Genomic DNA, 72,089 nt, shown 5'->3' with positions numbered 1-72,089 from the left:
CGACTGACCTCATATTAGGTTAATAAGATCAGCTTGTAATGGATCTATTTATATCGTGTTTAACCAATTCTCTTATCCAATGATTCATATAGAAGGACGTACAAGAATATGTTTTCATTCCCTCGAAAATGGGAGTTATCAAGATGACTTGATATTTAAGGTAGTACATTGTATAGAGGTTGAATAATCGGAAAACTATGACTAACCCTCTATATAAGTGCTTTATTATTTGCTCATCGATTTAAAAATATTATTACTAAAAAAATGTATGAGCTTCTAGCATTTTTCAAGAAAGGGTGCAAACTGAATGAGTAAGAGTGCAAAACTAGTGTGCCAAAATTAAAATTCAACCCAAGGCCCAAAAGCACTAAGGAGGTTGAAAAACAAGGAACTAATTGATTAGATAACCTATGTGTTTTCGATTAAAAAACCAGATTTAATCTTCACTTCCAAGTAAGTTAAATCAGTGCATTAGTGTAAAACCCACGAGATCTTCAAGATTATCATTCTATAATCACCCCTTCTTAATCATCTCTATTATAGCATCCTTCATATGAATATACTCATTTGTGTTATGGCTCGACTCTTGGGGAAACAACAATATTTAGACTTGTATGTGTTAGATGATTCTCTGATCAGGTAGGTATTCCTAATCCTAGCTTTCTTAAACTCAGTGTTCACACACTCTTTCCATATTTTCTCCCTCAAGGTGTTCAAGGGAGTGTAGGCGTTGAATCTGGATCGAGATCCGTGATCCCTGTCTTCTCTATGACAATCATTGTCTCTTTATCATGGTAATCAAAATTGGAATGGACTGGCTGGTTTAAACAGTTAGATTGGGAACCGAAACTTTAACTGATTTGTTTGGACCTGAAAATCATCATGCAGAAGAATAGGTATTTAAAGTGGAGAACCAGTAAAAAACTGAAAAATCAGAGGTTTAGATGATTTTTAAGATCAGACCAAATTTTGCTTTTGATTTATAACAAAATTAGTAACAAATTCGTGCCTACGCACAAGGTACATTTTTTGGTGGGATATGGTTTTGGACGCGCATTTGTTCGCAAACTGTCATAAAAATTGAAAGTTGAAAAAAGAAAAAAACTTAAGAATAATAATAAATTTAAGTCGAAATAGTAATAAATATAGAAGAAGAAAAGTAAACAACAATATCAAGAATAATATGATTAAAAATAAAAGCTATTGAAACTTGTATTAGATAACTTATCGTTTTAGTTTTTTTTTACAAATAAGACAATTATTTTATAAGAGATAATATAATTTTTAAATATCTGCTCAATCTTTTTAATAAGTTCCCTAAATCTTTTTCACATATTTGAAAAAATGGTCGATAAATTTATATTATTCAATATTTAGATCAATGGTAAAGTTATTCACATTTATAACAATAATTTTTTTCACGTATATAAATATATTTTAATCAACAATGTATTTTTTTTCTCGTATATAAGTATTATTTTTGTTTTGATATTATTTATAGAGATATTTGAATTAGGAGTAAAGTTGTTCCTGTATATAAAAATGTTTGAATCAACAATGTATTTTTTTCCCGTATATAAATATTATTTTTGTTTTGAAAATATTTATAATTTTTTTTGAATCAATAGTGAAGTTGTTACCGTTTATAACAATAATATTTTTTTCCGTATATAAATATATTTTAATCAACAATGTTTTTTTCTTGTATATGAATATTACTTTTGTTTCGATATTATTAACAACCTCTTAGCTCTCTAAAGTATACAGACTTAAACAAGTCACTTGAGGAATTACAAAGAGTTTTAAGAATACAAGTGTTTGACTAAATACTTCTAGATAAGCAGCATAAACACACATTTAGGAGAAATGAAATAATGATCACACAATATGAGCAACAACTCTTGTGTGAAAACTGAATATTACTGTCGCTAACGGGATTTCACGATAACGAAACCGGGACTAAAGAGATGTCAATGAGAGGCAAAATCAGAAGAGTCGCCACCGAATTTTATTTAGTTTACCTCTATCAGAGAGGAGAGGGGAAATAGTCGATAAAACCCTCGAAAAAAGATACACACGGGAAGTGCTAAAAGAGAATAAGGAATCAGTCTCGCAATTCAGATTTGGGTTCGGAAGTCGGTTACGCAAGGGGAAGGTATTAGCACCCCTCATGTCCATGGTACTCCATGGGAACCATTTGGGTTGTTTTACATACATGGGGATTTATCTATCATTGTTTTATTTTCAAAAGAATATGTGTCAAAAAGGGGGTGTTTTTGTTATTATAGTGTTCGCCAAGGATTGGGGCCCTTGTGCCTATGTATCACTCATTCAGAGATGAGGAATCAGAGCTCCGTAGTTCAGAGTAGAAAATATTTGTGTGTTGGTTGATTTTACCTTTGAGAAAAGGGTTTTCAGGATGATGCCCTAAGGCACAAAAATGATTTTGATGAGTTGTATTGTTTTTACCTTGAATAAGGGTTTTATGAAATGAATGTTTGTGATTATATTGCACTAAAGTTTATGAGCGGAGGAGATTATTCTAAACAACAAGTCAAGCGTCTTACGTCCAAAATAATCAGAGTAAGGGTAAGAATGCTCCATTCTTACTCATTCTCAATCACTTAAGGCTCGTGGCGCACAATAATAATTGTAATTATTTAAGTGTTTTGAATTTGACTATGAAAATGGCACTTGACGTTGAATCAAGGGTTTGTTTTATTTGATTATGAAATTTGACTTATGCAACATGAATGCAAAGTAACCAACAAGAAATTAAAGGGTATCATTGTAAGGTAGCCCAAGAGAAATCCTTTTGTATGCAAAAATGACCTAAGCTAAACAAAGGATAATGGTCTTACAAACATGTCCCCCTAAGGTGGTGCCATGATGTCATTCTTACAACATGCATGTAAGTTACGTATGAAAATCCAAATGTTTACAAAGTATCACAAAGAGTAATGAAAAGACCTCCAAGCAAAGGTCCTAAGATGAAATTCTCTAAGTCCAAGTTGATTAACAGTGGAGCGAATATTTTTGGTTTTATCATTTTATCATGTTTTTGTTGTTTTTAATGTATGATGATAATAAAATAAATAACAAGTAAATAAACATGCATGATGAGTTTGTACAATGATGATGGTATGAATACTTGAATGTAAATTACAAGGTAATGACATAAAAGTAAATTACAAGATAAAGAATAACAATCTCACAATAACACTGGTTAGTGAATGTAAATAACATAAAATAAATTATAAGTTAATGGTAACAAAATCACAATAACAAAGGTTAATGACAAACAAAGTTAGTGAAGTAAACTTAGTAGTTAGCAATATGTACAAAATGAATATTTTTTTAGGACTATTTTTCATAGGTCTAAAAGACTCAAAATATGACACATTAAGGGATAGTTTATCATTGATGCAAAGTATTGAAGATGATTAAAAAATCAACTAACAATAGATTTGTAACAAAGAAAGTTATGCAACCCTAAGTCCATCTATCAATATTTTCAAAAAGAATATGATTTGTTCTCTTCCTTTTATTTTTACTCCTCATTTAATTACCAAGACAATAAGGTAGTAAATAAATTAGCATAATGCAAATGATATAGTTAGATAACAATAAACATAAACATAAAATACTTGAAATAAAGTGAATATTAAAATAAATTGCAAGAAAATAAAGTGCAATGATATAAATGTTAGAAGTTAGTAGTTAGTGAACATAAACATAAAGTAAAGAAATAAAAGGAACAATAAAATAAATTGCAAGGAATTAAAGTGCAATAATATAAATGTTAGGAGTTAGTAGTTAGTAGTTAGTAACAATAAGCAAATGGATTAGCAAGTTAATGTAAAGACATGGTTTCATCTATGCATCAAATGACTCAAATATGGTTGAAATAGAGGCAAACTATCAATGCCTCAAAGTATCATGAATGATATATTGATCAACCATTAATAGGTTTGAAATATTGAAGATTTAATCAATTTTAAACAACCATGGTCATGATCTAATAGACCTCATCAACCAAACAAATACAACAACAAGTCCACAATAAAAGAAAATGATAATAATCATAAAGCAAGACTAAAAAAACTGAATAAAAGGTAGTAAGAGCAAGAAATCTAAAAAAAAGTGTGTAAACCAAAGTTAACCATTTTTTGCAAGCTTTAATCTAAACTCTCTCAAAAGATCAACCAAGAATAGACAACCATTTTTCAATACAAAACAAAATCAAAAAGTTGACAAAGTTTAAGCTAAAATTATTACCCAAAGATGTGAAAAAAGTTAGGTTGACATGGTGTTGAGCTAGAATGTGAAGCAAGGGGTTTGGGATGAAAGTATTTAGGGTGGAAGCTTAGTGAAGGGGCTGATTTGTGAGTGTTAGAGAGTGGGAAGTTTTGGGGAAAAAGTTGGTGGGGTGACTTTTGGGAGAGAAAGATTTTTTTGTTTTGACCTAGGTTTTTAGAGGAGAGTGGATGGTACTTTGACATATTTTTTGGAGGCTAGGAAGCATGAAAAATGAGGGGAAATAGTGCCCCTATTTATATGGAAAGTAAGTGGGAAAGAGGGGTAAAACAAAATTCACTCTGTGTAAAAAATAGAGTTACTGCTGCTGTCCTCGCAGGTGTAATCGATTACCATGATTGGTGTAATCGATTACACGCACCAAAAATGGCCTGGGAGCCTAATTTCTTGCCAGGTAATCGATTACCATAGTTGGTGTAATCGATTACACTGTCCAAAAAATGAAATTTTCCTGTTTTGTTGGTGTTTTCTCAGGTATGAACGCCATGCCTTAAGCCCGTGCAACATGCCTTTGGTTTTGGATGTTAATGCAATTAGGGTGATGGAAAGATGAATGTATGTAGGGGTAATAGGGACATGGATCAGATGAAAGTTGTATGGAGGTAGGGTGATGAATCAAATGAAAGTTGTATGGGGGTAGGGTGAATTTTGGGGTATGATAGCTGCCCCTATATAATTTTCTCAGACCTAAATATATGGATAGTGATGACTTCCAATGTGTTCAAGGCAAGAGAGGATTAAATACTAATGAGAGTAGCCAGAAATTTTCCCTGCCCGAGGATGATAATGTGAGGATTTGTTAGGGATTATGCATGGTTATGATGATTATGCATGCAATGTGATGTATGCATTCTAAGTATCTTCTTAATCATAAAGGTTTGATGTCAAAAACCGAAGAAAATTAAGGGAAGAAAACTTCACTAGGGAATGAGGAAAAGGGCGATCATTCCTAGTAACGACTGGGGAAAAACAACACAGTGTTCCTTAGTAACGGCTGGAACACATAACATCTATTGGGGGTCAAACAAACAAATTCATTGATGATTCTTAGCAATGGCTAGAATACCTGACTCGGCTGGAGATACAATTTTTTTATGATGGTACAATGAAGATTCTCAGTGATGGCTAAAATACCTGACTCGACTGTGAAAGTAAACTTTTTATGAAGGTACAATGACGATTCTTAGCGAAGGCTAGGATACCTGACTCGACTGTGAAAGTAAACTTTTTATGAAGGTACAATGACGATTCTTAGTGAAGGCTAGAATACCTGACTCGACTGTGAAAGTAAACTTTTTATGAAGGTACAGTGACGATTCTTAGCGAAGGCTAGAATACCTGAAATCCTCCGGGAAGGCCAAACAGTTCAGTGATGATTCTTAGCAACGACTGGAATACCTGACTTTACAGGGAAATTTGAAAATATGATGCCTTTCTATGGATAGAAGAAGTACAACTATGTTTCTCAACATCGAATGGAATGCCTGACTCCTCTGGGGAAACTTGAAACGAAACGAAATTGTTTAGCGATGATTCCTAGCCATGGCTGGAACGCGTGGCTGTGTTCGAGGATGAACGTTTATTAGGAAAAATCCTAACGCAACAGTTAATTTGAGTAAGTTAAGGAGATACTTATGATGTGATGTTATGTATGCCAATGCGTGTTTGGGATTTCACGGGGAAAGTATGAAACACAGGGTTTGCAAGTTATGTCAAGCATGTTTGGGCTTCGTGTGGGAGTGTATTTGAGGCATGCCAATGGTGATTGGGCTTAAAAAGGGTGATTGGGGAAAGTGTAATGACTTTCCAGTACTTTGAGAAATTAAATCTCGACGTCCAAACAAGCACTGAATGTGATATTTGAGAATTCTTGTTGGGGAGAGAAATGACTGGCCTAGTCCCAGGAACTGTGTGGCACCCTCGGGTTGGAAATTCTCAATGTGTTTTGATTACCTTTAGCAAATTTCTGAAAGAAATGTAATTCGATGTTGTCTCCCTTATATTTTTTTTTGAAAAGGGTTTTTTAATAAAAAATTTCCCATGTAATTTTATTTTAGAAAAAAGTCATGTTTCGCAGACAAAGCAGGAAAAGTAAAAATATGGAGCACATGTGAGTGAGCTGATTTTTATTGACAAGTGGTCCCAAAAATAGGGAATTTTGTACAAAGGAAAGCAATTCCTAAAAGAGGTGATTGCGAAAAGAAAATGATAATTGTAATGGCAATGAAACATCTCGGGTTTCCACCATATTCTAACTCTGCTATAGCCTCTATGCCTTTGGTCGTCCTTTGATCTTGCTTTTAAAAGGAGGGTGATAGGATTGACTTGCTGGGGGACCCATATAATTGATTCGTCAGGGAATGAAGAAAGATTCCTTGTGGGATGCAGCCTCTTACTTTTGTTAAATCCCTAATTTTTACCTAGACTGCCCTTTCGGGTTTTCAGTCTACCGGGATACCCATTTTTGCATAAGTTGCCCTTTCGGGTTTCAACATATCGGGCTCTCTTTTTATTATTTTTTTATTTTTTTTAAGCATAGTATTTTTTGACTGCATCTGTGTTCACCGGGGATGGAAGATCTTCACCATCCATAGTTGCAAGGATTAAGGCTCTTCCAGAGAAGACCTTTCTTACAACATACGGGCCTTCGTAGTTTAGCGTCCATTTTCCCCTTGGATCAGTATGGATTGGGAGAATCTTTTTCAATACGAGGTCTCTGGCCTTTAGGCTGCGGGGGAAAACATTTTTTGTCATGTGCCCTCTTGATGCGTTTTTGATAGAGTTGGTCATAGCAGATGGATGTCAAGAGCTTCTCATCAATGAGGTTTAGTTGGTCGAATTGAGCTTGTACCCACTCAGACTCATCAAGCTTAACATCGGTCAAAATCCTTAAGGAAGGAATCTCTATTTCGACTGGCAAGACTGCATCCATGCCATACACTAGGGAGAAGGGAGTTGCCCCAGTAGAAGTACGTACGGAAGTACGATAGCCGTGAAATGAAAACGGGAGCATTTGTGCCAATCTTTGTAGGTTTCCACCATCGTTTGCACGATCTTCTTGATGTTTTTGTTAGTTGCCTCAACAACGCCATTCATCTTAGGCCTATAAGATGATGAGTTGTGGTGGTCGATCTTGAAATTTTGGCATAGCTCTTTCATCATTTTATTATTGAGGTTAGATCCATTATCAGTAATGATCTTGTTGGGGACCCCATAACAGAAAATGATTTCTTTTCTGAGGAATCAAGTCATCACTTGTTTAATAACGTTGGCGTACGAGGCTGCTTTTACTCATTTTGTGAAGTAGTCAATGGCTACAAGGAAGAAGCGGTGTCCATTCGAGGAAGATGACTCTATGTGTCTGATCAGGTCAATGCCCCACATGGCGAAAAGACAAGGTGATGTTAGGACATTGAGAGGCATTGGCGAAACATGGGTCTTGTCAGCGTAGATCTGGCACTTGTGACAAGTTTGGACGTGGCGATGACAATCAATCTCCACAGTCATCCAATAGTAGCCGACCCTTAAGATTTTCTTTACCATAGTGCCCCCATTGGCATACGTCCCAAAGGATCCTTCATGAATTTCCATTATAATCTGGTTTACTTCTTCCTTGTTCACACATCTAAGCAAAACCGAATCATAATTTCTCTTGTATAATACCCATCCACTTAAGAAGAATTTGGATGATAGTTTCCGAAGATACTTCTTGTCGGTGATGGATTCGTCCACAGGGTACTCTTGGTTCTCTAAAAATTTCATGATGTCGTAGAACCAAGGGTAACCGTCAGCTTCGTCTTCTGCTGCTAGACAGTAAGCAGGCTCGTCCAAGTAGTTGATGTGAAAGGATGGCGCTTCGGTCTTCCACTTGACCTTAAACATGGATGCTAAAGTTGCCAAGGCGTCAGCTAGCTGATTCTCTTCTCGAGGGATGTGGTGGAATGTAATTTCATCGAAGTAGGGGACTAGTTTCAAGACATGCTCTTTGTAAGGAATGAGCTTATGATCTCTAGTATGCCAATCTCCTTTGACTTGACTAATTACCAAGGCTGAATCTCCATAGACTTCCAGGATTTTGATCCTAAGATCGATAGCAGCTTCAATACCGAAGATACAAGCCTCGTATTCGGCCATATTATTTGTACATTCAAAACACAATCTTGCAGTGAAGGGGAGGTGGAAATTAGTTGGAGAAGTGATTACTGCCCCCAACGCCATTGTCGTGAGCATTAGAAGCTCCATTTGATGGCCTTTTGAGTGACATGTTGAAGATATCGTACTCGGTTAAAGCCATTTTCCATTGGGCTACTCTACCGGTTAGAGCTGGCTTCTCAAAGATGTATTTGATAGGATCCATCTTAGATATCAACAATGTTGCATGAGCGAGCATGTACTATCTTAAACGTTTGGCAGCCCATGCTAGTGCACAGCAAGTCTTTTCAAGCATCGAATACCTACTATCGTAATCAGTGAACTTCTTGCTCAAGTAGTATATTGCATGCTCTTTTCTACCAGTCTCGTCATGTTGGCCAAGGAAACATCCCATAGATCCTTCGAGAATGGTGAGATACATGATTAATGGTCTACCAGGTACAGGAGGCATCAACACAAGAGGTTCTTGTAAATACTTCTTTATTTTCTCAAATGCGTCTTGGCAATCATCATTCCAAATGAGGGCTTGATCCTTTCGAAGAAGTTTGAAGATTGGATCACAAGTGGCAGTGAGGTGAGATATGAACCTAGCAATGTAGTTCAATCTACCTAGGAATCCTCGGACTTCCTTCTCGGTTTTGAGTGCAGGCATAGCTTGTATGACCTTCACTTTCTCGGGATCTACTTCAATGCCATGTTGGCTGACGATAAAAGCTAGCAATTTTCTGGATCTTACCCCAAATGTGCATTTGTTGGGATTAAGCCTTAATTTGAACTTCCTCAGCCTCTCAAACATCTTTTCTAGATTGACAAGGTGTTCCTCTTTGGTTTGAGACTTGGCTATCATGTCGTTGACGTAGGCCTCAACCTCTTTATTGATCATATCGTGAAAGAGAGTGACCATGGCTCGTTGGTATGTGGCACCGGCGTTCTTCAATCCAAAAGGCATCACCTTGTAGCAGAAGGTGCCCCATGGTGTTATGAAAGTGGTTTTCTCGATATCTTCTTGAGCCATGCGGATTTGGTTATAACCGGAGAAACCATCCATAAAAGAGAAAATAGAGAACTGAGCCGTATTGTCTACTAGCACGTCAATGTGTGGTAGTGGAAAGTCATCTTTCAGACTTGCTCTATTTAGATCTTTATAATCTACGCAGATTCTCACTTTGCCATCCTTCTTAGGTACAGGCACAATATTAGCAATCCATTGAGGATAATTGGAGATTGCAAAGAAGCCGGGGTCGAGCTGTTTTTATACCTCCTCCTTGATTTTCATAGCCATATCGAGATAGGCCCTTCATAGCTTTTTCTTTACTGAAGGGCATTATTTTTTAAGAGGCGGATGGTGGACCACAATGTCAGTATCGAGGTCGGTCATGTCTTGGTATGACCATGCAAACACATCTTTGTACTCCTTCAAGAGTTCGATCAATTTTGCCTTCACCTCGTCTTGTAGAGCGGAGCCGACTCGAACTTCTTTTGCTTCCTCGTCTATCCCAAGGTTAATCACTTCCACTGATTCTTCGTGCGGTTGGATGACTTTTCCCTCTTGCTTGAGCAGCCTTGCCAATTCTTCGGGGAGTCCGGCCTCTTCCTCACACTCTTCGTCGGCTTGATTAATCGGGTTGTCAAAGTCGTATGAGACCATAGCAGACTTATCATTGGTGGTTGTCGAGGATGATCTGCACGATTTAAGGTCCACACTTTTATTGATATGAAAGAAAGGATGATTTGAAAAGAATTTTTTTTTTAAGAAAATTTCCATTTTGAAAAAAGGTGAAATAAATAAACGAAAGACAAGGATCTCAAAATTGATTGCGAACATGAACCTTTTTCATTAATGATCAATAAGGAAATTTGATGAGGCCCTACAAATGATCCTCTCATGCCTTGGGCTTGACATGGGTTCTTTTGATGAAAAGGAAGGAAAACAACATTGGGAATTACATTTTAATCAGGTTCACTTTAGGTATTTCAATCTCGGTCCATTTGGTGGCACCCTTTCCATCAGTCTTTGTGAAGATCAATCTAGCATTTTCTTCTTTGTCTTCTTCCACGACACAGATACGGTTGTCATCAAGGTAACCAACGCTTGAGAAGTTTTCGGATAGTGAGAGCACTGATCCCTTTGTAGCTATTGGCGCGGGCTTCTTCAAATTCTGGGAGTTGTATCCTAAACTGGTACGGTCCTTGTTAACAGGAAGTTCAAGCAATCTTCCCCATCCTTGGGGGTGTCCATCCTTTATGATTGTCAGGGCGTCCTTAAGAGATGCCATTGGAGATTCGGCATCTTTTGATTCATCCTTTGCTGGGCAAACCATTTAAACATTGATAACTTCAAATGATTGGAATGGGACTTCCCTCATCTCCCCTTCTCCTTCAACATATCAGAAAGATGCGAGGTAACTTACCACAATGTCCTCCTCAACCTCGACAACAACTAGTTTATCATCAGCTAAGAATTTCAATTTTTGGTGGAACGTTGAAGGGACTGCACCAGCTGAATGGATCCAAGGTCTCCCAAGCAGACAACTGTAGGCTGGATAGATGTCCATTACGAAGAAAGTGATAAGGAAAGTATGGGGACCAATCTTCGTAGGCAAATTTACCTCACTGATTACAGTCCTCCTAGTACCATCAAACGCTCTTACTATAAGCTCACTTGGCTTCATTACGAGTCCTTCAATAGTTAGCTTAGCAAAGGATCTCTTAGGAATCACATTAAGGGAAGACCCAGTGTCCACCAAAACTCTTGATAGGAATGTGTCCACACATTCAATAGAAATATGGAGAGCCTTGTTATGATTCCTCCCCTCGGCGGGAATCTCTTCATCACTGAAACCCAAGCTTAAGCTAGTAGCGATATTGTTAACTACCCCTTCAAACTGACAAACAGAGATCTCTTGCAGTACGTGAGTTGTCCTCAAAAAATTTACCAAAGCATCCCTATGGGCCTCCGAGCACATTAACAAAGACAACATTAAGATCTTCGAGGGTGTCTGGTTAAGCTGATCAACTACTTGATAATCTCTCTTCTTGATAATGCGTAAGAACTCTTCTACTTCATTGGAAGGTGCAAGGTCTTGTCTCTGCTGAGCGCCGTCAATTTGTTTGCCTTTGTTTGAAGTAAAAGGATTGATAGTTCGAATTGGAGTGGGTGTCGGTGCAAATATCCTTCCACTTCTCGTAATTCCGCCAGTGTCGGTGATATTGATCATTGGATCACTAGACTTCAACGGTTCTTCTTGAATCTTCTGTCCATGAATGTAGACTGAGGTGTCATACACCCATGGGACTGCCTTGGTGTCATCATACAGGAATTGTGTGGGAACTGTTATTATGATCGGAGTAACGGGATTTGTTGACAGGGTTAACTGAGAGAAGTTATATAGAATTTGTAGATGAGGGACTTCATCGTATGGTATCTCGAGGGTAGACACGTCTTATTTTGTGGACCGGCAGTCTACCACAAAGATCCCTTGGTCCATTAATTGTTGTATGACAGACTTCAACATTCTACATTGTTGCGGGTTAATCAGACAGTGTTCACAGTCATTACTACATATGGGAAAGGCATTATCCTTCATTAAAGCATTATTGATCTCGATGAGTGGTTTTTTTAGCTCGTCCACACAGGACATCAATCTCCTTCCATTATCAACTTCCATCATATTCACGGCTGCATTATTGTGAGGAGGCATCAGATTGCTATTTACATTTGGCCCCTTGGGGGCAAACGTGATTGCTTTAGAATCAATAAGATCTTGAACCTTTTATTTTAAAGCTTTATAATTCTCGATCGAATGCCTTGGAGCGCCAGAATGAAATTCACAACGGGCATTTGCATCATAACCGGGAGGAAGAACCGTTGGTAGGGGTCCTAACTCCCTTAGTTGTACAAGTGATCCCCTCAATAAATATGGTAGGATGTGGCTATATGGCATGGGAACTATGTCAAATCTTCTCTCGGGCCTTCACATCCTTTGTCGTTGTTGTTGATATTGTTGTTATTGTGGTTGTTGGTAGCATTGATGTTGTTGAGTTTGAACAGGAATTGCAAATGGTTGTTGTTGACTTGGTTGGACGGGAGCTATGGCGGCTACTTGTGGATAAGTGGGATTTCTTGTTCGAATGATGGAGGTGGCATTGGTCTCGCCTTCTCGTTTTTTACCGTAGGGAACAAAAGGTTTCTTCGATGCACTGGAAGTATTGGCAGAGTTCTGGATCTTTCCCATCTTAATCATATTTTCTATCCTTTCATCGGCTAAGACCAGGTCGGAAAAGCCCGAAGAGGTGCTCCCTACCATTCTATCAAGGTATGGACCTTGCAGGTTTCCTATAAACATGTCTACCAGTTCTCTTTTTAGCAATGGAGGTTGTACCCTAGCAGCTAATTCCCTCCATCGTTGGGCATACTCTTTGAAGGACTCCTCATACCTCTTAGTCAGATTGCAACTGCATGCGATTAGGTGTCATATCAGTGTTGTACTGATAGTGCTTGAGGAATGCCTCGGCCATTTCCCTCCATGTGTGAATATGGCTGCCCTCGAGTTGCATATACCAATCCAAAGATGCACCATTGAGGGAATCCTGGAAAAAATGCATTAAAAGTTGATTGACGCCGGAATAAGCAGCCATCTTTCGGAAGTATGCCCTAATGTGAGTCCTAGGGTCGCTATTTCCCTTATATTTTTCAAAGTCTGGAACTTTGAACTTGGTCGGGATGATGACCCCGGGCACTAGGCACATTTCTGCCGTATCAAGGCCCAAAACATCAGTGTTCCCCATTGCCTTGAACTTTTCCTCGATAGCCTTTACCTTCCTCTCCACCCCGTTGGTTGCTGAACCGAAGGCGTCATCCTGAGAAGCAGCCCTTGGGCTGAAGAACGCATCATGTTGGTCGTCTATTTCAAAAACATGAGGACGGGGATTGCCATTTGAAACACCGCCGAGTGCACTAATGTTGATTGGAGGATCACCTTGAGGAACTGGAGTCGGAGTCTCGACCGCTGGAGGGGTAGGAGGATTGGTAGTACTGGCACGTTGATTCGTTTCTTCTTGCACTTTTGCCATAACCTCTTGACCTCTTGCGACTGCTTGAATAGTCTCCATCAACTGCCTCATTTGGGACCGCACCTGGGATACTTCCTCCTGAAGGGAAGCCTGGTTTTCTTGGAGTTGCTCCATGACAGCTTGTCGACGTCCTCGTGTATCGTACCGAAAAGTCAGCTTTTAAGAGTGGTTCTGGTCAGAAAAAAGGGTGGATGGATGAGTTTTTTTTTGTTTCGAAAGATGCAAATGATGCATGAATGTTTTTTTTGTTTTATGTTAAAGAAAATCTCTTTTAGTTATTTGTGTTTATTCATTACAAAGACTACTTGACGATTTACGTTCATAATCATAAATAAAGGAAAACATAATAGAGAAGATCACAAAGCTTTTTCATTCATCCTTTGAAGTGGAAATAGATTGCAATACATTGGAGTTGCAAAATACAAGTAATGGAAACAAATAAACCAACTAGATATCCACCCTAAAAGTGACCCCTTGAGACTTGCGGAGAGCCTCAATGTCAGTGATGAGTTTGGCCATCATCTTCTTGCAGAATTTTACGAAGTGATAGACCTCTTCGGGGGTATTATCTTGACACATGATCAGGTCCGCCTCCTTCAACTTGTTGAGAAAGTCTTGAAGGGCTTAATTAGTGAATACCGTCATGTTAGTGTATTTGTCCCTCCATTCTTCGTAAAGAGCTTGGAAATTATGGATTATTTCATCCCTTTGAGCAATGGAAGCTTCGAATCCATGGCAACGCTCCTCCCAATGTCTACAGTTGTTTTGCAACTCTACATAGGCTTGGTCATAGATTCCCCTCTTCAAGTTCTTGATTTTCTTGCAAGCTTGTCCAAGGTTGAACTGCTCACGCATGAAGCTTCGATGAATCTTTTCTTTCTCTAGTTGTTCCTTGGCTAGAAATTCCTTATACTCTTTTAGAGTGGTCCTTAGTTCGAGAATCTGGGCCTCATAATCTTCCCTCGCTTCTCTCTTCATGGCATTAGACCTCTCAACAATATTTTCAAGGTCCTTGATGATTCGGGACGCTCGATCCAATTCGTTGTTACGGAAGTCTAGCTTAGAATTAGATCCTTGTAGAGCTCCACCAACTAAAACTCTTTGCCCCTTGGCTAATCGGATCCTCTTCTTGCTATCTTCAAATTTTTCACAAACTCGCTTACCCTTATCCTCCAAGACGTGGTTACGTTCCTTGGCACGATTGAGTTGGACTCGTAATTGAGTGTTTTCCAACTCAAGCTCTTTGATTTGGCTGGTAAGTTTGTCCATGTTCTCATGTAGGATAGTCTTGGGCTCGGGCATCAACGAGAATGAAGAAGGGTCAAACAGAAACGGCATCTTAACGACCCTAGCCCTCTCTTTTACCAACACATAATAGGGTTCCTTAGCTAGGATGTTTTTCTTACCCCATTCTGTGTCAATACGGACTATGCTTGTCCAAGATTTTCACACTCTTTTCACATTTGAATCAAGCGGATCCACGGTATTGATGACAAATGGAATGAAATCTCTTTCCTCGGGAGGACTCGTCATGGCGTACCCTAGTTGTCTCTTGAGTATAGCGGGGTTGTAGTTGATGCAACCTTGCGTTCCTATTAAGGGTATGTTAGATAACTCTCCACAGCTTACGATGACGTATTTTGTATCCCATTCCCTCTTGTACCATAGAATTGAGTTGGCAGAGAGAGATGCGAACCTTTGCGGCCATGTTAGTTTGTTTTCAGCAAAAGGTCCACTTTGAGGCATGCGGGCCCTCATCCAAAGATGTAACATAGGAGCGCAACAGAGGAAAGTACCTCTCTTCTTCTCATGCCTTGTATGAAAGGTATGGTATAAGTCGGCAAGTAAAAAAGGCACCGGATTCTTTATTAGAAAGACTTCAACTGCTAAATGATCCACGAACTTGTCCACATTTGTGAAGAGGATAATTCCATGAATCAAAAGTGCCAAGGTTGCACTACAGAAGTCAGGTCTTCCTTTTTTAATCATTTGCCAAGCACGGGCTTCTAGGAACTTTTGGGTTAACCCTTTGATGGATCCTTTTACGCCCCAATTGTCTACTAGCTTGTTAGCGTTGATACCCAAGGCGAGTGAGAGCTCTGTCAAACAGAAGCCTTCTTCCAACTTCGAGAAAGGGTTGTATTCTTTGATTGATCGATTGAGGAGTCTCTCGAGGTCTTCCAAGGTTGGAGAGATTTGGAAGTCGGAGAAAGTAAAGCATCTTAAAGGTACGTCATAGTATTGGGACATTGTAGTGATAGCACCATAATCAACCTTCTCGGTTAGAAGATCTATGTGAAGGAGAAGGGCGATCCAAAATGCAGCGGAATTTAAAATTTCTCCTTTAATGATCCTTACGAATGGGCATGATCAGTGATAGAATCATTACCTCTTGTGGCGACCACGAACGTTGAACGATGACAACGCCTCTACTCAGTCCACACGAACGGATTCCTTCAATCTCAGTGCTAGCTGCTACGAATGAAGGATTTGAGTGAGAGAGAGAGAGAGAAACGAAATTGCAAGTGTGTCAATGTTTCTACACAAGGGTTCTATTTATAGAACCACTTGTGTGGGCTGCAAGCTAAAAAGCCCACTCAAGTGTATATGGCCCATATCTTATAATATGCCAAAATCAGTTAAGCGCGTGGTACCTTACCATATTTCGTATTCTACTTAAGTACACCGTACCTTACGATGTTCTATAATTCACTTAAGGGCACCGTACATTACGGTATTCCTTAATTACTCTATCTCTCATCAATCCGTTCTTTGTGTGTGACCCTATAGGTTTTCGCGGCATTGGCAATTATATTAAATCACGTATTTAACATAATAAACAGTAAGCGGTATCTAGCAACACATCACTGCTACCCAAGATACGAAAATGTCATGTGATCTGACAAATCCTTCTGTGATAATAATTATGTGTATAATTACCCTTTTGCCCTTATGTCTATATTGAACACAAGGCATGGACTGTGTCATCCTTGTCCAGTTCAATATTGGGCCCATAGACATTTATCCTGTTACGCAGGATGGACAAATTCCATCTAGATCACTCATGTCCCTTAGCATGCTTCGTGGAGTACCCATCAACTGTCTTTATGGTCATCCAATTACGGACAACGTTTGATCAGCAATAAGGCACTCGACTCTACATCTAGGGTCCATAGTGGTTTCAGGTCGAAGGGTGGTATACACCATTATCACCATGAGAATAACTTATGACACTTTGCATAACATTCTATATAGTATTCTCATAGCGGGTCAATCCAGTATAAATATTACTCTTAATATTCATACCTATGTTTAAGACTTGATAACTCTTTATCCATGATCCATGAGATGTGATCATCAGTCTATAAACATAATAGTCTTCATGTTATAATGTTATCTCACTTCACAATAAAGCTTGACTACGGATACTTTAAGAATAATGTCCTTATGTTTAATGTGATCTCATGATTAAGTCATACTTGATACATTAAACGGACTAGCTATTTTAGGGACTTTATTAAACAAACATAATAAAGAAAAAGCCTTTTATTATTAATAAATAATTCGATACAAGTACCAAAAGTATTGGCCTCTAGGGCTTACACCAACACTATGATGTTCCCAAAGTTGGCTCTAAACTTGTTATCTTTAAGAGCTACGACCTTTGAGAAGAAGACCTTTAATGAAATGATGTCAGGACTCTTAAAGCGGAAAGTAGATGTGCTTTTCCTTGTTGAAGTATCCATGATTATGTCAGAAAATAGTCTTGTAACTTTGCGTTCGAACAAACGAAAATTTTAAGAGCTTTGCTTATTATTTTGATGATGAATGAATGTATGAATGAATGATTGGTTTATTATTTCCACAGGATTTTAGGCATGGGTTCAAGTTTTTGGACCATCAAAATGAAGCATGGAGTTAAGAATGACTGCTTAGTAAACCAAGGTTCTCGTTTTGCATGATCTAAGGCTTTTGGAAAATTGGGTATAAGACACTGCCCCTAGAGTCATGGACTTCCTTGACTGTTAGCTGCTTATGTCAATTTACTTGCCAGGCAACTGCTTCATCAAAGTCATCTACTCTAAGTGAGATCTTCGTATCGATCCTTACGAGGAAGGCACCTCGGTGGCCTATACTACGCGACCATCGGTCTAGGCTAGCCATAATTTAAAGGTTAGAAAATGGGTCTTAGGGTCATTGACTCTAGTAAAAGAAAATATGCTTACGCCGAAAGCACGACGGTCATCAATCCCCTTAAGAGAATCTACCACTAAGTGAGGTTCTCGTACGACCCTAACGAGGAAGGCACCTCACGGACCAATACTATTCAACCTCTCCTTGTTGGTGTAAGCCCTAGAGGCCAATACTTTTGGTACTTGTATCGAATTATTTATTAATAATAAAAAGGCATTTTTCTTTATTATGTTTGTTTAATAAAGTCCCTGGAATAGATAGTCCATTTAATGTATCAAGTATGACTTAATCATGAGATCACATTAAACATAAGGACACTATTCTTAAAATGTCCGTAGTCAAGCTTTATTATGAAATGGGATAACATTAAAGCATGGAGACTATTATGTTTGTAGACTGATGATCACGTCTCATGGATCATGGATAAAGAGTTATCAAGTCTTAAACATAGGTATGAATATTAAGAGTAATATTCATACTGGATTGACCCGCTATGAGAATACTATATAGAAAGTTATGCAAAGTGTCATAAGTTATTCTCATGGTGATAATAGTGTATACCACTCTTCGACCTGAAACCACTATGGATCCTAGATGTAGAGTCGAGTGCTTTATTGCTGATCCAACGTTGTCCGTAACTGGATAACCATAAAGGCAGTTGATAGGTACTCCACGAAGCATGCTGAGGGACATGAGTGTCCTAGATGGAATTTGCCAATCCTGCTTAACAGGATAAATGTCTATGGGCCCAATATTGAACTGGACAAGGGTGACATGGTCTATACCTTGTGTTCAATATAGACATAAGGGCAAAGGGGTAATTATACACATAATTATTATCACAGGAGGTTTTGTCAGATCACATGACATTTTCGTGACTTGGGTAGCAGTGATGTGTTGCTAGATACCGCTCACTGTTTATTATGTTAAATGCATGATTTAATATAATTGCCAACGCCGCGAAAACCTATAGGGTCACACACAAAGGACGGATTGATGAGAGATAGAATAATTAAGGAACATCGTAAGGTACGGTGTACTTAAGAAGAATACGAAATATGGTAAAGTACCAAATACTTAAGTGATTTTGGCATATTCTGAGATATGGGCCAAAATGCACTTAAGTGGGCTTTTTGGCTTGAAGCCCACACAAGTGGTTCTATAAATAGAACCCCTTGGGTAGAAGCATACACACTCCAGACACTCCAGAGAACACAACTGAAGAGTTGGAATTTCGTATCTCTCTCTCTCACTCAAAGCCTTCACTCACAAACAGCTAGCACTGCGATTGAAGGAATCCGTTCGTGTGGACTGAGTAGAGACGTTGTCATCATTCAACGTTCGTGATCGCCCCGTGGATCTGTATCAAAGGTTGATCATTGTCAGAGATCTGCACCAAAGGTTTGAATCTCCACAAGAGGTAACGATTCTATCACTGATCATGCTCATTCGTAAGGATCATTAAAGGAGAAATTTTTTATATTCCGCTGCGCCTTGGATGGCAATTCTCCTTCAGTGGTATCAGAGCCACTTACGAAACCATGAATCTGATAACTGTTTTTGTTCTGTAATAATATGATTAAAACAGAATGAATCAAAGGTTAAATTGAGATCGATCAAGTTACATATATGTGATATATGTAACCCTGATGCAAAATACATTATATATGATATAGTGTTCTTGTTTCATTCATTCAAAAACCTCGATGATTGTTTTCCTTTGAGCGATCAATGGTCGTTTGCTTCTTGATCCGACATTAGTATGGTGAAGCAATGACGTGTTGATCAATCATACTGAATTAACAATCGAGACGTATTTGACGGTCTGAAATTGGTGCATCAGGGTTAGTGACGACACAAGGGTTGTGTTGTTAGAGAGTTATGCGATTGGGGTTTGATTGCACAAGAGTTGTGCGTCCTAAACACTTTTCCGAACAGTGTTAACCGGTTAACGCGTATGGTTAACCGGTTAACGTAATACGAAATAATTTTTTTAATTTTGGAACAGTGTTAACCGGTTAACGCATATGGTTAACCGGTTAACGGAATGCGAAATAAAATTTTTTGAGATTTTCAAACAGTGTTAACCGGTTAACGCATTTGGTTAACAGGTTAACGCAAGGCAGAAAAGAGTTTTCTAAATGTTTTCAAACAGTGTTAACCGGTTAACGCATATGGTTAACCGGTTAACGCAAGAAAAAAATTCACCGGTTCGGCTAGAAAAAGTGCTTTGAAGTATCAAGTGTTGATACGAAAAACGACGTCAATTTTTAAATGAATTGTTCATTAAAATTTTCGAGCGGGGCGCTGCCCCTTAGACCCCGCTGTCCGGGCAGCGGACCCCCGGCTAACTCTGCGTAGTGTGATCGGTCGTCGAAATTTAATTTGATTTTATTAATTAAAGGAATTAATAATAATAATAAAGTTTTTATTATTGTCTTGTGGTGATCGGTTATGGCCTTAGTTTTCCTTTGTTTTGTTTTGGATTTTAAAATACGACCTGCGTGTCGTGCCTCTCTCTTAATCTCCCAAATGTAACTTCTTTTCTCATCTCACTCCCTCGTATGTAAAACGAGTTTCTTTCATGTAATGTAATGATATGAAGAAAGCAAAGAAGTCAGTGCCAAAGGAAGACAACCTTGAAGATCTTGCTTGGAGAAGCTTAGATCGTTATAGGTTAGCTTAGGTTCTCTCATTGGCTTGGGAGAACAATTGCGCTAGGGGCCATAACTGTTTCATTTTGTTTATATGTATGTTGATGCATGTGTATGTATGTTGATGCATGTGAGAGACGGTTTATATGATAAACAAGCCGGTGAGATCAGTAGAATTGCAATTCCCTCAAAACTAAATATTAAGTTTTAAGCTTTCCAAGTTTTAACACTCATCAAGACTAGTAATGGAAATTGTAGGTTTCGCCTACGCGAGGTGCATGATCTATATATTAGTAAGGTGCGATGGGATAATTGTAATATCCAACTGTTAAAACAATGGGTCAAACTTAACTAAACAAATTATAATAAGATTATATATGTTTAGAAGCAAGAGTTGGGAATAATCCATATGATGGATTAGAATAAGGAGTTATTCACCCAATTGAAATTTTCGAGAGTTGTATGAGATACAATTGGAAGGAGTTCCTACCTAAATAACCTAGTTTTGTGTAATCCGCCTAAGCGGACTTAGAACGAAGTGAAATATGGATCTCGACCCACTAGAAAATCTTCCAACGGGATTTTCCGAATCAGATGATGAGGGTCATTTGTTCTGAGTAAAATAGTGGGAGCATGTTTAATTAAAGGCCTAATTAAATATGTCAATGATACTTATATTTTCATTATTTCTTATGTAGATTACCATGACAACAAACACCTCTAACAACATTTTGCGATCGATCCTTGACAAGGAAAAATTGTCTGGGACAAATTTTCTGGATTGGCACCGAAACCTGAGGATTGTCCTCAAACATGATAAAAAGTTGTATGTCTTGGAGACACCTGTTCCTGAAGAGGAACCTCCTAGTTCTGCACCTAAGGCAGAAAGAGATGCTTATAAGAAGCATGTCGATGATGCCAATGAAACTGCCTGTCTCATGCTAGCTACCATGAACTCAGAATTGCAAAAGCAACATGAGAACATGTCGGCATTCGATATGATCGAACACCTGAAGCTGCTCTATCAAGAGCAAGCAAGGCATGAGAGGTTTGAAATTTCAAAAGCCCTTTTTCAAGGCAAGTTAGCTGAGGGAGCCTCTGTAGGTCCCCATGTACTCAAGATGATTGGGTATGTGGAAAACCTTGACAGACTGGGTTTTCCCCTCGGAAAGGAACTTGCGACTGATTTGATCTTGCAATCGTTGCCAGATAGATTCAGTCAGTTTGTCCTAAATTTCAATATGAATGATATGGACAAATCGCTTCCTGAGCTGCTAGCCATGTTAAGAACGGCTGAGCAGAATCTGAAGTCAAAAGGGAAGTCCATTCTGATGATCGGAAATGGAAAGAGACAGAACAAAAGGCCCATCAAGCAGGGTGATAAAGGGAAAGGCAAGGAAGTTGTCAAACCCAAACCCACCGTTGCTGCTTTGAAGCCTAGTGGAGGCATAGCAAAAGCAGGCACCTGCTTCCATTGCGGTAAAACCGGACACTGGAAGAGAAACTGCCCAAAGTACCTGGAAGATAAGAAGAATGGAGTAGAGACTTCAACTTCAGGTATTTTTGTTATTGAAATTAATTTATCTACTTCTGTGACATGGGTATTAGATACTGGATGTGGTTCTCACATTTGTACAAATGTGCAGGGACTAAAAAGGAGTAGAAAATTGGCAAAAGGTGAAGTCGACCTACGAGTTGGAAATGGAGCAAAGGTTGCTGCTTTAGCCGTAGGAACTTATGGATTGACTTTACCTAGTGGTTTAATAATTCAGTTAGAGAACTGTTATTATGTACCTGCAATTAGCAGGAATATTATTTCCGTTTCTTGTTTGGACAAGTTTGGTTTTTCATTTATAATAAAGAACAATTGTTGCTCAATTTATTTGAATGATATATTCTATGCTACTGCACAGATGAACAATGGACTATATGTCCTTGATCTTGAAATGCCTATTTATAACATTAATACTAAAAGGATGAAACCAAATGAGTTAAATCCAACTTACCTTTGGCATTGTCGGTTAGGCCACATAAATGAGAAACGCATTTCCAAACTCCATAAAGATGGGCTCTTGGACTCTTTTGATTATGAATCATATGAGACATGCAGATCTTGTTTAATTGGAAAGATGACAAAGTCCCCATTCACAGGAAAAGGTGAAAGGGCTAATGATCTTTTGGCCCTCATACATACTGATGTATGCGGACCACTGAACATACCAGCCAGAGGAGGTTTTCAATACTTCATCACATTTACTGATGATTTCAGTAGATATGGTTATGTGTATTTAATGAAACACAAATCAGAGTCCTTTGAAAAGTTCAAGGAATTCAAGAATGAAGTACAAAACCAACTAGGTAAGAATATTAAAACTCTTCGATCAGATCGAGGTGGTGAGTATTTAAGCCTGGAGTTTGATGACCATCTAAAAGAGTGTGGGATACTATCCCAACTTACTCCTCCTGGAACACCCCAATGGAATGGTGTATCTGAGAGAAGAAATCGAACCCTGTTGGACATGGTCCGATCCATGATGAGTCACGCCGATCTTCCAAACTCCTTTTGGGGACATGCGCTATTGACAGCAGCTTACACACTTAACCGTGTTCCATCCAAAAAGGTTGATAAAACACCATATGAGATATGGAGTGGTAAGAGACCACATATGTCTTACATGAAGATTTGGGGTTGCGAAGTTTATGTGAAACGACAAATTTCAACTAAGCTTGAGCCCAAATCTGACCAATGCTTATTTGTGGGGTATCCTAAAGAAACAAGAGGATATTACTTCTACAATCCTTCTGAGGGCAAAGTGTTTGTCGCTCGAACTGGAGTTTTCCTAGAAAAGGATTTTATTTCCAAAGGAACCAGTGGGAGGAAAGTAGAGCTTGAAGAAATTCAAGAATCGCAAAGCATTGATACACCTATGGAGGAATTAGAGCAGGAAACACAAGTAGTTGTGGAAGAACAACCTGCTCAAGTAGAACAAGACCAGCGTAGGTCAAGCAGGATACGTCACCTACCTGAAAGATATGGATATCTCATAACAGATCAAGGTGATGTATTACTCATGGATCAAGATGAGCCTGTGACCTACCAAGAGGCCATAACTGGTCCCGAGTCTGAGAAGTGGCTAGAGGCCATGAAATCCGAAATAGATTCCACGTACACGAACCAAGTTTGGAACTTGGTAGAACCTCCTGTAGGAGTTAATCCTATAGGATGCAAGTGGGTCTTCAAAAAGAAGACTGACATGGATGGCAAGGTACATACCTATAAGGCTAGACTGGTTGCAAAAGGATATAAACAAATTCATGGCGTTGACTATGATGAAACCTTTTCACCAGTTGCAATGCTTAAATCTATTCGAATTTTACTTGCTATCGCTGCATATCATGATTATGAAATATGGCAAATGGATGTCAAAACTGCTTTCCTTAATGGGAATCTTCTTGAGGATGTGTACATGACACAACCTGAAGGATTTAACATACCAGAAGAAGCCCATAAGATATGTAAGCTACAAAGATCAATCTATGGATTGAAGCAAGCTTCCAGAAGCTGGAATCTTCGTTTTGATGAAACGGTAAAACAATATGGATTCATTAAGAACGAAGATGAGCCTTGTGTCTACAAGAAGGTTAGTGGGAGCATGATCGTGTTCCTGGTATTATATGTAGATGACATATTACTCATTGGAAACGATGTCCCTACCCTGCAACAAGTAAAGACTTGGTTGGGGAAATGCTTTTCTATGAAGGACCTAGGTGAAGCAGCCTATATATTAGGAATCAGAATCTATAGAGATAGATCACAAAAACTGCTTGGCCTAAGTCAGAGTACATACATAGACAAAGTGCTGAGACGCTTTAATATGCATGATTCCAAGAAAGGATTCATACCTATGCAACATGGCCTGTGTCTATCAAAAACACAATCCCCTTCAACTAAGGAAGAAAGGGAACACATGAATAAGATTCCATATGCATCTGCAATAGGATCTATCATGTATGCCATGTTATGTACTCGACCAGATGTCTCGTATGCTTTAAGTACAACGAGTAGGTACCAATCTGATCCTGGTGATGCCCATTGGGTAGCTGTTAAGAATATCCTTAAGTACTTGAGAAGGACTAAGGAATCATTCTTGATATATGGAGGTCAGGAAGAGTTGGCTGTAATTGGTTACACTGATGCTAGCTTCCAGACAGATAAGGATGACTTTAGATCGCAATCTGGTTATGTGTTTTGCTTAAACGGTGGCGCTGTGAGCTGGAAAAGTTCAAAGCAAGATACAGTTGCTGATTCTACAACCGAGGCCGAGTATATTGCTGCCTCAAGTGCAGCAAAGGAAGCTGTTTGGATCAAAAAGTTCGTTAGTGAACTTGACATAGTTCCTAGCATTGTGGATCCCATTGGTCTCTATTGTGATAACAATGGTGCTATCGCACAAGCTAAGGAGCCTAGATCTCACCAACGATCCAAACACATACTTAGGCGTTATCACCTCATTCGAGAGATAATTGATAGAGGAGATGTGAAAATATGTAGAGTACCTACACTCGACAATATTGCTGACCCACTGACAAAGCCTCTTGCGCAGCAGAAGCATGATGGCCATACTAGATCTATGGGCATTAGGGATATGTCTAATTGGCTCTAGTGCTAGTGGGAGATTGTTGGTGTAAGCCCTAGAGGCCAATACTTTTGGTACTTGTATCGAATTATTTATTAATAATAAAAAGGCATTTTTCTTTATTATGTTTGTTTAATAAAGTCCCTGGAATAGATAGTCCATTTAATGTATCAAGTATGACTTAATCATGAGATCACATTAAACATAAGGACACTATTCTTAAAATGTCCGTAGTCAAGCTTTATTATGAAATGGGATAACATTAAAGCATGGAGACTATTATGTTTGTAGACTGATGATCACGTCTCATGGATCATGGATAAAGAGTTATCAAGTCTTAAACATAGGTATGAATATTAAGAGTAATATTCATACTGGATTGACCCGCTATGAGAATACTATATAGAAAGTTATGCAAAGTGTCATAAGTTATTCTCATGGTGATAATAGTGTATACCACTCTTCGACCTGAAACCACTATGGATCCTAGATGTAGAGTCGAGTGCTTTATTGCTGATCCAACGTTGTCCGTAACTGGATAACCATAAAGGCAGTTGATAGGTACTCCACGAAGCATGCTGAGGGACATGAGTGTCCTAGATGGAATTTGCCAATCCTGCTTAACAGGATAAATGTCTATGGGCCCAATATTGAACTGGACAAGGGTGACATGGTCTATACCTTGTGTTCAATATAGACATAAGGGCAAAGGGGTAATTATACACATAATTATTATCACAGGAGGTTTTGTCAGATCACATGACATTTTCGTGACTTGGGTAGCAGTGATGTGTTGCTAGATACCGCTCACTGTTTATTATGTTAAATGCATGATTTAATATAATTGCCAACGCCGCGAAAACCTATAGGGTCACACACAAAGGACGGATTGATGAGAGATAGAATAATTAAGGAACATCGTAAGGTACGGTGTACTTAAGAAGAATACGAAATATGGTAAAGTACCAAATACTTAAGTGATTTTGGCATATTCTGAGATATGGGCCAAAATGCACTTAAGTGGGCTTTTTGGCTTGAAGCCCACACAAGTGGTTCTATAAATAGAACCCCTTGGGTAGAAGCATACACACTCCAGACACTCCAGAGAACACAACTGAAGAGTTGGAATTTCGTATCTCTCTCTCTCACTCAAAGCCTTCACTCACAAACAGCTAGCACTGCGATTGAAGGAATCCGTTCGTGTGGACTGAGTAGAGACGTTGTCATCATTCAACGTTCGTGATCGCCCCGTGGATCTGTATCAAAGGTTGATCATTGTCAGAGATCTGCACCAAAGGTTTGAATCTCCACAAGAGGTAACGATTCTATCACTGATCATGCTCATTCGTAAGGATCATTAAAGGAGAAATTTTTTATATTCCGCTGCGCCTTGGATGGCAATTCTCCTTCACTCCTATCTCAAGCAAAACTCTCAGACTCGGGTGGAGAGTCTTTCACACAAGGTTTTTTTCTTTGCAATCATTATTACTTCCAAAAATTCTTCGTCACAGAGCCAAAGTTTTGGACCAACAGTCAAACAAAGAAAATACGTACAGGTTAGAAACAAAAGCAATATATACAGAAAAAATAGATAATAGATAAATCTCCACGTACATAAAAGAGAAACAACCCAAACTAGGGTAGACTCGCTTAGGGAATTTTGGTGGTCCCCAACAGAGTCGTAACTGTGGCTACCGGGATTTCACGATAACGAAACCGAGACTAAAGAGATGCCAAAGAGAGGTAAAATCAGAAGAGTCGCCACCGAATTTTATTTAGTTTACCTCTATCAGAGAGGAGAGGGGAAATAATCGATAAAACCCTCGAAAAAAGATGCGCACGGGAAGCGCTAAAAGAGAATAAGGAATCAGTCTCGCAACTGAGATTTGGGTTCGGAAGTCGGTTACGCAAGGGGAAGGTATTATACCCCTCACGTCCATGGTACTCCATTGGAACCATTTGGGTTGTTTTACATACATTGGGATTTATCTATCATTGTTTTATTTTCAAAAGAATATGTGTGAAAAAGGGGGTGTTTTTGTTATTATAGTGCTCGCCAAGGATTGGGGATCTTGTGCCTACGTATCACTCATTCGGAGATGAGGAATCAGAGCTCCGTAGTTCAGAGTAGAAAATATTTGTGTGTTAGTTGATTTTACCTTTGAGAAAAGGGTTTTCAGGATGATGCCGTAAGCCACAAAAATGAGTTTGATGAGTTATATTGTTTTTACCTTGAATAAGGGTTTTATGAAATGAATGTTTGTGATTATATTGCATTAAAGTCTATGGGCGGAGGCAATTATTCTAAACAATAAGTCAAGCGTCTTGCGTCCAAAATAATCAGAGTAAGGGTAGGAATGCTCCATTCTTACTCATTCTCCACCACTTAAGGCTCGTGGCGCACAATAATAATCGTAATTATTTAAATGTTTTGAATTTGACTATGAAAATGTCACTTGACATTGAATCAAGGGTTTATTTTATTTGATTATGAAATTTGGCTTATGCAACATGAACGCAAAGTGACCAACAAGAAATTAAAGGGTCTCATTGTAAGGTAGCCCAAGAGAAACCTTCTGTGTGCAAAAGCGACCTAAGCTAAACAAAGGATAATGGTCTTACAAACATGTCCCCCCTAAGATAGTGCCATGATGCCATTCTTACAACATGCATGTAAGTTACATATGAAAATCCAAGTGTTTACAAAGTATCACAAAGAGTAATGAAAAGGCCTCCAAGCAAAGGTCATAAGATGAAATCCTCTAAGTCCAAGTTGATTAAGAGTGGAGTGAATATTTTTGGTCTTATCATTTTATCATGTTTTTGTTGTTTTTAATGTATGATGATAATAAAATAAATAACAAGTAAATAAACATACATGATGTGTTTGTACAATGATGATGGTATGATACATAATGTAAGTTACAAGATAAAGAATAACTATCTCACAATAACATTGGTTAGTGAATGTAAATGATATAAAATAAATCACAAGTTAATGGTAACAAAATCACAATAACAAACGTTAATGATAAATAAAGTTAGTGAAGTAAAATTAGTGGTTAGAAATATGTACAAAATGAAAAAAATTTAGGACTATTTTTCATAGGTCAAAAAGACTCAAAATATGACACATTAAGGGATATCTTATCATTGATGCAAAGTATTGAAGATGATTGAAAAATCAACTAACAATAGATTTGTAACAAAGAAAGTTATGCAACCCTAAGATCATCTATCAATATTTTTAAAAAGAATATGATTTGTTCTCTTCCTTTTATTTTTAATTAGCAAGATAATAAGGTAGTAAATAAATTAGCATAATGTAAAATATATAGTTAGATAACAATAAACATAAACATAAAATACTTGAATTAAAGTGAACAATAAAATAAATTGCAAGAAAATAAAGTGCAATAATATAAATGTTAGAAGTTAGTAGTTAGTGAACATAAACATAAAGTAAATGAAAATGAACAATAAAATAAATTGCAAGGAATTAAAGTTCAATAATATAAATGTTAGGAGTTAGTAGTTAGTAGTTAGTAGTTAGTAACAATAAGCAAATGGATTAGCAAGTTAATATAAAGATATGGTTTCATCTATGCATCAAATGACTCAACCATGGTTGAAATAGAGGCAATCTATCAATGCCTCAAAGTATCATGAATGATCTATTGATCAATCATTAATAGGTTTGAAAAATTCAAGATTTAATCAACTCTAAACAACCATGGTCATGATCTAATAGACCTCATCAACCAAACAAATACAACAACAAGTCCACAATAAAAGAAAATGATAACAATCATAAAGCAAGACTAAAAAAAGTGAATAAAAGGTAGTAAAAGCAAGAAATCTAAAAAAAAAGTGTATAAACCAAAGTTAACCTTTTTTTGCAAGCTTTAATCTAAACTCTCTCAAAAGATCAACCAAGAACAAACAACCATTTTTCAACACAACATAACCAAAAAGTTGACAAAGTTTAAGCTAAAATCATTACCCAAAGATGTGAAAAAAGCTAGGTTGAAATGGTGTTGAGCTTGAATATGAAGCAAGGGGTTTGGGATAAAAGTATTTAGGATGGAAGCTTAGTGAACGGGCTGATTTGTGAGTGTTAGAGAGTGGGAAGTTTTTGGAAAAAAACATATGAAGTGGGAAAAAAAGTTGGTGGGGTAACTTTTGGGAGAGAAATATTTTTTTGTTTTAACCTAGGTTTTTAGAGGAGAGTGGATGGTACTTGGACAAAAAATTTGGGGGCTAGAAAGCATGAAAAATGAGGGGAAATAGTGCCCCTATTTATAGGAAAAGTAAGTGGGAAAGGGGGTAAAACAAAATTCACTCTGTGTAAAAAACAGAGTTACTGTTGTTGTCCTCGCAGGTGTAATCGATTACCATGATTGGTGTAATCGATTACACGCACCAAAAATGGTCTGGGAGCCTGATTTCTTGCCAGGTAATCAATTACCATGGTTGGTGTAATCGATTACACGCACCAAAAATGGTCTGGGAGCCTGATTTCTTGCCAGGTAATCAATTACCATGGTTGGTGTAATCGATTACACTATCTAAAAAGTGAAATTTTCCTGTTTTGTTGGTGTTTTCTCAGGTATGAACGCCATGCCTTGAGCCCCTGCAACATGCCTTTGGTTTTGGATGTTAATGCAATTAGGGTGATGGAAAGATGAATGTATGTAGGGGTAATAGGGACATGGATCAGATGAAAGTTGTATGGAGGTAGGGTGATGGATCAAATGAAAGTTGTATGGGGGTAGGGTGAATTTTGGGGTATGACAATTACAATGAAAGATATGAAAGTGTTGTTGTGTATCGAGTGTTGTAGATTAAGGTGTTCTTCAGCATGTTATAATGAGGCCTTTATATAGAACTTTAGATGATATTGTTGGAGGGAAATCAAGGGGATTTCTTTCCAACTATGGGAATTAAAGGTATTTAATTTCTTGTCCTTTCCATAGAAGTCTTGGAATAATCATAATTTCCTTAAAGAGAACTGTGCTAAAGTTAGAATGCTTCCAGAGTAAGTTTTGTGATCTGGTAATATCAGGTAGAGTGTTGAGTGTGAATCAAAGTGATCAGAGTCATAGTCTTTGAGTAGAGTCCAGATATCTCTTGTAGTATTTTTGTAGTCTTCAGGTATTCTTGCAAGGTCTTTAGATGTTATCTTGAATAGTCTTTATATGTTACCTTGAATAGTCCTCAGATGTTATCTTGAATAGTATTCTGATATTATCTTGAATAGTCTTCTGATGCTATCTTCAATAGTCTTCAGATGTTAGAGTTGAACTACAGCGTCAGATTCTGTATGTGATTGCTTCTTAGAAATGTTCTTGTTCAGAGTCATATCTGATTTCTTCGTGTTGGATCAGCTTTTCTGGACTATGTCATATGCCAAATCTTTATTTCCTCAGATTCATTTTACCTTAGAGCCCTGCGCACTTAGAGAAAATTATTAGGGTACCAAATTGTTTCATTCTTTTTTATCATCAAAACTTAGAGATATATTGCATAATCAAAGTCTTATTCTAACAATCTCCCCCTTTTTTATGATGACAAAAACTCAGACTTTTGATGAAACAATGGTACTTTCAAAGATATAGATTTAAATGAATCAGAGTCAGATAGAGAATGACTCCCCCTAAGATTAGAAATCCCCCCCTAAGTCTGATACTTAAAAATATTTTTAAAGACATTTGTATCAGAAAAAGGGTTTTTGGGGTAGAGAGTTTCTTACCAGATCTTCTTAGGTTGCTTGCCTTGTTTTTATTTGTTTCTCAGATACAGATTCATTATTCCTTGTTCTGATAGATCTTGTAAAAACACTTAGACTACACAATGATTTTAATGTCAGAATATAAGCAGTGCATTTCTATGAGTTAGATACGCTATTTCATTAAAAAGACTTCTATTTATTTCTCCCCCTTTTTGTCAGACTCAAAAAGTTAATAAAAGCACAAATGAAAAAAATAAATCAAAGAAAGCAAAACTTCATTGATAGAGAAAGAGTTACAAATAGAATTAAACAGAATAAAAGGCCTCAGAGGAAAAAACTCTTATAAAAAATTACAAACAAATATTTCTAGAGTGCCTAAGGGTTTAGAGGAGGAGGCATCCTCTAAAGTAGATGAGCAAGCAGATTCTGGATGTTGGAGTTGACTTGATCATGTTGGTCGAGTGTGGCTCTAACCAGTTGTTGTTCTTTTTGTAACTCTTCTAGAGTCTTGAGGACTAGAGGAGCTAGTTCAAATGTTGATGACTCACCTCGAGTCAGAGCAACCTCAGATGACTTCTCAGCGTCTTCAGCAGCTTTTCTAGCAGCTTCAGCGGCCAATGCTACTTCAGCTTCAGCTTTTGCCCTATATCTTCTGCCTCTGCAGCAACTCTCTCAGCCGCCTTCCTGGAAGCAGCTTCAGCAGCAACTTTCTCCTCAGTTTCTCTCTGTGCTCTTTCAGCATCCTCCTGAGCCAGGCGAACCTCTAGCTTCTTCTCAACACTTGTGATGTAGTCATTTCTGACTTGTTCAGAAAGCCTCTTCAGTTTGAAGACTCCAGAGGTCATCCACCTGATGAACCCGTTCCAGTGAGTGCTTACTTCGAAAGGATTGTCACTGACCTTGGATTCGTCAGATAGCTGCCCAGGCCTTGAAGTTGAGTTCTCTGAGAAGTTAGCAAATGCCTCATCAATGGTAGGGAGTATGAGGTCAGGTTCAAAGGTTTGAGGAGTGGGATCAGAAGGTTTGTCTATGGGTTCAGATGGTTCATAAATGGGTTCAGAGGGAGATGGAATGGTTTCAGAAGGTTTTGGTACAGACAAAGTCTTTTTAGATTAAGATGTGGCCTGAAGTTCTATATGAGTGAGAGAAAATGGGTCAGGGATATCTGAATGTGCAGAGTTTGATGTTAGGTCGTAGTAGGGAGGGGAACTGGGGTTAGAGGAAGGGGGTGATATGGGTTTGTTGATCAATATGGCTTCAGATATGGGGATGGATGTTGTTGTGAGGTTGAATTAAGTTAGTGGAGGTGAAGATGGTCTAGGGTCAGAAGTGTGGGGTTTATAGGTGTTTGGTTCATAAGGGATAGGTATAGAAATGGTTAGTTCAGAGGGAGAGGTGGTAAAAGTGGTGACAGAGGTGGAAAGTGTGGGGGGTGGTTGAGGTAATGATGAAAGGATTTGCTTAGAACCAGAAACAATATGAGCTTCTGAGATAAGGGACTTACCAGGTGCTAAAGAGCTCAGAGGCACAAGTTGCTTCTGAGTTGCTGAAGATTCTCCCAGCTTGAGACTCTTCTTATTCTTATTCTTCTTAGAGGGATCTCTTTTCCTCTTCATGAAGTTAGGTGGTTGATCTGGGAGCCTGTCCAAGCTGAAGCCAGAAATGTCGATTCCTTGGGCTTCCAGATCCTGAAGGTAGCATGCGATGACCTCTGGGGATCAATCTTAGAAAAGAGGTACATCCCATGAGATATCTCCCTTTGATCCTTTAGAGCTTCCCAGGAGGTTTTCTTTGTGGTTTTTACTTTGACCTTGTCTATTAAGCCTATGCTCCTTAGATTCTTTGCATTTAGAGGCTTCCCCACATCCATAGTGACGTCTTCCATCAGATTTAGGGAGATGAGATGGTTCACTAGACCACTCTTTATCAGAATGTCTCAAGTAAGTCTTCCTAGAGGGATGTAGTTCTTAGGCTTCATGTTATTTCTTGTGTCTCTGACAGAATCGCTTAGATATTTGAATAGGAGAGACTGAAGGTTCAGCTTCTGACCTTTGTGCAGACAATAGAGGATACACTTTTGGTCCGTGTTGATATAGTCAGAGGAGCTGGAAGCAGGAAAATGATGGATGGTTCCTAGAATGATCTTCAGTCACACTCTCAGATTCTGGTGAAGCTCTTTTTTCTTGGATGATTTCCCTTCTGGGTTCTGTAGAAGATGGCGGGGGTAACTTCCTAGGACATATACTTCACCCTAGGGTTTATGTTATAGATTCTTTTTCCCCCATCTTTTTCCATGTTCAGAAGTTTGGCTATGGATTTCCCTGTGATCACTATTTTGATGCCCATAACATAAGACATGATGCAATGATCATCGCAATCAACGAATCTCTAGAATTCCTTCATCAGGAATATGTAAATGGGGCCATAAAGACGCTTGAAGTAGTTATCCCACCCTTGATTCTCCAGCTCTTGTGTTAAATCCATGCCATTTTTCTTGAGATTGTCGAAATCAACCAACAACTCACACAAGACTTCAAGCTTCTCAAAAGAAGTAGCAAGGTTGATGTGAGGAGGATGATCAAGAACATGGGGTTCTTGGTAGGAGGTTGTTGAAGGTGCAACAATAGTGGCTGTAACTTGTTGTGAAGCTTCAACTGGTTGCTCAGTAGCATTCATTTGTTGGGAGTATTCAAACACTTGTTGTTATTGAGGATTCATGTTGTTGTTGAAAAAGATGAAGATAGTTGTAGAGAAAATTGAGAGAGGTTGAGTATAAGGGTTTGTGAAAGTCGTGAGTGTAAAAGTGGGAATGTGTGAATGTGTGAAATGTGGAAGTATATATACACAATTTCAAATACATGCAAAATGACAGCGTAGCTAGAGAGGGAAGAAAAGCAAGTATGATTGCTAAAATTTGAGTTGACAAGCATGGGGAGCATTAAATGCATCCAATGATGGATGTCTAATCTCAAGATAAGCACAATGCTCGATGTGATCTCAATCGTTAGGCCCTTGAGTTCTGAGCTAGACAGGTGTCTAGAAGATCCAAAGCCACACGTTTGAGAGACCACGTGTTGATGTTTCTGGAGTCAAGGATACCAAAAGGTTTCTGACTCAGAAAGTTTTTGATTCAGATATCTTCTAACTTGTAGAAGTATCAGAACCAAAATCAGATAAGCATCATATGCTTCAGTCAGAGTCTGTTTTAACGTTAGAGATGAAAATCACATGTTCAGAATCATTCTAGGCAATCTGCCATACTTAAATCTTTCAGAATGAAAAGAAATCTATCTTCAGCTAAGGGTTTTGTAAAGATATCAGCTCATTGATGATATGCATCTATAAATTTTAAAGTAATTATCCCTTTCTGAACATAGTCTTTGATAAAATGGTGTTTAATTTCTATGTGCTTCGCTCTGGAATGTAAAGTAGGATTCTTACTTAAGCATATAGCAGCAGTATTGTTACAAAAGATAGGGATGTTACTCTCATAAATCTGAAAGTCCTCAAGCTGATTCTTTATCTAGAGCATCTAAGTGTTGAACAGTGAAGCTGAAATGTATTATGCTTCAACAGTTGACAGTGTAATGGTTGATTGTCTTTTGCTTGCCCATGAGATGAGGTTTCCTCCCAGAAACTGATAGTTCTCAGATGTGCTTTTGCATTCCAACCTATCTTCAGCGTAATCTGCATCATAATACCTAGAAAACCTATACTTTGATGTTTTCTTATACACCAAACCAAGGTTAGGTGCTCCTTTGAGATGCCTAAGGATTCTCTTAACAATAGTTAAGTGAGATTCCCTTGGATCTGACTGAAATCTAGGACATAGACATACGCTGAATAATATATTTGGATGTGAAGCAGTCAAATAGAGGAGAGAACCTATCATACCACAATAGAGTTTCTGACAAACCTTTTGACTTACCTCTTCTTTCTCCAGAATGCAAGTGGGATGCATGGGAGTCTTGGCTGGTTTTCTTTTTGACATGTCAAATTTATTCAGAATATCTTTTATGTATTTTCTTTGATAGACATATGTGGCTTCTAATGTTTGATTGATTTGAATCCCCATAAATAATTTTATTTATTGCATTAGACTCATCTCAAATTCTGCATGCATTAACTCAGAAAATCCTTAGCAAACAAATGGGTTAGCAGAACCAAATATTATATCATCTACATAAATATGACAAATCATAAGATCATTTCTGATGTTTTTACAGAAGAGTATAGAGTCCACTTTGCCTCTGATAAAACATTTTCCAGAAGAAATGAACTAAGTATTTCATATCAAGTTTTGGGAGCTTGTTTCAGACCGTAAAGAGATTTCTTAAGTTTAAAAACATGTTCTGGAAGTTTTGAGTTTTCAAAGCCAGGAGGTTGACAGACATACACTTCTTCAGGAATATAACCATTCAAAAAACATACTTTTGATGTCCATCTGATATAATTAAATGGAATAATTTACAACAAAAGATACAAGGAGACGAATATATTCTAACCTTGCGACTGAAGCAAAGGTTTTATTGTAGTCAATTCCTTCTTGTTGACTATAACCTTATGCCACCAGCCGTGCTTTGTTTATGACCACTTCACCTTTTTCGTTTAGCTCGTTTCTGTAGACCCATTTGGTTCCAATTACATGGGTCCCCTTGAGTCTTGGTACAAGATCCTAAACGTCATTCCTAGAAAACTGATCAAGTTCTTCTTTCATTTCTAGAATCCATTCTTTGTCTTGAAGATCTTCTTCATAGGATGTTGGCTCTATCAGAGATACTAGTCCCATAAGTGTTTCTTCAGAAACTTTAAATGTTGATCTTGTTCTGACACGTTCATTCTTGCTTCCCATAATCAATTCTTCAAAGACATTCTGCCTATTTCTTTGTCTTTTCTGATTGATTATGATTTCAGGTGCTTCTGAAGTTCCTCTTTCTGCTTCTTTAGAATCTTTTGTCTTTTCATCAGAACCTACAAGCGTGATCTCCAGATTTGCAAAATTCTCAACTAGCTTTGACTTTTCAGAGTCAAGCTTGTCATTAAATCTCACATGTATTGATTCTTCCATAATTTGTGTTTATGATTTTATACTTTATATCCTTTAGAATGTTCTGAGTATCCCAACTTAATACACTTTTGTGCCTTAGGGTCAAACTTGTTTAGATTATCTTTAGTATTCAGAATAAAACAAGAACGTCCAAAAGGATAAAAATAAGAAATGTTGGGTTTTCTTCCCTTGGACAGTTCATAAGGAGTCTTCTCCAGAATAGGTTTGATGGAGATTCTATTCTGATTATAGCATGTTGTATTCACAGCTTCTGCCCCAAAAGTGCTTAGCCACATTAGTCTCATTGATCATGGTTCTGGCCATTTCTTGGAGAGTCATATTCTTCCTTTCTACAACTCCATTTTGTTATGGAGTTCTAGGACAGGAGAAATCATGGGATATTCCATTAGAGTCAAAAAATTCTTCAAAAAGTTTCTTTTCAAATTCGCCACCATGATCACTTCTGACTCTGATGATTTTAGTGTCAAATTCATTTTGCATTTTTGAACAGAAACTAGTGAACACAGAATGTGACTCATTCATGTGCCTTAGGAATTTCACCCATGTCCAACGACTATAATCATCAACAATGACAAGTCCATACTTCTTACCATTGACTGGCACTATCTTAACAGGTCCAAAAACATCAATGTGTATAAGTTCTAGAGGTCTGAAGGTAGAAAAAACATTTTTGGTTGTGAAATTTGTTTTAGAAAATTTACCTTAGTGACATGCTTCACAAAGAGAATTTGAATAAAACTTCAGCTTAGGTAGGCCTCTAACTAAGTCAAGTTTATTTAGCTGAGAAATCCTCCTCAAGCTAATGTGACCCAAGCATCTATGCCACACCCATTGCTCTTTATTTACAAACATCAAGCATTTTAAATTTTGATTTTTCAAATCTGAAAGTTTTATTTTATAAATGTTATTCTTCCTCTTTCCAATGAAAAGGATTGTGCCACTTTTCTGATTGATAGCTTTGCATGTTTTTTTATTAAAGATTATATCATAATTGTTATCACTTAATTGACTTATGGATAACAAGTTATGCATTAATCCCTCAACATATAGGACATCAGAAATAGAGGGAAGAGATCCACTACCAACTGTTCCAGATCCTCTGATTCTTCCTTTCTGATTTCCTCCAAAGCCTATGAAACCAACATCTTTAAGTTCCGGGTTTTGGAACATATGCTTTCTTCCCGTCATGTGTCGCGAGCATCTAGAGTCCAGGCACCATGATTGGTGTTTTAACTCTGCTGCACAGGATATCTGCAACATACACTATTTTATCTTTTAGTACCCATAATCTTTGGGTTCCTTTAGGATTAGTTCTCCCATAGTTTCTAAAACTTTGGGTTTTCCAGCGTTATTAAACTTATGTGTTTGTGCAGGTGTATAATGATAAGAAAAAGAAGATTTAGATTTGTTTTCTATAGTAGGTTTATGATCATCGTCATCAGAATCATAACCAATTTCTCTTTTTCTATTATGACTTACACCATATATCATAGAAGCCATTTTACTTCTTTCTAGACCATTGTTCAGAAATTTATAAAAATCTTTTTCATATTTGTATAAGATAGTGTCAGAAGTAGGTGTTTCTTTAGAAAGAGTTTCTTCAAGTTTTGAACATTTCTTGGTTGAAAAATCATTTTCTTTTTCAAGAATAAAATTATTTTCTTTGAGTTCAGAAACTTCTTTCTCAAGCTTATCAGACTCTTCAACAGTCTCTTCATGAACCTTTTTAAGGTTCTTGAATTTCTATCAAAGCTTCTAATACAAGCTCAGAGATTTTGACAAACAGGCTTCCAGATCAGAACGAGAAAACTCAGAGAATACCTCTTCAGAGTCAGATTCTCTTTCAGATGAACTTCCAGAGGTAGTGGCCATGAATGCTATGTTTTCTTGCTCCTCTTCATAATCAGGTTATGAAGCTTCAGATTTCGAGTCGTCCCATGTTGCCATGAGTCCTTTCTTCTTTGCTTTGAAGGGGTTCTTCTTGAAGCTTTCCTTTCTGGAGCTATCCTTCTTTAGCTTTGGATATTCATTTATGTAGTGTCCAGGCTCTTTGCATTCATAACACGTCACTTCCTTGTTGGGTATGCCTCTGGAGGTTGAATCTGAATATTCTCCCTTCTGTCTGGGCCTTCTGAAGTTGTTTTGTCTTTTTCTCCAGAGTTGTTTAATTCTTCTTCATTATCAGAATCTTCATTCTCAGAGTCATCGTCTTCTTCCTCTTCAGCTTGAAAGGTTTTGTTCCTTTCTGGCTTTCTTCTTTCTGATGTAGACTTTAGAGCAACATATTTGCTTTTCTTCTGAGGTTCATCTTCTTTTAGCTCTATTTCATGACTTCTGAGAGAGCTGATAAGTTCTTCGAGACTTATGTTGTACAGATCCTTGGATAACTTCAGAGTAGTAACCATAGGTCTCCACTTTTTGGGAAGACTTATGATTATCTTCTTGACATGATCTACTGTAATATATCCTTTGTCCAGAACCTTGAGACCTGCAACCAAGTTTTGGAACCTTAAGAACATCACTTCAACAGCTTCATCATCTTCCATTATTTAATCTATGTTTTCAAAAAAAAATTATAATAAATTTACTACCTTAAGATTAAGAAAATTAAATGGATAGTAAAATTATTAAAAATAAAAATAAAAAAATAATTTTATAGGCCAAGGTGAGTATGAGGTGGGTACTAGCATCCCCCGCACCCGTAATTAAAAATTGAGGATTTCCTGCACCTGACCACGCCCATAGTTAAATCAATTTTTCCTATAAGATTCAGCGCGGGGGCGGCCAAGTCCGATCGAGAGAAATTTTTTTTGCCGTGGCTACTCCGAAATTAGAGTGTTTATGTAATAACTTTCCTTTCTTTGGGGATATTGTGTTAGTGAATGATGAGGATGGTGAACCTTAGAAGGAGTATGACTTTCGCTTCTTCCTTTGAAGTTGAACGATGAATTTTTACATCCTTGGTACGGTTTGAAAGCGGGTGACTTTAGGAATTCTCTTTGTGGTATAATTGTGCCAATGGGAATTGGCTTTAGTGCGTATCTTGATTGCTCTAAGGGGGTGCATCTCGTACAATATTGTATTTTGGTGAAGTGTATTAAAGGTTCTCTTCAATCTTGAGAATCCTTGCAACCATAATTTGTGAATTATTCTAGCACTACTACAAATAACACATGTCATATTGGACGCGAAATGGATTTCACCTCGGTTACAATGTCGAGGTAACAAAGGATGGCGTGAAAAGTGGGAGTTTTGCCCATCGGTTTAAAAATAACTGAGGTTTTAGTTTAAATGTTCATGGGTTTGAACCCCAACAATAACTTTTTTATATTTTCCAAACTAGCATCATATACGTCTCGGTTTTATAACAAAACTGAGGGGTAATATATATATATATATATATATATATATATATATATATATATATATATATATATATATATATATATATATATATATATATATATATATATATATATATATATATATATATATATTAAATACACAAAATATTAAAGTTAAAATGTTGTTCTTCATCATCATCGTTATCGGTGAAGAACAAATGTTGGATCACTCGGAGAAGAGAAACTTTTGGGGATCCTCGTTTCATTGATCTTGAGGAAGATCAAATGTTGAGTGCAATATATTCTCTATGGCTTTTGCATTCATTTATTTCTGATATAAAACAAAAAAATAGGTAAAGAAAATAAATATTCAGTTATATGATTATATAAGAACACAAACTTTGAAACCCAAATGATTTTCTGCACTTGCAAAGTAAATGCAATACTCTCACCAACCACATATTAAAAACCTAAGTTTTTTCTGATCTTGCAATCTATCACATTGATACAGTGCTCTGATTAAACATAGAAGGTTTCATAATGTTTGGGTTTCTTGTGGATTCACTAATATTCAGAATGCTTTTATAACGAGGCTTTTAGGTTTCACGAGGATCACTAATGGAAGTGTCTTGAGCATTGATAATCATGAAATGAACGACAAATATTTGTTTAGGTTTCACGCTAAGTTATCTCCTCGGTTTTGTTAAAAACCGAGGTGAACATGATTTTTTTAAAATTACATTGTTTACACAGGATATTGAAAAACAATAATACAAAAAAGTCAAAATTTTGGTGTAAGAAGTTATCTGGTCCAAATATTGCACGCATCCAATTTTTAGGAGTTGTCTGGTCCAACCATTGAATGCATCCAACTTCTAAATGAATTATCTGTTTCAACTATTGAAAAAATGTTTTTCTGCACTTGCAATCTATCATAGAAAACTTTTACAAGCTTCTAAATACAACAACAACAACATCAACACCATTTTGTGAGATGGATCGTAAAAGAATGATACCTTTGAGTTTGGAGCGACTATATATAAATTAGGATTAGAGTAAAATCAGTTTAACGAGTGCTTTTATAGTAAAATGCTACTTATCTTATCCCTCAGTTATTAAAGAAATCGACGAGATATATCATTTAGTTTACTAAAAAAATTATAATAATTAAAAAAAACGGAATTGTTTTTCCCCTCAAATATTTTGAATAACTGAGATAATAAGTTGATTGTCCCTTCAGTTTTGTTAAAAACCGAGGTACTATGTGACTTCTATTTCTAAAAAAACAAATCATAGTGCGCATTGGAATTATATCCACTAGAATATAAATGATTATTCATATTCAAAAGTGTAACATATCTTTTAGATTTTTAAGGAGACGTTTCATCTTCTCTGATTGTTTCACTTCCTATTCTCCACTTTATTTAAATATTATTCATAGTTTCAACGTCTCATTTCCAACTCTTTGAGTCTTCAAACCTAGTTTCAAAGTCTTTTCTTTTCTTTAAAAATGTCTTTAACAACCTTATATGAAAATCTTTTGTTCGTTATCAGTGAAAAGTTTGTTGATTTCAATGATTTGAAAGACAAATGTTTTGATCTAAGGAAAACTATTCACAAGCAAAAGTTGAATAGTTACTTTGACATTCTTCATGAATCCATTTACATTAATCTCATTAAAGAGTTATGGTTAAATGTATCTGTTGGGCCACCTAGTCATAATACTAAGTCAATTCAATCCTATGTCAATGGCTTTTCTATCACAATTACTTAGTCACTTATTGCGCAGACAATAAAATGTGAAAAGGAAGATTGTTGTGTTGAACATTATAGATTCAACATTGTCTATAAAGATCATCTTCGCCTAATTTATTCCAATTATGGCAATCTTAGCATTCCTACTACTCTACGACCAATTGGAGAAGTTTTGTATCAACTTCTAATGTCAAATCTCTGTCCAAGAGAGACAGAATTGGAAACGCTTACTTGGAATGATAAGCATCTCTTGTTATTTCTTACGAAGAACATCAGAGTTAATCTTCCTCTTACCATTTTTAACTTCTTGAAGGAAATGATAATCATCTCTAGGGAGGAAATGACTTTTCTCATACCATATGGAAGAGTTCTTTCTGAACTTTTCTCTCAATTAGGGATAGTTAATAGTGATACTATTGAAGTTAAGTGGAGTCAAGAATTTGAATATGTGAAATAGTTATTTGCTGTCCTATTTTTAATTACTGAAATATTTCCTTTCATATTATTGCTTATTAGTTTTTATTGATAACAAATTTATTTTAGAATTACTAATTAATAAGAAAAAAATTAACTAAGAAAAAAAAGGGAAGATTGGAAGACGCCGAGTGAGAAATCATTGAAAAAAATCTTAAATGCAGCTATAGGGATTCGAAGCGAGTTCCCTAATAGTTATGTTCCCTTGATTTTCTAAAACACCGAGGTAATATGTTTATTATTTTTTTTAAGAAAAATATGGCGCTCACTTATAGCTATATTACCTCGGGTTTTTTATAAAACCCAAGGAAAATGTTGCTTTTTCATTTAAAAAATCAAACATGTCGCTCCTATGACCTATACGCTCAGTTTTTGGTATGTTCGAGGTGAAAGTTTCATTATAAAAAGTGTTATTTGTATACATTGTTACCAAGTTTGTGGCTCCATGTACTCTAAGATCGCCTACATTAACATAATATTTAGGAGTACACTACTACAAATAACCCCATTTCACCTCAGTCGTGAAATGGATTTGTACCTCGGTTACCCAAGCGATGTAACAAAGGGCGGCATGAAATGTTTCCACTTTATCCCTCAATTTTTTGAATAATCGAGAGGTTAGGTTAATTGAAATGGTCATAGGTTCGATCCCTAGCAATAGTTTTTAAATATTTTCCAAACTAGCATCATATTCCTCTTTGTTTAATATCAAAACCGAGGGAATATATATATATATATATATATATATATATATATATATATATATATATATATATATATATATATATATATATATATATATATATATATATATATATATATAATATATATATATATATATATATATATATATAATACTCATTATATTGTTTACACAGAATATTAATAAATTAATTTATTTACGAACTACATGTTTACATAGAATATTACATTTGTTCTTCATCATCATCGTTGTCGATGTAGAACAAATGTTGGATATCTTGGAGAAGAGCAAATGTTGAGGATCCTCGTTTCATTCATCTTGAGGAAGATCAAATGTCTGATATAAAACAGACAAAAAATATTTATTCAATTATATGATTATTTAATAACAGAAACCTTGAACCAAATAATTATTTACTCTTTCAATTCATCCTTGAGAACTTTTCCCAAACAAAATAAACGTTTTTGTAAGTTTCAAAGTTTTCATGTCGAATGTTTCATTATCAATTTTTAATATTCAGAATATTTTTATAATGATGCTTTTAGATTTCACGAGGATCATTAATGGCAGTGTCTTGAGTGTTGATACTCATTAAATGGACGACTAAGATTTGTTTAAGGACGGTGAAAAAATTGAATAAACACACTTATATTTTACCTTGGTTATTATTTAAAATTGGGGTAAAATGTGTTTCTTTTTAGTTTAAAAATACAATAAAATGTTTTTACCCCAAATGTCACATACCTCTCGGTTTCCGTTAAAAACCGAGGAAAAACACATTTTTTTTTATATATTTACATTGTTTACACATAATATTAAAATAAATTATTTAAACAACTCAATATTTTGGTATTGATTCTTGGAGAATAACATATCTTTTCAAATTTCTGATAAGTTATCTGTTGCAAATAAGAGAAATTTTTTTCTGTACTTGCAATTCATCCTAGAGATATTTCATTATCTTGAGCAAATGTTATCATGGCAAATGCTTTCACATGAAAGAGAAATTGATGATTGTGTTTAGGAATAAATTTCTCAATGTTGTCAATAGAGAAAAATAATAAACTTCTCAATGTTTTCTTTGATTGAGAATATATGAAAGTTATTATAAAAATACAACAACAACAACATCAATATCATTATGTGAGATAGATTGTAAGGGCAGAAAAATGTTTTGTTCAAGATTGAAGAACATTGAAGATTTTTCTATCTTGCAATACATCCCAAAGAATGACGTGTAAGACTTTGGAGCGACTACATATAAGTTGGATTTAGGATAAAATCTGATTAACAATTGTTTTTTTTATAGTAAAATATGATAATATAATCCCTCAATATAAATCATTAATTAAAAAAAGACGTTATTTAAAAAGAAAAACATAAATTTTTGTTGCTAGGAATCGAAGCATATCCTGAATTATTTTTTCCTTTGTTATATTTCGAAAGCGAGAGAATATATGATATTTATTTAAAAAAATCATGGCGTTGTCTTGATATTTTACTTCGTTTTTTGGTTGGGTGAGATGAAAGTTTTGTCATGAAATGTATTATTTGTAATAGTGGTAGTTCTTATCAAGGTATAACTTGTAGAGGAAGAGGTCAGTGTGATGGTTCTCTGTGATGAGGTTGTTGTGTGAATTTGAATAATGGAAGAGCCCGTAATGTTCCTTGAGCGACTCTTGGAGAAGCGAAATCTTATTGTGTAAGTTCAAATGGATATTCCACCAAAACTGAATCGTCTTCTTTCAGAGGAGGAGGAGGAAAAGACGAAGCTCTAGCAACTTTAATAGCCTTAACAACAGTTTGTTGTTGAACACAAATCGAGTGACTTTGGATTTCACCTTGCATGATGAATCTGATGATAGATTTATTGGAAGAGGAGATTAAAATTTCAAAGAAGAAATTCGTTGGAATTTCGAGAAAACAAGATATAGATCTTTGGTGGAAAAATAATGTTTTTTATGGGAATTAGCAAGAATTAGAAGTTGATTCTCATAGACGAAAACATTGTTTAGTTAGGAACTTGAAATGAAATGTGAGATAGTAAAGTTGTATCTTGTTGCAGTGGATCTGTACTTTTGATTCGACGCAGAGTGAGTTGATAAAAAATGTTAGTATTTCAACGCTCAAATTAATAAAAGAAATCAGAAGTAATGTGTGAGGAATAATGAATTTAAATACCTGAAATGACGTATTTTTTTTTGTTATATGCCAAAAATGTTTAAAATTGCTCGTGTATGATACAACATGCCATGCAGACAACTATTGATGCGCTGGAAGACGAAATTGTATAGTATGCATACCTTTAAACTCGAGGTTTGCTTAGACCTTTTTCCATACACATTTTAATAATAAAAAATACTTATTAATACATACCTAAAAAAAATCATTATAGGTTCTCGTAGAATTTACTTTTGACAAGGAAAATATCCAATATTGTTCCATAAACATAAACCAAAAGGTCAAGTATCTTGTGGTGTGCGAGTTAAAGTTTGCAAAGCAACTACTTTGTAATTGTAAAAAAAAGTTGGTGATAGATGTACTCATTTTTTATCCGTTAGATATATGATTAATCATGGATAAAAGTAAATTGAATTTTAATTGAATAATTGATTAGTTCAATTTTTAAGTAACAAAAAATTAAATTAAATTAAATTAATCATATTTTTATACATAATTACATGTCTAAAGTTAAAAAAAAAAACACGTGCCTAAGATATGTAAAAAAGAAATTGTATATCAATCGTTTTCCTAAAAAATCCATAGCAAATAGTTACATCAGACAATTTTGTTTTAGAGATATCACATTTTTCTCTTTCTAAACAAGTTGTATTTTTTCTTTTTAAGTTTATACTACTTTATTTTTCCACTATAATTGTCTTTTTGCAAACAGATGATCTCACAATTTCCGACGAAATCTCAGCCACACATTTATCTATAGTTGCATCAAACCAAAATTGAACTACGCAGGCTTATACATATGTGGTAAACACATGAAACATCATCAAAGAGGCAATGAAAAGAACCCTCCATGTTAAAATTTGATTAGTAACATGTATTCAACATTTCTCATTTTTTTCTATAATTCATTGTAAATTTACAACAATATAGTTTTACCAGTACCAAAAGAATAAAATACAACAACTTTTGGTATGAAACAAAAACTATACCTACCCTTTGGATAGAAAACAAGGAAGTCTGTGTTTGGTGAAAGGAGAAATCACGATGAGAAAGAAGCTACAAATAGCAGCTTCACAAAATCACTGTAGAAAGGATACTAAACGTGAGGCGGCGGTGAGTGGCCGTGTTACCAAACATAGGCAAAATCATGGCAACCAACCGCAATAGTATTCCGACGTAGCCTAAAGAATGAGTAACTTTACAAAAGAAATAATATTAGTGTTATCTTTGTGGATTTGAGATGTGAAACATTTCTATCTCTGCGTCTCTATTGATCCTTGGATTCTTAAACTTCTCTACTTCTCTTGAAATCTGAATATCATTCGGACAATAATATTGATGAATGAATTTTACCACAAAACGGGGAAGCAATGCTGCTATTTGTATTCCAATTAAACATAACCAGAACAATACAGTGCCTGCAACATCAAAGATAGCCCTGCAAAATTTTGTACATATGAATGGGTTGGTTCATTCGTATAAAAATGTGAAAGAGAGAATGGGAAAGATAGGATGTACCAGTAACCATGAAGTGCCGGTATAGCATCAATAATCATGACACATATGAAAGTTGCAACGATAGACCCCCAAATAGATGCGTGAGAAATCCAAGTCCACCTGATTACATCCATGGCCAAGTGCAAATTGACCAAAATAACTACTGAAAGAGTCCAAAGATCCCCTATGCTTGCTATATCGATAGTGCTTCCCCAATATGCAAAGAGAGGAGCAAAGAAGACAACAATGCTTTGCCATAAAGTATCGGCTATCATCAACCAAAACAATTTTTTGTTGTACGCCTCTTGTCTTTGTCCAGCCCCGTAAAGCTGAGGATTATGCAGGAGAGTCCTTTTACTAAGATCCTTGTCAAGAATACCAACAACAATAGTTGGAACTGCAGTGTAGACTATTGAATACAACACACTGCTCCATTCGTTTATAGCAGTTGTCACAGTGAAGGCAGTGAAGAGTACATACCTGGTATAGACAAAGAAACACAACAAGATAGTAAGATGCCAAAATTTGGAACCATGCATCTTAAAAGCCAATAAGAGCTATCTATGATCACCGGTTTTTCAGAAGAGTTTTTATGAACAAATTTGACCTATCTGGCGTCTATTTGGAAATATATAAGTCAAAGTGGCACCATGTCTTCACCTAACTCTACAATTTCTACCTTTTACAACATACACGAGAAAACATAGGCCAACCTAGCAAGCAATAGTAGTGCATTGAGCAGGTTAAAAGGCACCAAGTAGGTGTGAATTACATGCTCACAAGTACATCAGATCCGACAAAACGAACTAACAGATATGCATGCAAGCGTGCTCACACACAATTGGAAATACATTTGTGAAAGTGCTGTCTGTAGCATATTGAAATAAAAAAATTGCATGATAAAAGCATCTACATATATGCGTAACCTGAATTATAACTTACCAAAATAGAATTAGAACAAAGACAGCATTTCTGTAAAAATTGTATAGCACCATGTAGCCTAGTCGTTGGTAATTCCAATGTCCGTGTATGAATAAGAGAGGAACTAAAAACCTAAACTGCCCCATTGCAAAATCTGAAGCCATTACAGCTTGCCTACCCTCCTGTCCACTGATGCCAACCCCAACATCAGCCATTTGGATCATCGATACATCATTAGCACCTATAACACGTCAATGATAAAGAATGTTTACAAAAAACATAAATCAGGTGAAAAATAATCTATTTTTAATCAGTGTTTTTTCTTTCTTTTTCATTTTCTTTGCCCACGTGTTCTGTTCTCGGGAAATGATAATCTGAAACAAGTTTACAGAAGATATACCATCTCCAATAGCTAGAGTCATGTCAGCTGTCCTTTTCTTCACGAGCGACACAATTCCAGCCTTTTGTAAGGGAGCCACTCGACAACATAGAACAACAGAGCATCTTTGTGAAAGTTCAAAGAGCTGGAATCAGCAGCAACGAATAAAATCAGCACATAAGAGATAAGCTTTCATGCTTTGTAAACGCCATTGATCTGAGATCTGTGAGCACGTACCTCTTCTTCAAGTTCATTGTCAAGAATATATACAAGGCTTGTACCATCAATAATCAAGGCCATCGGAGTTGAAACAACATCAACGGAACTTCCGTCAAAATAATTGCCAACCTCATTTTTTCTGGACATGAGAAGTGCGTCTTGTAAATGTCTTCTACACGACTCTCGATTATTGCTCTTAATTCTAAATTGAGTCATGCCGCCTGTCAGTAACCTTGAGGAATAGCCAATTGAAATTGCGGTTTCCTGTTTGTCACCGGTCAATACCCATACTTTAATACCAGCTTGCCTTAGAGACTCAATAGATTCCGGCACACCTTGTTGCAGTTTATCTTCGATAGCGGTAGCGCCTAATATGCATAGGTTATTCTCTACATTGGTTGCAACCTTACGAAGCAAAGCAGCCCTACCAATCAAAGAAGTACTTGCTGCCTCAAAAGCAAAGTGCCATTGATCAAATTCTGAAGGATTCAAGTCACGCATCCCAATAACAAGCGTCCTCAAACCGATGGAAGAATACGCGTGCAGATGGGTTTCTGTTGCTTGTATTATGTTTGTGTTCAATGATTTATTGATTACACTAAACATTGATGTATCCGCCCCTTTGACAAAAAGTTTTACTGAGTTGTCGTTGTATCCTAATATAACCGACATCCTTTTCCGATCACTATCAAATTCATGCAAACCCAAGACATTGAACCTGCATAGCCCATAATGGGAACATTCATTAAAAGGAGGACTACCCTAGAACCTAATTCAAGAGTTGAAGGAGTTAAAAGGCCAGGGTTCAAACCCCAGTGAAGGATAAAATACTAACATAACAATCGAGAGATACTTGCAAGACTCCATTTAACTATACACACAAAAAAAACACACACACCATACATTGGAAACAAAGAAAATAATATATGTAGATACTCTTCCAATCTGTTAAAACAGCATAGATACAGAACCAATAACAGAGTTATTTTGAATTGTCAATTTTCAACAGAAAAATGACTGTTTGAGGAAGAAAAAGTAAAAGGCAATTATTATAATAAAATAAAATAAAAACCTACCTTTGTCTTTCTCCATGAATATCAATGACTATGTAACCTGAGGTTCTTTCAATAAGCATAAAGCCGTAGGCAGCGGCAGCATAAGTCAATGCCTGTTCATCTGGTGATTCCCCTTGATAATCTACCAGCTTGACTGTAGGGTCAGATGTGTCGATTACAAGAGGCACAATAGTATTGCATGCTGCGAGTGCAAGAAAGAAATCGTAAATCCGTTTTCCATCTCTGTTTGCAAATCCACTTTTCGATAATTGGAAAAGCTCTTCATTAACTTTCACCTTCATCTTTGGCTTCAAGACCTTTCCATCCACTGAGACCAAATAATGGCACAATAAACATCACGTTAATGACAGAAGATGAAAAACGGTATATTTTAGAACAACAGACAAGCATAATAGAAGAAGAAATTGCACCTTGAAGAGAGTATTCAACTTGCTCATTCTCAAGACCGGCTTTTGCAGAACTGTAATCAACGCCCCAGATACTCGCGCATTGAAACTCCATCTTGTTCTCAGTGAGAGTACCAGTTTTGTCCGAAAAAACATATTTAATTTGCCCTAAATCTTCATTGATATTCAAGGCCCTGCACTGAAACTTTGAATTTGTTGCCTCGTCATACAATCTGGAATCTTTGATCATGAAATAGGCCTGACCAACACGGACAAGCTCCATAGAAATGTACAACGATATAGGGATCATAATCTGGAAAACTATAACTGACATAAGGAATGTGAAAATGATTTCCACTCCCCATCCATAATATTGATAATTTTCCTCTTTTCCCTTCGAAACATCCAATTTCCTATAATAAGGCAACAGGTTTAATTTACTTTTGTTTTGCTTTAACCAAACACCAGCACAAACTGAAGTGACTGTACACAAAGCTACAAGAAAGACAGAAAGCATGATGATCTCGGAGTTCATCTGAGTCTCGAGCCGGCTTCTCTTAGACGGAGCTCCTGAATTGTTGAGCATAGCTTTGGTCTCACGACCACAATACACAGCAACACCAACAACACAATTAGTATTCTTAAGCTCACATCCTCTAAGTACAATATTGGAAGAACCAAGAGACAATCTCTTCCCATCAACCTCCATTGTAGCTTGAAATCCATATATGTTCCTATTCGGTTTCTCACACTTAATCAAACCACTATACCTCTCCTTATCCCGAAACTTAAACTGAGTCTCTTGTTTCGCATACCTAGTTTTCAAATTCGACTCGCCATCTAGATTAAGAGTCTGAACATAAGCAACACCGGTAGGATCACTAGTCGACAACAAAACAAAATCACAAGGAATTGGTTGATTAGCATTGATTTTAATAATCTCACCAACTCTAATATCTTTCCATTTCTTCTCTATGAAACGACCATTCACCAAAACAAATCCTAATCTATTGTTCTCAACTTTATCTGACCTATGTCTCCTCCAATCCTCATAAGCATCCTTAACAGCAGTAACAAGAAGAACAATAGTTAATGGTAAAAGTGAAGCACCTCTCCCAAAAACAGCTAGTTGAGGTAACTGATTAAGAATAGCAATTATAAGGAAATAAACATAAGCAACTCTATGAAACTGTTCAAACAAATTCCTAGGAAGAAAAGTGAAAAAAGAATACTTTCCGGTACGAATTGAATTCCCTGAAAATTCAAATCTCTCATTTGTCTTATCAGGATCATCCACATAAATCAACCTAGCATCTTCGTCGCTGATTTCTTTCTGAGACATACTGAAAGCTTCAGAATCAACCTTTGAGTTTGAACCATGCCTCACAGGCTTGGACTCTGAGTGACCAAAAGTTGTACGTGATGATGAGTTCTGCATGAAGGAATTCCCAGATGTGTTTTCAGTTTCCATCATGGTTGTGCCAAAATAGTTGACTTTGACTATACTAGATCTTGAAAAAAACCATAATTTAAAACCTTTATTTGGGTTTTACGGTGTTGTTGAAGATTGGATCAGAAGATAATAAACAACATTAAAAAACATGATCCACTCATTTAACCGACATAGAATAGATGTGTTGTGTTGTTTGGGTTGATGATAATGAAGAAGAAGGTGTGAAATTTACACGACAGGTCAATGGTGGTGGTAGTGTGTAGAGAGAGAGAGAGAGGACGGCAGTATGGAAGAAAAAGAAGAACAATAAAGTTGGTAAATGGGTGACTGGGATTATAAACACTGTAAGAGTTGTTTTTTCAGTGTCAAATTAAATATCATATTTAAATTTATGTGTGGTTTTTTTTAAGAAATTAGTTTTACCAACTCAAATAATCCATTTTTAAAAAATAATTCTAAACTAACCCACTTTTTAGATTAATTCGCAAACTACTCCATTTTAAAGAGGTGACGCCAGATCATTTAATGTTTGCTCTCTAAATTAAAAAGGTGACGTCAATTGAATTGACTTATGCATCTAGTACTGTCAATCTAATTGGCGTCTGTGTGTTAGATTTTAAAGGAGGCGGCAATCGGTCTGACACCTATGTGTATTATGTAATTTTTTTTTGAAAAATAATGTACATTTAAGATAAAAGTCGAAATCAGACAAATTGATATTAATATTAATATGTGTTTACATACGAATACCATAAAGACTAATGTCGTTGACCGGGATGATCTAACCGACCTCCGGTACCACATCCCCTAGCTACCCGAACGCGTGACCCTAACCTACGTTGATTATTCATCCCAGATGTTTGAGAATTTGAGGGCCCAGGAACATCACCACCACCCGCAGGAGATTACGTAAGATATTTAGACAAATCTGCATAGTCCTCCTGTGTATGCAATAAAGCGCTACCGCCATAACTGAGTTCGTGACCCATGTCAGATTCGTTGAGTTGTATTTGAGTTATTGGAGGGTGACCAGGACGATTGAAGGGAGACATTGGTGTGAATGATGCGTCGAGGAAAGGTTGAAATGATTGTTGTGGTGTTTGGAAGCCATATGGTTGTTGCATGTTTTGGTTTTGTGATGTTTGGGCTTCTTGGCTATAGGAGGAGGAGGCACGGTTGATGTTAAATGATCACGGAGTGTTTTGGCTAAGGCGGCTATGATAGGGTGATTGTCATACCCCAAAATTTGCCCGCTAACCGTGCAAGACATTTTTCAAGACACTCCAACTTATTTTTTCAAGACATTGATATTAAAGGAACAAAGGCCCAGCACACAGGTGGCCAAATCCAAAAAATGACTTAAAATGGCTTGCTCGCTAGGCGAGCAAAATCCTTCGCCTAGCGAACTTGCGAGTACCAGAAATTTTGGGCTTCATTCTGAGCCCATCAGGTCAAAAAAAAACTATTATAAATACCAAGACCTCATTCAGAAAAGGGGACAGACAGAGAGGAAGGAAAACCCTAGCAAGCAAACCCTAACAGAGGCAATCGGAGCAAACCCTGGAGGCTAACCAAGAGAATTCAGAGCAACCCTAAAGGAAACCCTGAAGGAAACTCATCTGCACAAAGGTTACCTCCGCCCAACTCAATCCGGCGCCAACCCTAAGAGTGACTTGCCAATTCAAGATTGCAATTCAATTGCGAACAGGTTTGCATTACTATTACCGCTTTATGTTCCTAACTCACATGTGATATCATAATTGAATTCATAAATATATTTGAGGTTTTGCATGTGGACTTAAGTATGCCTTGATATCTTGAATGTTTCACCATGTAATTGCTGTAATGGATGCCATAGGGTTTGGAGCTTGCTGAAACCGTACTGCTGTTAAATTCAAAACCCGCAGCCGTTCGCTAGCACATCGCTAAGCGAACATGTAGCGAGTGCTCGCTAAGCCTTCGCTAGGCGAGGCAGTAGCGAACATGACAGTCGCTGTTTTTCGTTCTGTTTTGATCTTTGCTCATCTGACCTGTTTTATTATAACCATGCTTGGTTTACCTGATACTATTACTGCTTTGGTGCAACTCTTGATTGCACCCCATTTGGTGTTCTGACCTGTTTGCGGAATTTTGTAAGGGCTCACATACTCCCGAAGAAGGTAGCTTGCTAGGTATTCCACTTTATTTGTGGGATACCCTTATGGAGATTCATCCTAATTACCTAATTGATTACAAATGTTTTGGAGATTCATCCTAATTACCTAATTGATTATAAAATATTGCCTTTGAATATGTGATCTTGGACCTCTCTTTGTTGCCTTACGGTATTACGGTATTACGGTCATGTCCCGCGAATGTGGGGATACACTTAGCAAAGATCCTTCGATTAAATCATCAGGTCCCTATAAGATAAATCATAGTCCCTCGGATGTTGCCTGCGAATATATGATTTTGTCCCTCGATGATCCTTCGTTGTAGCCTACGGTTAAATGATGATTGTCCCTTCGAATGCTGAGGTATCCTTGCAAATGTTGCCTTCAATGACCAATCGATGTCCCTTTACATCCAAAGGATAAAACTACTTACTTCTCAATAGTAAGGATAGTTTTACCCTCATAAGGATAGGAAATGCCCATAAAGACCTTGGGTAGGTATAACTCTTAAATGCTGAATCACAACTCAAAATACTTTTCACACCTCACACTTTGCAAAACATCTACTAGAAAATCACCACTTGGTATACATTCGTACTAGAATCATTGCCAAGTTATATTTTTCTAAACAGTTTTCTAAAAGCTTTCAAAATTAAACGAGATAAACACTTTGTATACATTCATACAAGAATCATTACAAAGCTAAACTCTCTTTTCAAAACATTTTCCAAGCAATTCACAAACACTTTTTTCAGACAAGGAAAATAACATAAGTGATCAAGCAATTAAGAGCCCATGGATAACCATGGATACAAAGGGTGCTAACACCTTCCCTTTGTATAATGTACCTCCCGAACCCAAAATCTAATTAAGGTTTTTCCTGTTCTTTTCCACCTTTCCTTATTGGATAAAAGAAAAGTCGGTGGCGACTCTTGTTATCCGCGACATTTGCTTTCCAAAGCAAAAATACACCAAGTCAGTTCACCGTATGACAGAACTGGCGACTCTGCTGGGGACTTAAAAAGAGAGGTTGCCTTAAAAAAAACAAGATCACTTATTTGAATTGTCTGATTTACTTTTAAGGGATTGCTTGGGTATCCTATGCTTGAGTGAAAGATCCTACACCCGGATCTAGTGTACCTTAGGTAAGTAGCAAGAGATCATCGCGACTATCCGGCGTATACTGGAATGGTTAAAATGATGGCTACGGTTAATGTGACACTTTGGATGTCCTAATGTTCCTCATGTTTACTTGAGGAAAAATTTGGCGTCTGCATGGTGTCATTAAAGCATTAACCAGACCTTTAGAACCCTAATTGACTCATCCTAGCCATTAGAAAGTAGTGAGATAACTGACTTCGGTTCCGACTGGGGTTGGTTGAGACTCGATACTACACTCCTCGAGATTGGACTTTAGGGAAGCTTTGGTCAACCACTTGGTGTTGCACTGAAGTGGACTTAAAAGAAGGTCAATGATTGGAGATCCTTCTAGAACCCGGTTACTATTCTAGGACAGCTTGAACCAACCAAACTTCAGTGGGAAGGGTACTTACCTATGGAACTCATGCAAGCCTTAAAACTTAGGAAAGATTGTTGTGTGACTTGCTTGTGCCTGTTATTTATTTGACATCATAATATCATAACATCATAACATATGGCATTGTACTAACCATTTCAAGGACTTAGGGATTTAGCTTTGCTCTGTTTAACAGGCTATGGCTTCCAGGAAGACCATCCGAATCAATCTTGTAGCGATCTCTCCTCAACTCAAGGATTTAGTGTCAGAACTTCCCGATCATGCTCAGTTCATCAAGAAACAGGGTTCTCTCCTCAATTTAGTTACCACTGGTTTCAAAGAAGATATGATGAGAGTTCTATTCCAGTTCTTCGATCCTAAACACCATTGCTTCACATTCCCAGATTATCAGTTGGTGCCCACATTAGAAGAATTCTCCAGGCTGCTTGGGATACCTATCCTTGATCAAATACCTTTCAGTGGCTTAGAAAAGATTCCGAAGTCTGAAGAGGTTGTTGCGGCTTTACACATGACAAAGTCAGACATTGAAACTAATTAGGTGACAAGAAGTGGAGTTAAGGGTTTACTTGCCAAGTTTCTGATAAATAAGGCCCGAGAATCCCTAAAGGTTATGAATATCCATGCTTTCAAAGATGTTCTAGCACTACTAATCTATGGTTTGGTGCTATTTCCTAACCCGGATCAATTCATAGACATGAATGCTATTAAGATATTTCTCACTCATAACCATGTACCTACCTTGCTTGGAGACATTTTGCATTCCCTTCACACCCGTACTGTGAAAAGGCAAGGAACTCTCATGTGCTGCGTACCTTTATTATCTAGGTGGTTTATTTCGCACCTTCCTCAATCAGTCCTGAAGAACGAGCAAAATCTGAGATGGTCTCAAAGGATAATGTCGCTTTCCCATTCAGACATCCATTGGTGTCCCCAACCCAAAGAAAACGTTATCATCATTGATCGTTGTGGCGAGTTCCCTAACGTACCACTCCTGGGGATAAGAGGAGGTATTACTTATAATCCTGCTTTAGCCCTACGTCAGTTTGGTTATGCTCGAAGAGATAGTCCACATGAGATAATTATCCAAGGCACTGTGTTTGACTATGACAACGATTCTCAAGGTCTCCGTCAAAGGTTTGTACGAGCTTGGGGCATGGTGAAAAGAAGTACTTTAGGACAGAAAAACTCTATTCCCATGGAACCTTATCTCAGATGGGTACGCGCAAGAGCTCGTGAACTTGTCATGCCATATCTTGCGGTCGGACCGCTGATTGTTGAACAAGGAGTTGAAGGAGGTACTCCTCAGATCATTCATTATCCAGATATGCCTACCAATGTTGAGGAATTGAAGAGATCCTGGATCCAGTTGAGAGAGGAAAGGGATACTTTTGAAGCCCAGTTTTATGCTGAAAGGAAGAAAGTGTCAGAGCTCACCAGCCAGCTTAATGAGGAACGAAAACTCAATGCATATCTTCGCCCAAAAAGAAGCCGTCCCTGGGAGACTTGAGCTTTCATTGTCTTTTTATTATTATTTGTTGTAATAAACATGGATTAAAACAATTATTAATAAGAGTTCCTTTTTGTTGGTTTACGCCAAGTTAAATTCCAAAAGTCCTTGAAAACATTTCATACATTGCATAGCATAATATAACATTGCATAACAGGTATTCTAAAGGATCAATGTTCTCACGGTCTTCCTTCTAAACAGAACAGATGGCTCTCGAACAAACTGTCAAGGATCTCCAGGCTCAGAATGCTCAATTCCAGGAGATGATCTTGAGCTTATCCAAGGGGCAGGAGGAATTGAAGGCTCTTTTGCTCGAGAAGAAGAAAGACAAGAAAGCTGTGAGTTACATTAACCCGGGAAGAAGGCTTAAAGGACAGGCCGCAGGAATCAAGATTAGAATGTCGAGGGACCAAGAAGAGGAGACAGAAAATGATTCGGAAGAGGAGGATGTTGATCCCTTCAACCCCGAAGACGACGATGAAGATTATGAAAAGGAACAGTACTCTCCAAAAGATGATAAGTATAAGTTGCTGAAGAACGCATGCTAGCTATGGAGGGTCAGAAGGCGCCGGGTCTGGATTTCGAAAGCTTAGGTCTGGTCTCAGATGTGGTCATTCCCCGGAAATTCAAGGTCCCCGCTTTCACTAAGTACGATGGTGCGTCTTGTCCTCAGATGCATCTGAGAGCTTATGTGAGAAAGATCCAGCTGTATACCATTGATAGGAAGCTATGGATCCATTTCTTCAAGAGAGTCTGTCTGGCACCCAGTTAGAGTGGTATTATCAGCTCGAGAGCTCTAACATCCACACCTGGACTGATTTAGCGACAACTTTCTATAAGCACTACCAGTATAATTCTGAATTGGCACCTACTCGGATACAGTTGCAGAATATGACTATGGGATCTAAAGAAAGCTTCAAAGAATATGCTCAAAAATGGAGAGATTTGGCTGGCAGAGTCAAACCCCCTATGACTGATCGAGAATTAGTGGACATGTTCATGGGTACACTGACTGGCCCATTCTACAGCCATCTATTGGGAAGTTCCTCATCGGGTTTCACTGAACTTATATTGACAGGTGAACGTGTTGAAAATGGTATTCGAAGTGGAAAGATACAGGTGGCTACCTCTGCAAGCACCAAAAAGTCCTATCAGGGGAAGAATGAATCAAATGCTGTGTACAGTCAAAGGGGTCATAACAAGAAAAATCGTGACCGTACTGTGGGAGCAGTTACGATTGCTGCACCGCCATCTCAAAACTTCCAACACCGACAAGACAGACCAAGAAGACAGTTTACAAAGATCAATATGACTTTAGCACAAGCACTGCAGGGTATGCTGAAAGCAAATTTAATTACCCTCAGAGATCCTCCTGCAAATCCCAACACTACTTCTCCTCGTTATAATCCCAATGCCAGGTGTGCATATCACTCTGATAGCCCCGGGCATGATACGAACGATTGTTGGTTGTTGAAGAATAAGATTCAGGACATGATCGACGCTGGAGAAATTGAATTTGATCCTCCGGAGACTCCTAATGTCATCACTGCTCCTATGCCTAATCATGACAAGACTTATAATGCTGTGGATGACGATTCTCGCATTTCTAATGTAGCTGACTTGGCATCTCCCCTCCTGATCATCAAGAGGAATTTATTGCAAGCTGGTTTATTTCCAGGTTGTGCTGAAAATTGTGATCTCTGTATACTCCAACCCAATGATTGCTTGAAGTTGAGGAACGGTATTCAACGGCTGATGGATGATCGTACAATTCTCTTTGAAAAGATTCCTAAGGTGGAAGACCATATTGAAGAAATATATGTGATTGCTAAGTCCAAAGTTCCAGTGAAGATTACCGCTACTAGAATGCCTGTGAAGATTACTGCTGAGCCCAAGGTAGCTCCCCTAATTATTACTGCACCTGGCCCAATACCGTATTCCTCAAGCAAAGCCATTCCGTGGAATTATGGAGGTGATGTTTACATCCACGGCCTAAAGCAAGATGATAATTCTGCTAATCCTAATGACGTTGATATTGTTGGGACTAGTAAAATTACTCGAAGCGGAAGGATCTTCTCTCCCATCTCACTTCCCGTCTCTGAAACTCGGGGAGAGGAACCGGTAATCAATCCTTCTCAGTCAAGGACACCTGTCGAAGTTACTACCGAAGATGTTGCCAAGCAGGAAATGGAAGAAATGCTGAAAATCATTCGCAAGAGCGATTTTGACGTGGTAGAACAGTTGGGCCATACTCCGTCTAAAATTTCGATGTTATCCTTGTTGTTATCTTCTGAATCGCATGCCAATGCGTTGATAAAATTCTTGAAGACCGCTCATGTACCTCAGGAGACATCTGTCGATCAGTTCGAAAATTATGTTGCTAACTTGGCTGTTGACAATGGCCTAGGCTTTTTCGATGCTGACCTGACACCAGCAGGAAAGAATCACAATAAAGCCCTGCATATCTCCATTGAGTGTAAGGGGATCACCTTGTCTCATGTACTGATCGATAATGGCCCTTCTTTGAATGTGCTACCGAAAGCTGTGCTCGATAAACTTGACTGTAAAAGCATCAAACTGAAACCTAGTGACGTTGTGGTACGTGCTTACGATGGTGCGAAGAGTGTTGTCCATGGTGAAGTAGTTCTCCCTATCAAGATAGGACCTCAAGTCTTCAACAATACCTTTCACGTAATGAATATTCGTCCTGCCTATTCCTGCTTGCTGGGACGCCCTTGGATTCATGGGGCAAGTGTTGTAGCTTTGTCTCTCCATCAAAAGCTGAGGTATCCAATAGAGGGTAAGATCGTCACTGTGTGTGGGGAAGAAGAGTATATTGTCAGTAGTGTGCATACCTTCAGATACGTCGAGATGGATGGTGAATTCTTCGAGACTCCTTCTCAGTCATTTGAAGTAATTCCTCCGACCAGTCCTGTCCTTAAGCCAACTTCCTGTGTGCCCAAGGTTATTCGTGCTCCTCCTGCTATGATTTCTCTGAAAGATGCCCAAGCCGTGGTTGAAGATGGTGGTCGTACTGGCTGGGATCCACTGATTTATGTACCGTACAAGTCTGATAGATTTGGCCTGGGATTTAGCTCTGAAAGGATAGTCAAGGATCAGATTAATGCTGTAGAAGATGCTGACAGCGATTGCGACTTGGATAGCTGGATTTTCCCAACAATTGGTGACGGACTCAATAATTGGAAGGATGAAGACACTATCCCGATTTCCTTTAGTCAGGAGTAATTGTTATTGCCTATTTTAGTGTTGCAATTTTTAATTTTACAATTGAACTTCTCAAAGCATTGTGTCTATGCCTGGGGCACAATAGTTAATTTGTTAAGGGTTGTGTCATTTTCATAAGCATATTCATATTCAATAAATCAATGGATCTTTTTGCATTCAAATATTGCGCTCTTTATCTTTCTTGTCATCTTTTAAACAAGCTATGCTCTCTTACACACACTCACTTAACAAACTGCAGATCCATATCCACTCTGGATCCTACTGATAATAATTCTGCTACTGTTCATTATGACTTTGAAAATCCGATCTACCAAGCCGAGGATGGAAGTGAGGAAGATTGTGAGGTACCTGGAGAGCTTGCCAGACTGTTACTGCAAGAAGAAAGGACTATACAGCCGCATGGGGAATCAATTGAAACTATAAATCTGGGTACTGAAGTAGACAAGAAAGAAGTCAAAATAGGAGCAGGCTTGGAAAACAGTGTTAAAGAAAGATTGATTCAGATGTTACATGACTATATAGAGATTTTTGCTTGGTCTTATGAAGACATGCCAGGACTGGATACTGATATAGTAGTGCATCGTTTGCCAATGAAGGAGGATTGTCATCCTGTTAAGCAAAACATTCGTCGCGTGCGTCCTGAAATGTCTGAAAAAATCAAAGCCGAGGTTATGAAACAATTTGATGCAGGTTTTCTGGATGTTACTTCTTATCCTCAATGGGTTGCTAATGTGGTACCAGTGCCAAAGAAGGATGGTAAGGTGCGAATGTGTGTAGATTACAAAGATTTGAATAAAGCGAGTCCCAAAGACGACTTTCCACTTCCGCACATTGATGTTCTGGTAGATAACACCGCTCAACACAAGGTATTCTCATTCATGGATGGATTCTCGGGTTATAACCAGATTAAGATGGCACCTGAAGACATGGAGAAAACTACGTTCGTGACGCAATGGGGCACTTTCTGTTACAAAGTAATGCCATTCGGTTTAAAAAGTGTAGGGGCAACATACCAGCGTGCTATGGTGGTTTTGTTCCATGATATGATCCATCATGAAATAGAGGTATATGTGGATGACATGATAGCCAGATCTCATACTGAAGAAGAACATCTCGATCATTTATACAAACTGTTTGAGAGGTTGAAGAAATACAAGTTGAGATTGAACCTGAACAAATGCACCTTTGGAGTAAGGTCCGGTAAACTCTTGGGCTTTATTGTCAGTGGTAAAGGAATTGAGGTTGACCCGGCTAAGGTGAGAGCTATTCAAGAAATGCCAGTTCCCCGTACAGATAAAGAAGTCAGAGGTTTCTTGGGACGTTTGAATTACATTGCCCGATTTATCTCCCATTTGACTGCTACCTGTAAACCCATCTTCAAATTACTGAGGAAAAATCAAGAGATGATATGGAATGATGAATGTCAAGAAGCTTTTGACAAAATCAAGAAGTACCTCCAAGAACCTCCAATTCCGATGCCACCAGTTGAAGGAAGACCTCTAATCATGTATTTGACCGTGTTAGAAAATTCAATGGGTTGTGTGTTGGGACAACATGACGAGTCTGGTCGAAAAGAGCATGCCATATACTACCTTAGCAAAAAGTTTACCGTGAAACAAGATACTCATTGCTCGAGAAAACTTGCTGTGCTTTGGCTTGGGCTGCTCGCCGACTGAGACTGTATATGTTGAATCATACCACTTTATTGATTTCTAAGATGGATCCTATCAAATATATATTCGAGAAACCTGCTCTCTCCGGAAGAATAGCAAGATGGAAAATGATCTTAACAGAGTATGACATCCAGTATACTACCCGGAAAGCAATCAAAGGAAGCGTGTTAGCTGATCATTTGGCTCATCAAGCAGTTGATGATTACCAATCTATGAATTTTGAGTTCCCAGATGAATATGTCATGCTTGTTACTGATTATGAAGAACCTGGATCAGATGAAGGACCCGAACTGGGATCCCGATGGACTATGGTTTTTGACGGATCTTCTAATGCATTGGGCAACAGTGTTGGTGTTGTAATTATTTCCCCCAAGGGTTACCATACGCCTTTCACCGCTAGACTATGTTTTGACTGTACCAACAATATGGCTGAGTATGAAGCATGTATTTTGGGACTCAAGGCTGCTATAGACCTGAGAATCAAGTTTTTGAGGGTGTACGGAGACTCAGCCTTAGTAATCAGTCAGATCAAAGGAGAATGGGACACTAAACATCCGAATCTCATCCCTTATCGAGAGCGGGTGTTGACATTAATCCCTTATTTTGAAGAGATTACATTCGAACATATTCCACGAGAAGAGAATCAGTTGGCAGACGCATTGGCCACCATGTCATCTATGTTCAGAGTCAGATGGGATAATGAAGCTCCCATGATCACCGTTGAACGATTAGATGAACCAGCATATTGTTATGAACTTAATGCTGATGAAGTGGAAGAGAAACCTTGGTTCCACGAAGTAAAAAGATATTTAGAAACTCAGGAATACCCTGAAGGGGCATCCATCAATGACAGAAAATTTCTAAGGAGGTTCTCCGCTAAATTCTTTTTGAGTAATGGAGTATTATACAAACGTAATCATGATTCGACTTTGCTTCGTTGTATGGATAAAAAGGAAGCAGAAAAGATTATGGAAGACATACATGACGGTATTTTTGGGACTCATTCTAGTGGACATATGATGGCCAAGAGGATTCTGAGATCAGGGTATTATTGGTCTACCATGGAAGCTGATCGCCACCATCACTCCAGAACTTGTCACAAGTGCTAGATCTATGCGGACAAAGTACATGTACCTCCTGCTCCATTGAACGTGTTGACAGCCCCTTGGCCCTTTGCAATGTGGGGCATTGATATGATTGGGGAGATTAAACCTACTGCTTCTAATGGACATCGTTTTATTCTTGTTGCTATTGATTACTTTACGAAGTGGGTAGAGGCAGCCTCATTTGCTTCTGTCACAAAGAATGTGGTGGCACGGTTCATCAAGAATAGTCTCATTTGTCGGTATGGCATCCCTGAAAGAATTATCACTGACAATGGTACTAATTTGAACAACAAGATGATTACTGAACTCTGCACGCAGTTCAACATAAAACACCATAACTCTTCTCCGTACCGGCCAAAGATGAATGGCACCGTAGAAGCTGCTAATAAGAATATTAAGAAGATCATTCAAAGGATGACAGTAACATACAAAGACTGGCATGAGATGTTACCCTTTGCTCTTCATGGTTATCGCACTTCGACAAGGGCAACTCCTTTCTCTTTAGTCTACGGAATGGAAGTCGTTTTACCAGTGGAAGTCCAGATTCCCTCTCTAAGAATTATGAAAGATGCAGGCTTAGATGAAGATGAACGGATTCAGACTCGACTCGATCAGATAAATTTGATTGATGAAAAGAGACTTGCGGTTGTTTGTCATGGACAGATATATCAGAAGCGCATGACCCAGGCATTTAATAAGAAAGTCAAGAGACAGGTGTACCAAATTGGCGACTTGGTGATGAAGCGTATCATTCTACCACAAGGTGACCCTAGAGGCAAATGGATTCCCACATACGAAGGGCCATTTATAGTTAAGAAGGTCTTCTCTGGTGGAGCCATGATGCTCGCTACAATGGATGGCGAAGACTTCCTACATCCCGTGAACGCAGACATAGTTAAAAAATACTACGCATAAAAGAGACCCGCTAGGTCGACGTATCTAGGAAAAAATAAGGGCATCCCGGCGAACCAAAAAGGTTCGGGCAAAAATTAGGGATAAACATATAAAAAGGTACACCCGGCAAGTCGAAAACCTGAAAAGGCGGCTTGGGCAAAAAAGGGTATCCTGGTGGACTGAAAACCTGAAAAGGCGGTCCAGGCAAAAATTAGGGATTAAAGCGTATGACTATGTCCCGTTCTCGGTCAGCTTCACCCAAGTCAAAGGGACTGAACAAGCCAATCACTTCTATCCGACAGCAGGAGATGAGAGGCTTGAAGACATAATGACAGTCGTGGAATTAAAATCAATAGGACTTTTCTTCATAGCTTTTTCTTTGTTTCTTGACAATCTCCTCTTACTAGGATTTCTGTCTCCTTGTACACAAATTGCCTGTTTATAGGCCTTCTTTCAAAGTCAATGCAATTTTATTTCCAAAAAAAAGGATGCTTTTGTTTTACTTTCTCTGTTTTGTTTGCATAAACGTCCATTGATTTAATTCGAATTAACGATATGCGTTTGAACATGATTGATGTTTACCGAAAATACATGTATAAAATAGCAATAGCAGTTACAAAAGGACTTTAGGGTCGAGGATAAAGTCTAACCATGCTTTTCGATGAATCCAGTTGCTAATCCTATTCCCCAGCAAAACTAGTTATTTCCCAGAAGAAACTGGCATTACTAGACAGACTGGTCATCTCTTCCATCCCCAGCCAGGCTCTGTTGAATATTTCTACCATCAGACAGAAATCAGATATCCCCAGCTAAGAAAGGGTCATCAATACAAACATCTCCAATCAGAATATGGGGATTTATTTTCCCCTGGCAAATTTTTCAGACGCATAATTCATTCATGCATCATTTCGCATCATACGCATGCATACAATGTTCGCATTTATTTTTGAAAGCATAAAACATCTCATGCATCGTGACATGGCATGAGGCTAACTTTTTTCCAGGTTAATTATCCTCCCGATCTAATCAAAACAAAGGTTCATCCAGACGGACACCCTCATTGGTTACATTTGAGATTCAGATGTATCTTTCAGATATAATCCATATGAATATTCATTCTGATAAGCACTCTGATATCCTCCTAATGGTGGCATCTTTAAGCCCATCCCAGACATTTATTGCAAATACAACATATACAACATATGATTCCTTCAACTGTGCCAATACGGTCTAGCGTACGACCCATTTGGATATTCATCCCCTCAGATACTACCTAGCGTACGGTACATCCCGAGGTGTAGTCTAGCGTACGACTACTTTTTGTCAGATACAGCCCAACGTACGGCTCGTTCTGCAACTCAGATACGATCTAGCGTATGATCCATTCTGATCTTCTTTCCTCAGATACTACCTAGCGTACGGTACATTCCGAGGTGTAGTCTAGCGTACGACTACTTTTTGTCAGATACAGCCTAACGTACGGCTCATTCTGCAACCCAGATACAACTTAACGTACGGCTCATTCTGCAACTCAGATATGATCTGGCGGATGATCCATTCTGACCTGTTATCCCCAGCAGCGTATGACCCATTCTGATCTTTTCTCCCCAGTGAGGTCGCCAGCCTAACGGATGGCTCATTCTGCTACTCAGAGACGATCTAACGTACGACACACTCTGAAGCCCTCATCATTATACCTTCTGGATGGCATCTTTAAGCCCATCTCCATCAAGACTAACTTTTAACAAGTGCAAATTTTAGGGGCATTCTAAGTGTTCAATAATCTTCCACCTCCAGACCACGAATGGCGTACATACCATTCTAACTCTCTCGGTTCAAGAATATTGAACAGGGGCAGTTGTCATACCCCAAAATTTGCCCGCTAACCGTGCAAGACATTTTTCAAGACACTCCAACTCATTTTTTCAAGACATTGATATTAAAGGAACAAAGGCCCAGCACACAGGTGGCCAAATCCAAAAAATGACTTAAAATGGCTTGCTCGCTAGGCGAGCAAAATCCTTCGCCTAGCGAACTTGCGAGTACCAGAAATTTTGGGCTTCATTCTGAGCCCATCGGGTAAAAAAAAAATATTATAAATACCAAGACCTCATTCAGAAAAGGGGACAGACAGAGAGGAAGGAAAACCCTAGCAAGCAAACCCTAACAGAGGCAATCGGAGCAAACCCTGGAGGCTAACCAAGAGAATTCAGAGCAACCCTAAAGGAAACCCTGAAGGAAACTCATCTGCACAAAGGTTACCTCCGCCCAACTCAATCCGGCGCCAACCCTAAGAGTGACTTGCCAATTCAAGGTTGCAATTCAATTGCAAACAGGTTTGCATTACTATTATCGCTTTATGTTCCTAATTCACATGTGATATCATAATTGAATTCATAAATATATTTGAGGTTTTGCATGTGGACTTAAGTATGCCTGGATATCTTGAATGTTTCACCATGTAATTGCTGTAATGGATGCCATAGGGTTTGGAGCTTGCTGAAACCGTACTGCTGTAAAATTCAAAACCCGCAGCCGTTCGCTAGCACATCGCTAAGAGAACATGTAGCGAGTGCTCGCTAAGCCTTCGCTAGGCGAGGCAGTAGCGAAGATGACAGTCGCTGTTTTTCGTTCTGTTTTGATCTTTGCTCATCTGACCTGTTTTATTATAACCATGCTTGGTTTACCTGATACTATTACTGCTTTGGTGCAACTCTTGATTGCACCCTATTTGGTGTTCTGACCTGTTTGCGGAATTTTGTAAGGGCTCACATACTCCCGAAGAAGGTAGCTTGCTAGGTATTCCACTTTATTTGTGGGATACCCTTATGGAGATTCATCCTAATTACCTAATTAATTATAAAATATTGCCTTTGAATATGTGATCTTGGACCTCTCTTTGTTGCCTTACGGTATTACGGTATTACGGCCATGTCCCGCGAATGTGGGGATACACTTAGCAAAGATCCTTCGATTAAATCATCAGGTCCCTATAAGATAAATCATAGTCCCTCGGATGTTGCCTGCGAATATATGATTTTGTCCCTCGATGACCCTTCGTTGTAGCCTACAGTTAAATGATGATTGTCCCTTCGAATGCTAAGGTATCCTTGCAAATGTTGCTTTCAATGACCAATCGATGACCCTACGATGTCCCTTTACATCCAAAGGATAAAACTACTTACTTCTCAATAGTAAGGACAGTTTTACCCTCATAAGGATAGGAAATGCCCATAAAGACCTTGGGTAGGTATAACTCTTAAATGCTGAATCACAACTCAAAATACTTTTCACACCTCACACTTTGCAAAACATCTACTAGAAAATCACCACTTGGTATACATTCGTACTAGAATCATTGCCAAGTTATATTTTTCTAAATAGTTTTCTAAACAGCTTTCAAAATTAAACGAGATAAACACTTTGTATACATTCATACAAGAATCATTGCAAAGCTAAACTCTCTTTTCAAAACATTTTCTAAGCAATTCACAAACACTTTTTTCAGACAAGGAAAATAACATAAGTGATCAAGCAATTAAGAGCCCATGGATAACCATGGATACAAAGGGTGCTAACACCTTCCCTTTGTATAATGTACCTCCCGAACCCAAAATCTAATTAAGGTTTTTCCTGTTCTTTTCCACCTTTCCTTATTGGATAAAAGAAAAGTCGGTGGCGACTCTTGTTATCCGCGACATTTGCTTTCCAAAGCAAAAACACACCAAGTCAGTTCACCGTATGACAGTGATGTTAGGTGCATAGCGATGTTGGGTGTCTTGATGATGATCTTCTTGTTGGTGGTGGTACGGGGTATGCTCTAGGTATGATGGTTGGGTGTTTAACATGTTAAGGTCGTAGGTTTGTCTGTGGACCGAAACTTTTGATGGGTAAGGGGTTGTGAGTAACCGGTCTGACAATGTTGTCGGGGGTTAGGTGTTGAACGTTCTTGTGTCTAAGTTACCTGGCGTGGGTCGTATAGGTACATATCCTCGACGAGGAACTCAAATCCAACTGATCTGTACCAAGCCATATAATTACGAGTTGGTTTTTCTTCGGTTGGCATCGCAACGTTAGTTAAGACATGGTCTTGTCGGTGCTTCCATTTTCGACACTCAGATCTAGCGAAGCTTTGGCAAGGGTTAAAGTTTCATTGGTCGTTAACTTTTCGTATATGCCATTTTTTGAGGTTTGTCGGGGGATCTGGGATGTGTTAAAGCATACCGAACTGCAATTTAACACGATCACTATGGTGCATCTCCACAGTGGTAAATCTTATAATCGGTGTGCATGCAGTCCAAACGACTGCATCTTGTTCATTGATTTCATGGTCATGATCCAAGTTTAGATATGGATGCCAAATAAACTGAAATGCGAAAATATATTAGATTATAAAATTGGTGATATTAAAAAACAAATTATTACGAATTAATTAGGTTAATGGAAATACATCTGCTGGTCGAAGGTGATCCAAGAGATTGTGATACTGGATAATACAGTGTCTAGGGCATCTGTTGTAATTCATATCACGTGTCGACCATCTGCACAAAAAAGTAAATATATTATTTAGAGATAATAATCGATAAAGGAAGTAAATATAGTCCATTGTTAAGAACTTACTTTTGTGTGTACGGGAATGTGAATGAGTTGTGGTTGACAGGCGCTAGGGACGGTAGTCTGGACCAATCTCGTGCTTGGAGCAAAATAGCACATCCTAAAAATATAAATGTGTCTTTGTGTGAATTTATACACAAAGAGCTATAAAGATAAGCCAAACAAGCACACCCCCAACTATAACTTCTTATTCTATCTACATGTCTTAGTAAAGGTAAATACATAACATGCATACTAGAATCACTACCTTCGAGAAATAAAAATAAACCAATTAAAAGCATAATATAACACCTAGTTTTTATTATCTGAGCGTCTTCGGTAGAATTTTTATCTTGTTGTAATATTTCTTAAGGCGTGAAAGGAGTATACCTTGACCTCTCGAGTTATCATCTAACAAGTCAGCATCCAAGAGTTCCATGCAAATTGAATTCGCATAGTTGGTTTTCCCATTTACCGTCTTACCCTCGATAGCTAGTCCTGAAATATATACGCATATTCTAACGTCACGGTACATTCATCAGTTTGAAATCAGAATGTGTGTGTCTCGGAACGCCATATTTCATATAAAGCTAGAATAAATTTAGTATCAATCGACCAAGATATGATTTTGCTTACATGTCCGAAACCGGCGAGTTCGACATAAGGTTGAATCAACGCGTTAATGATAACAAATTCGTGGACACGAGTTTGAAACCTAGAAACATCATAAAATTTATCCTATGAGAAGAGGCCAAATTTATCCTATGTTGTCAGACTAAACAGAAGGTGGTGCGATTGTGGAAAGTTCTAGGCCTTCCGTATTCCTTGCTATCATGTCATTGTGGTATGCGCACATACTCGCCAGGATGCTTACACCCATCTATCTGATGTTTACAAGACCATTATCATCATGAATGTCTATAACGAAAGCTTCTTAGTGCTAGCAATGGAGGAATATTGACCTCCATATCAAGGGGACATAGTTTGGCATAACGATGAGATGCGAAGAAAGAAAAAAGGACGGCCAAACAGCACGCATATTAGAACATAAATGAATACGGCTGATAAAATGATAATATTATGTAGTATATGTCGTCAACCTGGACACAATAAGAAAAAATGTCTCAATCTCAGAGCAACCTCTACATCATAATTTAGTACCTTCTTTCAATTTTTGTAACCTTTGATTTTGATATATTAATAACGTTTTATTACAACAAGGTTAATAACAAACATCACTCCAACTTAAACACACTTAAAATCGAACAGATTTGAATAAATAACACAAACAAGAGATATCAAAACAGATAAAAATACTTAACCACAAAATTTAAAAACATTTTTTTTAACTAATTACAACAATCAAACTGATATCATTTGGTCCAAACATCACTTCCTTAACATCCTTATCTTTTTTTACTTGCACCCATCCACGTAAGGCATCGAGTCTCTCAATACTTCTAACCAACGAACCAACTCCCTCTGTAGTTGCTCGAAATGACAGATCTTTTAGAAGAGCATCTTCATCAGAGGCTTGTCTCGCGAATAAATCATTTTTCCATAGCGGCGACGAAGATGGGCCATATTTTCAATATAATGAAAAGAAATGTGGAAAAATGAATCACACAACACCTTTATTTATACAAAAGAATTACGCAATACACGGCGGTGCCAAACCAATTGGCGCCTCCTTTCCTTTTTTTACACATGGACACCAATTGGATTGGCAGCACCATGTGATGTAGCCAATTCAATTGACGTCCCCTCTTTAAAATTAAGGGTAGGCGTCAATTCATCTAACACCTACGTCTTAACGTTTTTTTAAAGTGGGATAGTTTGGGAATTAATCTGAAAAAGTAGGTTGTTTTGGATTTTTTTTTTGAAAAAGTGGGTTATTTGAGTAAAATATTCAAAAAAAATAAAAAAATCAATAGTTTAAAATATTAAAGATAAAAAAAAATATTTTATTTTTATTTTTTTATTATATGTAAAAAATTAGAAAATGATACTTAAAATGGAATTGAAGGAATATTAATAGAAAAAAATCATAAATGTTATATTGATATTGATATTATAAATTTTAAAAACTAAATAAATAAATAAATAAATCACTGTTTAAGAACATAGAGAAAAGTATGTAGTTTTGATAAACAAATTTTATATAAAAATCGTTATAAGTATGTTTGGTAAGAACAATAAACATCTTTTTCTTTTCAAATCAATAAAAAAATTGTTTGATAAAATAAATTTTAGCACGGTTTTTTTTTAATTAATATTTATTTTTTTCAAAAATATTTGATTTGTTTTTCAACTAATAATTTTTAACCTTCTTTTATTTTTATCTTTATTATTTTAATTAAAATTCTTTTTTATTCTTTATACTTTATTATAAATTTTAAATAAATATTTTTTTAATTATAAATATAGAAAAAAATTAAGTTTTGTATATGAAAAAATCATAAATATTTTACTATAATTAGGGTGGCAAACGACCCGATCCTTTTAAACTCGTTTTGCAAAAATCAACAAAAAATGGTGGGTCAAACATCGTTGAGGGTGTGGGCCTAACAATATCTCGTCCCACAAATAAATGATAGCGAGCCGATGCAGACTCGCATGCATTGTATTTTGTAGCCTAAAAATTGTAAAATTTATGTTAATATCTGCACCAATAAAAGTCTGCAAAAAATAGGGTGGAGCCGGACGTACATATTAGAGGATGCAAACCTAAAACCTTGTCCCGTTCCAGGAAAAATACGGCCAAAATGAGTAAGTTTCACGAGTCGGGCCTATTTTGCCACCCCTAACTACAAAGCTCTCTCCATTCTATTGATGGTTGTTTCCACTCCACATTCCTTCATTCTTCCGCCGATTTCATCCTTGTTCACTATTTTTATCGCTATCTCTCCAACTTATTCATGTCGTCTACCCGTAATATATATATATATATATATATATATATATATATATATATATATATATATATATATATATATGTATATATATATATATATATATATATATATATATATATATATATATATATATATATGAGGTGGTGCTCGTAAGAATAGATTTTTATGAAAATAATTAAGGTATAAGTGGAAGAAAAAGTAATAAGATAAAAGCTACACACTCAAAAGTTATTTCAAATAGTGTTTGAAAAAAAATCATAAGTTAGTAAAAATATTATAAGCTAAAAAATAAATAGTGTTATTGTTAATGCGTGAAACACTTTTAGTGAGGAGAGAGAGAATGAGAGAGAATGAAAAATAAGGATTGATATTATTGAATTATGATTGTGCAAACTGAATTATAAAATATGTCTATTTATATACAACTAACTTGTATACTAAGTAATAAACCCTAAACCCAAATTAACTTTGGGCTTGAGCTACACAACTTGGATTATATCATAATATATCCCCATATAATCTAAGTTGTCGAACATACGCTAATCATAGTCGATTTGAACTATTCTTAATTTCTTTCTAAAATTCAGGAATTTGTCGATCTTCAATCCTTTGGTGAAAATGTTGACCAACTGTGCTTCACTAGAGTAATGTCTTACTTCAAGTTCTCCTCGATTTACCTTCTCCATTAAAAAGTGAAATCTAGCTTCGATGCACTTACTCCTTCCATGGAAAACTAGATTCTTTGCAAGGTTTATGGTTGACTTGTTATCGATCTGCAGCACCAGAGTTTTCTTCACTTCAACCTCAATCTCTTCCAGCACAAATATGATCCAAATTACTTGACAAGAAGCATAAGATTCTGCTATATATTTAGGCTCACATGATAATAATGCCACCACAGGTTGCTCTCTCGAGCATCATGAGATTGAGGCACCAAATACTTGAAAGAAATAACCAGTTGTGCTTCTTTAATCTTCTTTGTCTCCACATCAATCAACATCTGAATAGCAATTAATCATAGCTTTTTTACTTTCAGAATCTCGTCGAAATAGAATTCCATAGTTTGTGGATCCCTTTAAGTATCTCAGAATTCTTCTTGCAGTCTTCATGTGTGACACTTTTAGTTCAATCATGTATTTGCTCATTAATTTTTCTGTGAAACCTATATCATGTCATCTGTTGCACACAAATCTCAGAGATCTGACAATTTTTTTGAACAAAGTGATATCGACTTTGTCTTCCTCTCCATGCTTCTCCAGCTTCAAATTTTGTTAGACATGTGAAGATGCAGAATTTGAGTCTTCTATCATTAATCTCTTAAGTATCTCTTTGACATACTTTCTTTGATGTAGCATCATACCTTGCTTCGACATTTGAAATTCCATGCCTAGGAAGTACAACAACTTTCCTAGATTCGACATTTCAAATTCCTTCTTCATCATCTCTTTGAAGTTTGACAAGTTCTCCAAGCTATTTCCAGTTACGAACAAGTCATCGATATATAAGCAAATGATTATTATATCTTATGCCACAACATGTGCATAGACACCATACTCATACCTACAGTTTATGAATCCTAATTCGACTAAGTATGAGTCGATCTTCTTATTTCATGCCCTAGGGACTACTTGAGGCCATAGAGCATTTTGTGCAACTTATACACTTTCCTTGCTTCCTCATGTATCACAAACCTATGATGAGGTTATGTGACATAGACTTCTTCGTCTAAGGGACCATTCAAAAATGTTGATTTCACATCTAAGTGAATAGTCATCCAACCTTGCTTGCATGCAAGGCTACCACCAATCGATCAGTCTTCAATATTTCTACTGGTGCATATACTTCAGAGTAGTTGAGTCCTGCTCTCTGAAAAAATCCTCAAGCTACTAATCTTGTCTTGTATCTTGCAATGGACTCATTAGGATTATGCTTCAGTTTAAACACCCATTTCACTTTGATAGCTTTTGTGTGTGTTGCCAACTTAACTAGTTCCCGTGTATTGTTTCTTTTGATCGCCTGTAATCCTTCGACCATGGCTTCCTTCCATTGTTTATCTTTAAAGGCCTCACTATAGTTGATTGGTTCAACACCTGCAAGTAAAGCAAAATGAACTAATTCTCCATCTATTTTGACTTCATCATCGCCAACCACTTCATAGTCTTGAAGCCTTGTTGGGAGTATTCTGGTTCTTTGAGGTCTTTGGCTTGTGCTAGCCACACCCTCTTCAACTTCGACTATATTTGGAATACCA

General features: G+C 37.4%; 2 protein-coding genes across 2 annotated transcripts; both read right to left on the bottom strand.

Annotated features, from left to right (window-relative positions):
• Positions 1-14,988: 14,988 nt before the first annotated feature.
• On the bottom strand, positions 14,989-15,792 carry LOC127137616 (uncharacterized). Its single transcript, XM_051064063.1, has one exon. It carries the CDS (start codon positions 15,790-15,792, stop codon positions 14,989-14,991), a length of 804 nt encoding a protein of 267 aa, XP_050920020.1.
• A 29,342-nt stretch (positions 15,793-45,134) lies between these two features.
• LOC127075552 (phospholipid-transporting ATPase 1) lies at positions 45,135-50,543 on the bottom strand. Its single transcript, XM_051017014.1, has 7 exons — positions 48,786-50,543; positions 48,376-48,682; positions 47,318-48,017; positions 47,102-47,225; positions 46,723-46,942; positions 45,802-46,260; positions 45,135-45,721 (listed from the first exon to the last, which is right to left on the bottom strand). Exons 1-7 carry the CDS (start codon positions 50,233-50,235, stop codon positions 45,505-45,507), a joined length of 3,477 nt encoding a protein of 1,158 aa, XP_050872971.1. The 5' UTR covers positions 50,236-50,543; the 3' UTR covers positions 45,135-45,504.
• Positions 50,544-72,089: the final 21,546 nt, after the last annotated feature.

This window comes from Lathyrus oleraceus, chromosome 4, assembly GCF_024323335.1.
Source record: "Lathyrus oleraceus cultivar Zhongwan6 chromosome 4, CAAS_Psat_ZW6_1.0, whole genome shotgun sequence".
In the NCBI taxonomy this organism is placed as follows: Eukaryota; Viridiplantae; Streptophyta; class Magnoliopsida; order Fabales; family Fabaceae; genus Lathyrus; species Lathyrus oleraceus.
The sequence above is the reverse complement of the archived record's forward strand: the minus strand, read 5'-3'. Positions and strand labels throughout refer to the sequence as shown.

Coding starts and splice junctions, on each gene's coding strand:
- LOC127137616 (XM_051064063.1), bottom strand. CDS start 15,792: ATGTCCCAATACTATGACGTACCTTTAAGATGCTTTACTTTCTCCGAC.
- LOC127075552 (XM_051017014.1), bottom strand. CDS start 50,235: ATGATGGAAACTGAAAACACATCTGGGAATTCCTTCATGCAGAACTCA. Junction 48,018..48,375: donor ATTCATGGAGAAAGACAAAG/GTAGGTTTTTAT, acceptor TGGGCTATGCAG/GTTCAATGTCTTGGGTTTGC. Junction 47,226..47,317: donor ACAATGAACTTGAAGAAGAG/GTACGTGCTCAC, acceptor TGCTGATTCCAG/CTCTTTGAACTTTCACAAAG.